Here is a 71,328-nt window from a genome sequence, read left to right on the forward strand (position 1 = left end):
TGAAAACGGAGAAAGAAAAATCACGGAAGAAACGACTGAATCGGTTGCTGAAACAATTGAACAAGTTGCTGAAAACAATTTTTCCAGTAACCGTCGCACCAGATTTGACAGTAAGGGAGGGGAGAAATCGACATCCACCTGTATGGTTAACAGATTCCGGTGAAGGCTATGAGAAAAAGGGAAGTGAGGAGATGGTGTACAAACTCCAAAAGGCTCTCTACGGATTAAAACAAGCACCTAGAACCTGGTTTGGTCGAATAGAATCCTACTTCATCAAGGAAGGATTTAAAAGCAGTTCCAGTGAGCAAACACTCTTCATCAAGAGGAAGGGAGGTAAAATTCTTATCGTAAGCATTTACGTTGATGATTTTTTATTTACTGGAGACCAGATGAAGAACTATTGGACGAGTTTAAACGTTCCTTGAAGAAAGAGTTTGATATGACTGACTTAGGTCAGATGAAATTTTTTCTTGGAATAGAGGTAATACAAAGATTAGATGGTATTTTCACATGTCAAAGAAAGTAGGCTGTTGAAGTTTTAAATCGACTTGGCATAGAGAATTACAATTCTGTTTGTAATCCCACTGTTCCAGGAAAGAAAATTGGCAAAGATGAAAATGGTGCAAAAGTATATGTAACTTTGTATAAACAAATAGTGGGAAGTCTGATGTATCTCACAACTACTCGTCTTGATCTCATGCTTGCTGTAAGTTTGATTAGTCGTTTTATGGCATGTCCAACACAACAACATTTTGCAGCAGGTAAAACTGTTTTAAGGTACTTGAAAGGTACGGTAGATTATGGTGTATTTTATAAAAAAGGAGGAGTCGGTGATTTGACTGGATCGACTGGTAGTGACTGTGCCGGAGACATGGAAGAAAGCAAGAGTACTTCAGGCCATGTGCTTGTGATTAGTGGAGGAGCAGTAGCTTGGTTTTCTCGTAAGCAGCCTATAGTCACTTATGAACCAGAGAAGCTGAGTTCGTTGCTGCTAGTTCTTGTGCATGTCAAGATGTTTGGATGAGGAGGATATACTCAAAGAGATTGGTCACTCTCAAATAGAAGGAACAAAGCTAATGTGTGTAATACTTCAACTATTAAGCTATCCAAAAATTCAGTTCTACACGGACGTTCCAAACACATAAGAAAGCATTTCGGAAGTTGCGTGAAGAACTTAGCGTGCAGAGTTTTTCTGACTTGAACTAATTCTTGACAAAGAAGAATAAGTTCATGGGAGAAATGGTCAGAAGAATTTGATTAGATGAAAAAGAGTTAAGAGTATTTTTAGGAATTTAGTTTAAATATTTCTCAGATTTGTTTACCAGATTTGTTTCCATTTCCAAGATTTGTGGATAGAAACGTTTCTATGTAGGGTTATTTGTAAGGCTATAAAAGCCAAGTTCACTTTTCAATAATATTATCACCTCAAACTTCAATTGTTTATGTTTTTGGCTTTGTTACGTCAAAACCAGTACTTGTCACTTCTACCTTCCCACAATGGCAAACTCACTCTCTCTAATTTCTTTAATCTATTTTTCTTTGTTCGGGGGGCAACGAGGCTGAGAATCGGTTCATGAGCTGCTTTTTGGCTCGAATTGCCGGGAAGGATATTGATTGGGGCTTGTGGGCGTTCCAAGGAAGTTATATGTACAGACGGTGTAATGAAGATCCTGAGTGAAAGTTTTGGCGTTATGGATCACTCTTGGACTAAAGATAGTACCCCCGTCACTTAAACAAATGCTTCCACTTATCAAGAGAGTGAATCAAGGTTAATTTGTTGCTTCTCAATCTAACGGTGCATTATAACAAATCAAACCTTTATATATTTCTTTAGTTAGAATTTGAAACTAAAGCTCTTTTCTTGCCGATCCAAATTCTAAAGCACCAATATCATACATAATGCTGCATCCCGTATCAGGGCAATGTGTCAAATCCGAGGACAAAGGAGGAGTTGAACTCGGCGATTGTGCCACTCCGAAGCAATGGAACCATAGTGGAGATGGAAGTCCCGATGAAGTTGTTGTCAAACGGGCAGGGTTTGAAATCCGTCAGAGATGGAAAAGCACCGGTGGTATCCGACGAATGCTCTGGCGATGGAAGCAATTGGACGGTGGCTTCGAAAGCAAATCTCCAATTGGCCAACAAAATTGGCGAAGACAATTTTTGTTTGGAGAAGGAATCTGATACTATAGTTGTTGTGAAGAAATGCATTTGCTTTAGAGACGAGGGAAGTTGCACCGATGATCCTCAACCCCAATGGTTCAAACTTGTTCCAACAAATGTTGCTTAGTCTATTAATTAGTTTAAAATAGAAATTTAGAATTTGGTCCAATATACTAGTAGTTGTTGGAATTTGAATTTAGGGTTGGCATGAAAGTTTTGAAAATGCCGGAGTCATATTAGGGTTGTCGATTTTATGCTTAAATTCGCAGTTAAATGGTCAATAATTATTTTTCTATTATTTATTATATGTCCAATCTTTTATACGATCATTATTGTTGGTATTATTTTTCATATATGTTTGTACGATAAATAAAATCGGTTATAGTTAAGCACGAGCATGAATAGAATTAGAGATAAAATAGGGGCCAATTCAAAGTCGGGCATGTCATATATTTATTCTTCCCAATACATAAGCAACTCACAACGTGTTGGTTTCAACGAGTTCAAACCATTGACTTTGGGTGTCTTGGAGGCAATTTGGAGCACCATCAGTGCAAATACATGAGTTTGTCACAATATTTGAAGAATTAGAGCTTTCAACCTGCAAGCAAAGACTCTTCCCATCTTGAGTTACGGTGGCCAAATGAAGCTTAGTGTTTGAAATGGCTCTCCAAGAACTCTGAGGGCCGAAGCAATCCGTTGAGAGAGATGGCATAAGGCCTTCTCCGCTTGTCTTTAAGCATAAACCAGTGCTTGACATCCTAATTGGAGTGCTATCATTGTCATGAGTCCATCGACTTGAGATGGAGCAATTACCCATGAAAATATCTTTGTTGTCATTTGAGACTTGGATGCATTGGCCACTTTGTGGATGATATATAACATACGAGAACGATGCATTGGAATTTGGATCTGTGCACCGTAAAAAAAATGTCTTATACACTTGTTATAGATCCATATATTCAAAATCGTTAATATATTTATACTTACCTTGCAACATAGTCTGCAATAGTTGAAACTTCTGGACAAAGTTAGGATTTTTAATTTGAGTCCAATTGGAGTCGAGAACTCCAAAAGTTTCTGCCGGCCCTGCTTGACCTTCCCTGTAATAATAGCTACCTTGCCAAGTCCATAATGCCCAATCTAAATCTTCTTGTGCAAGATGAGCTGTGAAGCAACTCATGAACCGATTTTCTGCATCGTTAACCTCTCTCTGATCGTACCCATATTCGCTGACAAACAAAGGAAATGGGTTTGGTCCTTCTCTAACAAATTCAGCATGGTCTACAAAGCCATCGATAATATTTGCACAAATATTATTTAGTGGCTGGTTTATAAATTTACTCTCTTGATCTCCACTGAACGAATACAAGTGCACCTCAAAAACCAACTTGTTGTCTAAGGTGCTTACATTCAAGGGCTTCTCTTTTAAGCATCGAAGATCATTATCAAAATTTAGGCCCGAAACAATCACCAAAACATTTGGGTTAATGTTGTGGATTGTTGTTACTCCTTGAGTAACATAATTGTTCCAATCATTTGCATTTTCATTGGTTCCTCGTATCTCGTTTCGTAGGCTCATTCCAACCACCTAAATGTCATAACAAAAGAATGTGAGAATTTAGTTTCAAGAGTGTGAGAATTTTCCTTAATTTGTATGTACCGTTGATTTCTTGGAAAAGCGTTGAGCAACTAAGCTAAGACCTTGTAGCCATTCTTGAGGGTCAAAATAGCGGTCTCCAAAATATCCATTGCCATCGTCAAGAGAGCAACACCATCTTGGCTGACTCATATGGTTGTCGGCAATCACCATTAAACCACTCTCTCCAAGCACATCAACAACAGCTTCATAGGCTTCAGCAATAGTCTTGTTCAACACAAAAGGATTATATTGAGCCAATCCGGCTTTTGCTTGCTCTAAATCGAGGAGGTCAAAATTCTCTTCAACTGTCCTATTTGCATAACGAGTGAACATTTGAGTTGCATACGTGAGTCGTACACAATTAAACCTCAACTTGATTGCCTCATCTGCCAGCTCTTTTAATGGCCTGTGGTTGAGACCTTCTATTAGCATGCTCTGTGTGTGGGAAGGCCAATTCACGCACACAAGCTTCACTCGACGCCCTGTTGTCGAATCAACGATCCACCTTCCTTTTGTTGACAACGGTAAAGAATAAACAGAAGGAGATAAAAACACAAACAATGCTAGAAAAAGAACAACTTGAAAAGCTCTTCCCATTTTTTCTTCTCTTTTATGAATCGGGGTGAGAGAAGCATAGCCCAAAGGTTGCTTATATATCTCATTAATAGGTTGAAATTTGTTCAAAAGATCAAAGATCGATGTAATGGTGAAACTCCTTCCATTTTTTTCTTAATTCCGTTGCTTTGTTAATAAATTGTGTTTCTAACTTTGATAATTTGTTGAGTAATAAGCAAATATTTCTAACAAAGCTAGCAACGTTCATACATATCTTGCCCACAGAACCAATATTTTAACATTATGGCCCCTTTTTCTTAAATAAAACTCGAAGCTTGTTCCAGTCTCAAATTAAAAATTAAAATAGTAGCTAACTACGTTTATGATAAGTTCTTATATAATACCCCTACTACATTTTTTGAGTTGGGGACATTTTTCCACCTAATAATTCACAAATACATAAAATTATTTTAATAAAAATAAAATAGTTAACATCTTAATTATCTAATTTTAAAAAATGTAATCAAATTATTGAAAATATTTTATTTATACACTTTTCATACAATACTATGCATTTATTAATTTATATATATATATATATATATATATATATATTCTAGGAGAGAAAGTAGAATATTCTGAACATTGAATTTTTGTTGTCGCATATTTAGAAGGTCCAAAGCATACAATAAATAAATTCAGATTGCTTTGTCTTTTTGACCGTAAACAATTCGACGTGTAGTTTTGCTATTTGATTGTGTGGAAGGAGAAAAAATGAGGTCTATAATTTTATGTCCCCACTGATAAAAAATAAATTGGCCATCTGGCCTTCTTTTTTCAAACAAATTCTCTTTCTTTTTTCTTGATGGCGGGTTAAAAAGTCACGTCGTTAAACTCAGGCCAACTTTTGAAGGGACGAGCCATTACACCGAACTGGTTTTGGATTAGTGGATCATTCTAAAATGTTTGATCAAGCTTTTAGGGTCGACCAAAATTGTAACACGTCATGTCTAGGATAGATCAAGATTTGTAATGCAGATTCGATACCTAATGGCTCTGAATCTTGGACATGAGACGTTACAAATTGTATTAGGGCAGTATCTCTCCCAGTTAGATGTGGTTTGAAAACAAACTAATGTGAAAGTTGGTAGGTATGTGACACCCGAGCAAATGAGGGGTACATGAATGAACCGAAACCACTTCCAAACGAGAGGTATCCTGAGGATATGATAGCCAAGAAATACTTTAGAACATGGATAGTCACTCCATATACCAATAAGGTTCATTTTCCTTTTCGATAGCTCAATTATAAGAACTTCATGGTTAGGTATGTTTTGCTTGGAGCAATTCTATGATGCACGTAACCTGTGGAGAATATTTCTAGGATGCATGTGAATATGGAAAAGACTGTTAGGATCGCACAACAACGCACACGCTCGATCTAGATGATCACAAAGAGAAGGATAGAGAGAATTGCAAGGAGAACTCTGGCTAAAAGGATTTTTTATTGATGACTTCAGGCATGTACAACAAGAGAGTACAGAGAATAGAAAAGTACATTTCAAAGCTTTACTAGACGGGATATATATATGGTTCAGTCTACTAAATATAGTTTTACCAGATTGAAACATCTACTATATATAGCTATGTACCATATATAGCTTTACCGGATATAGCTTCACCATATATGGCTTTACCAAATATAGCTTTACCGGATATAGCCATTGACCAAGCTATAAATACAGGGAGCAGACTCCATAACTCAACAATTCTCCCACTTGGAGACTGATCCTACACCATACCAATTAGGGCTTTGCATAGCTTTAATTTTCCAACATCAACACATTTTGTCAACATGTCTGCTGGATTCTTTGCACCCTCTATCTTCTCCAAACACATATCGCCTTCTTCCACTAACCTGCGAGTGAAATGGTACCGTCTTCTAATGTGTTTTGTCCTTGAATGATAGACTGGGTTTTTCACCAACTGTATGGCACTCTGACTATCTGTATAAAGTATCTTCTTGCACTGCTTCCGGCCTAATTCTTCTAGATAGTCTGTCATCCATATCATCTCCTTTCCAGCTTCAGCTATGGCCACGTACTCAGCTTCAGTAGATGAAAGAGCAACGCATTTCTGAAGCTTAGACATCCAACTCACTGCTGTTCCATCTATAGTGTAGATATACCCAGATGTGCTCTTGCTGGAGTCTACATCTCCACTCAGATCAGCATCCACAAAACCTTGCAGAACTACTTTGCCATTGCCATAACAAAGTGTAGTATTGGATGTACCTCTCAGATATCTCAGAAGCAACTTCACAGCTTCCTAATGTTCCTTCCCTGGATTTGCCATGTACTTGCTAACAACTCCCACTGCATGTGTTATGTCAGGTCTAGTGCAGACCATAGCATACATCAAACTCCCAACTGCAGAAGCGTACGGAACTGATGCCATGTGCTCACGTTCCTCAACTGTCTTGGGAGATTGCCCCTTTGACAATTTAATATGATTTGCCAAGGGGGTAGTCCTGGGTTTAACGTTATTCATCTTGAATTTGGACAACACCTTCTCAATGTACTGCTCTTGGGATAGATTTAATGTGCCAGCAGATCTATCTCGAGAAATCCTCATCCCAAGGATCTGCTTCGCTGCACCTAAATCTTTCATCTCAAATACTGAAGACAAGCTTGCCTTCAGGTGGTTTATCTCCCTCATACTTGATCCAGCAATTAGTATATCATCCACATACAGGAGTAGAAACACATAAGAATCAGTGTATTTCTTGAGGTAGCAACACTGATCCTTTTCACTTCTGTGGAAACCACTCTTGCTCATGAAGGAGTCAAACTTCTTGTACCATTGTCTCGGTGCTTGTTTCAGTCCATACAAGCTCTTATTGAGCTTACACACCATGTGCTCCTTGCTTGGAGCTGCAAATCCTTCGGGTTGTTGCATATAGATCTCCTCATCTAGATCTCCATGTAAAAATGCCGTTTTTACATCCATTTGCTCAAGGTGCAAATTCTCCGATGCAACAATACTCAGTAGAATTCGGATAGTAGTTAATTTCACAACTGGAGAAAAGATCTCAGCATAATCAGTGCCTTTTCTTTGTGAATATCCTTTAACTACTAACCGAGCCTTAAACCTCCTTCTGCCATCTGGTTCAACCTTGATTTTGAACACCCATTTGTTCAACAGAGCTCTCTTTCCTGTAGGCAACTCAGTCAGCACCCACGTATTATTCCTTTCAAGTGAGCTCATCTCATCATCCATGGCTTGCTCCCACTTAGTTGAATCTTCCACTTGTAGGGCCTCATAAAAGGACTCTGGTTCTCCTTCGTCAGTCAGCAACAGATAGTGTAATGAGGTTGAATATCTGTCTGGTGCTCTGGTAGTTCTGGATGATCTTCTCAACACCTGTTCAGGTGCAACTTGCTCCACGTCTGGTTCTTCAGCAATAGGATCAGCCACGTCTGGTTCTTCAGCAATAGGATCAGGAGTTTCTTGAGCTTCTGTTGTGCCATCACTGTGTGAATTTTCTTGCCACTCAAATTCAACTCCCACTTGCTTCGTAGTCTCAGAGTTTATCTTCTCTCTGTCCTTGTACATGACATTTTCATCAAAGGTCACATCACAGTGTCTTAGGATCTTCATATTTTTCTCATCCCAAAACCTATACCCGAACATGTCAGAGCCATAGCCTATGAAGTAGCATTTCACAGCCTTAGCATCAAGCTTATCTCTCTTCTCTGGATCAACATGAACATATGCAGTACAGCCAAAGGTTCTCAAGTGAGAGTACTTGAGTTCTTTTCCTGTCCATACTTCTTCGGGCAATTTGAACTTCAAGGGTACTGACGGCCCTCTATTAATCAAATATGCTGCTGTGTTCACAGCATCAGCCCAGAATGCCTTTGGCAATCCAGAATGAATCCTCATGCTTCTTGCTCGCTCATTCAAGGTTCTGTTCATCCTTTCTACAATACCATTTTGTCTTGCCTTACCGGGAATTGTTCTTATTAATCTAATTCCCTCAGCTGCACAAAATGTTATAAACTCTGATTTGTTGTACTCTCCTCCATTGTCAGACCTCAGGCATTTGATCTTCAAGCCGGTCTGATTTTCAACTTCAGCTTTCCACTTCTTGAAGGTGGTAAACACATCTGACTTGTGTTTCAGAAAGTAAACCCATACCTTCCTGCTGAAGTCATCGATGAAGGTGACGTAGTACCTTGATCCACCAAGTGATGAAACTGGAGATGGTCCCCAGACGTCTGTATGGACCATTTCCAACCGCACTTTCTTCGGTTCTCTGGTAGCCTTTGTGAAACTAACTCGTTTCTGTTTGCCCATAACGCAGCTCTCACAAAGACCCATATCAACAGATTTTAAGCCTTCTAAAGCTCCTTTTGCAGTGAGCATCTTCATTCCTTTGACGCTCATATGTCCAAGTCTATTGTGCCATAGACTTGAATTGGAAGCACTCTCAGCAGCAGCAGTCATGTTTATACACTCTGCAGTAGTGTATAAGGTTCCGGATTTTGTGCCACGCGCAACAACCATGGCGCCCTTCACAATCTTCCAGGAACTCTTTCCAAACTCTGCTGCATAGCCTGTGCTATCCAACTGACCAATAGAGATCAGGTTCTTCTTGAGACCAGGAATGTATCTGACATCTTGTAATGGTCATTGATTTCCTGCTGGAGTTTGTATGGAGACATCTCCCTTTCCTTCAATCTCCAAGGTTTTATTGTCGGCAAGATACACCTTCCCGAAATTTCCTGATTTGAAATTTCGAAACAATTTCTTACTTGGAGACGAATGGAACGATGCACCTGAATCCAAAATCCAGGATTCAGTTGGGCTATCCACACTAAGGATTAAAACGTCCTCAGCATCTTCTGTTGTGTATATAGAATCATCATCATCTTCAGATTTATGATTCTGCTTCTTCTTTAGCTTTGTACAATCTGTCCGAAAGTGTCCTTTTCCCCCACAGCTCCAACACGTTACGTTGGGTTTGTTTGGAGATTTTCCCCGGTTCTTTGATTTTGAACGCCCATGTTTGTTTGAGCTCTTTGATTTGCTTCTTCCCCTTCGATCAACACTGAGAGCATTGCCTGATGAATCTCCAGTTTCCCGTTTGTGAATACTTTCGTTGAGAACTACATCTCAAATTTCATCAAACTTCAGTTTATCAGATCCTCGGGAACTGCTGATTGCGGCAACAACAGTATCCCATGACTCGGGTAAGGATGACATCAAAATCAACGCTTTAATTTCATCTTCGAAATTAATTTCCACCGAACCCAGTTGACTTATGATCATATTGAATTCATTTATATGATCCGCAACACGTCCACCTTCAGACATCTGTAGATTGAACAATCTACGCATCAAATACACCTTGTTCATAGCCGACGGTTTTTCATACATATTTGACAGCGCCTTCATCAGATCTGACGTTGTCTTCTCCTTGATGATGTTAAACGCCACGTTTCTGGATAGCGTCAACCGGATCATCCCTAAGGCTTGTCGATCCTTGAGCTTCCACTGTTCCGTGGTCATGGTATCCGGCTTCACCCCCAACAGAGGTTCGTGAAGATCTTTCTGGTACAGATAATCTTCAATCTGCATCTTCCAGAAACCGAAATCGGATCCATCGAACTTCTCAATTCCAATCTTTGAACTTTCCATCTTCACAAATCGTGGTGAATTTTGCCTTGCTCTGATACCAGTTGTTAGGATCGCACAACAACGTACACGCTCGATCTAGATGATCACAAAGAGAAGGATAGAGAGAATTGCAAGGAGAACTCTGGCTAAAAGGATTTTTTATTGATGACTTCAGGCATGTACAACAAGAGAGTACAGAGAATAGAAAAGTACATTTCAAAGCTTTACTAGACGGGATATATATATGCATCAGTCTACTAAATATAGTTTTACCAGATTTAACCATCTACTATATATAGCTATGTAACATATATAGCTTTACCAGATATAGCTTCACCATATATGGCTTTACCAAATATAGCTTTACCGGATATAGCCATTGACCAAGCTATAAATACAGGGAGCAGACTCCATAACTCAACAAAGACATGCCGGAAGAACTCGAGTTAGTTCGCGAGAATAGCTTTCACTCTTAGAAACAAAGAGTAGGTAACCTGACCATGTCAAATCCTAGACATGAGTCGTTACAAAGGTTTGGGAGTCACACTCACTCATGGTCAAACAAATTCACTCTTGATCCAACGTACAAATATAGTTACATAAGCAAAGTAAAAAGTGATATAATCCAAAAAAATGTAGAAACAACCTACGTACCATAATTAAAAATTTTAATACTCCTCATAATTAAACACTACAAACTTAGTAGCCATTTGGTTTCAAATTCCTCCCATAATTCTTCATTAATCAGAAATTTTGTACATGCTTGTCACAATCTTCCCTGTGAGTCATTTGGGTTTTAGTATTGAAAGTAGATGAGCAGTTCATTTTAACCTCAAACCTTTTCTTGATGAATCCAATTATTTTGACCCTTCCTGGCATTTCCGTGTGGCTACTGATATTCAAACCTCCCGACTTCAAATCCTCCATCAAACTCAGACCCTCATCCATTTCCTCCGCCTCAGTCTCCACCGTCACATTCATCGTCATCGTGTCCTTTGCCTTCGTCAATCTGCCGGCGTCTCCCCTTCTCCGATCACCTCGCCGTGGTAGTAAATCACCATCGTGGCTTTTGAGTATTTGAACGATGCGACATTAGGATTCCGCACGAAGACACTAGCCACAACGAGTATGCCACCGTCTGAGAAGGAAGAACGGTGAGTTTTAAATGATTATTAAGAAAATTAGATGAAAACCCAATTAAGCGTTAGATTTTGACTTAGTAATAACTCAGGAAAACCTAAACAATCGTAGTGTCAAGTTATGATATTATTGAATACTCAACCTGGCTTTTACAACTTTACAAATAACAATAGAAATATTAACTATATGACAAATAATTAAACTAAATACCAAACAATACTCTTAAAACAACCCTTCGCCCCTCTCTTTCTACTCCCTATAAACACAACCTTCGTACCACTTCATGTTCGAAGAATTTGATTAGATCAAAGAAGAGTTAGAGTATTTTTATGGGGTTAGTTTAAATATTTGATTTGTTTACAAGATTATTGTTTCCAAGATTTGTGGTTAGTTTCTATTTAGGGTTATTTGTGAGACTACGAAAGCCAAGTTCAATATTCAATAATATTATCACTTCCAGCTTCAATTGTTTATGTTTCTGGCTTAGTTGTGTCAAAACCTAGCAATTGGTATCATAGCCCCAATTTTTTAGTGATCAAATAGAGAGAGTATGAGTGAAGACAAAGTTTTAACGAAGATCCCTCACTTCGATGGTCACTTTGATAATTTTAGTGATGGAGTGAGCTGATGGAATATTTGCTCAGAGCAAAAGGTCTATGGAGTGTGGTGGAGATTGGTTTCTCAGGTCAAGAGGAAGGAACAATGTTGACTGAGGCACAAAAGGGCCACCTTGATGATGCTAGACTCAAGGATCACCAAGTAAAGCATTACCTCTTCCAGGCAATTTATCGAACTGTCTTTGAGCAAATCTTGGATCGTCGCACAACCAAGATTGTTTGGGACTCAATGAAACGAAAATTTTGTGGAAACCAAAAAGTGAAGAAATCTCTTCTTAATGCATTAAGGAGAGAATTTGAGATCCTAGAGATGAAGAATGATAAAAGCATCAAAGATTATTTTGCAAGAGTGATGATAACCTCCAACATGATGAGAAGCAGTGGAGAAGATATGCCAGACAAGAAAATTGTAGAAAAAATTCTGCGTACCCTGACTGAAAAATTTAAGTATGTTGTAGTATCCATGGAGGAATCCAAAGATACTGATAACATGTCCATTGATGAATTACAAAGTTCATTAGTGGTGCATGAACAAAAATTGCGAAGATCCTGACAGAAAACACACGTACGAGGAAGTGATTTTTGCACAATAACGTAATTCTCCAAGAGAGACAATACTTAGAAAATAAACAAAACCAACTTACTTATTTTATTCAACTTGTTACACAGTATATATACAGACAGAGAGAATAACTAACTTCTTACAATCTTAGCCACACATTAATAACTGCTAATAACTTCCCTTGATCTTATCCACAAATACTAAAACTGAGATAATTTAAAATACAAAAAGCAAATACAAATGAATTACGGTTAATACAAGATTAAATAAACTAACAAATCATCCCCTTAATCTTGTATTTCGATCTTCACATTCTTACATTCTTCAAACCAATTCTTTCTCGAAGCTCCACAAATTTTTGTCGTCCTATTAGCTTCGTAAGTATATCAGCCATCTAATCCTCAGTTTTTACATGATCCACTTCAATCTCCTTTTTGCACACATTCACGAATGAAATGGAACCTCATGTCTATATGTTTGCTGCGATCATGATGAACTGGTTTTTTCGCTAATGCTATAGCAGACTTGTTATCGATATTTAAACGAACTGGATTTACTTCCTTCCCATGCAATTCCTTCAGTAAACGTCCTAACCACATTCCTTGACAAGCAGCTGACGTCGCCGCAATATACTCCGCTTCACAGGATGAAAGTGCCACCATCTTTTGTTTCTTTGAAGTCCATGTAATTGGATTGCCATATAATAAAAACAATGTCCCCGTAGTGCTCTTTCGATCATCTATATCTCCAGCAAGATCACTATCACTATATCCGATTAATCGATTTTCTACTTGCTTTGCCTTCACATAATGACATCCAATATCAATGGTTCCTTTCACGTACCTGAGTATTTGCTTCACAGCTTCCATATGAACCATGGTCGGAGCTTCCATATAACGACTCATAACTCCAACGGAATATGATAAGTCAGGTCGTGTGTTCACTAAATAACGAAGACTTCCGATAATACTCTTGTAAAGAGTGGAATCCACAGATCGACAATTACTCGCTTTGCTTAGCTTTGTTCTCGGCTCCATAGGAAAACATGACACGGATTACAATCCATCATTCCAAGTTTTGCCAAAAGCTTTGCCGCATAACTCGACTGAGATTACCTGATTCCATCGAAGTCTTGTTTAACTTCTATTCCCAAATAATAAGGCAGGAATCCTAAATCACTCATTTCAAACAACTTCTTCATTTGTTGGTTGAAGCTCAAAATATCATCCTTGCTTGACCCGACAATAATTAAATCATCAACATAAACTCCAACTATCTGAATTTTATTTTCTTTCCAATGTGTATACACAGCATGCTCTAAAGGACACTTTCGAAATCCAAAAGACTTTAAGAAATTATCCAGTTTTGCATTCCAGGCACGAGGTGCTTGACGTAAGCCATACAATGCTTTCCTAAGTCGTAAAACATTCCCTTCTCGACCTTCCACAGCAAATTCTTCTGGTAGTTCTACATAAACCTCTTCCTTCAACTCACCATTAAGAAACGCTGACTTGACATCCATATGATGAATCTCCCAACTCTCCTGCGCTGCTATAGCAATCAAGACTCGCACTGTTTCAAGCCTTGCAACAGGTGCAAATACCTCATCAAAATCCACTCCATATTTCTCGACAAAACCCTTTGCGACTAAACGAGCTTTATACCTCACGATCTCCCCATTCGAATTTCTATTCAACTTATATACCCATTTCAACCCGATTGCTCGATGTCCCTTTGGTAGTTTTGCGAACTCTCACGTGCCATTTTTTTCAATAACAGACAACTCTTCTAGCATTGCTTGCTGCCATTTTTCATTATCTCTTGCTTCCATATATGAATTTGGCTCCTCAAGTGAAAGAAAACACATCCCAGCTTAATCAGAGTAAATTTCTCTTAACGATCGAAATTTTCTTGGACTAGATGAGACGTATGAATCGTCTCCTATTGATAAATCATTTGCTGGTGATGAATCGTCTCCCAATAGAGTCCCTGATGATTCTCCCCGCTCTTCTAAAATGTCCTCGTCCTTCACATAGACCTGTGGATCATAATGAACAGCGAATTTACCACCTTCCTTCTTATTTTCTTCCAATTGTTGCACATCCCATTTATATTCTTCTTCTTCTAGAAACTTGACGTCTCGGCTCATATGAAGTCTTTTCGCTTTAGGATCATACAAACGATAAGCTTTTGAACCTGATTTATATCCCACGAAAATCATTGGCACACTTCGGTCTTGTAATTTTGTTAAATTTGGTGTTGTATTTCTTCCATACGCCAGGCTTTCGAACACTCTAAAATGCTCTACATTAGGCTTTCTTCCTCTCCATTTCTCATGAGGAGTTGCTTCAATTACACTCTTCGTTGGGGATCTATTGAGGATTTAGACAGCTGTCTTCACCGCTTCTGCCTAGAAATGCATCGGCAAATTTTTGCACTTCAACATGCTTCGCACCATTGCAATAACAGTTTGGTTTCGTCGTTCAACCACACCATTTGATTGGATTGCGTCCCACACCCCTTGAGCACGCAAATAGACCTTCATCTTCATAGCCCATGCTGAGTAGTTGGTTCTCGATAACGTCGGGTATTGGAGTGATACCAGACCTTCCTTTGTTGCAGACTTCGACGACTCTCCTCTCTCTCCATTGTTGTTATTATTTCTCGGCATGATCTTTGGCATGTAACCAGTGCTCTGATACCAAATGACAGAAAACACACATACGAGGAAGTGATTTTTGCACAATAACGTTATTCTCTAAGAGAGACAATACTTAGAAAATAAACAAAACCAAGTTACTTATTTTATTCAACTTGTTACACAGTACATATATAAACAGAAAGAAAAACTAACTTCTTACAATCTTAGCCACACATTAATAACTGCTAATAAATTCCCTTGATCTTATCCACAAATACTAAAACTGACATAATTTAAAATACAAACAGCAAATACGAATGAATTACGGTTAATACAAGATTGAATAAACTAACAGATCCAGCATTAATGGAGAGGAGCAAGTTCTGAAAGTCGAAGGACGAACGAAAATAAGTAATGGAGGAAGAGGAACTTACAGGGGCAGAGGACGCGGAAGAGGAAGATCAACTTTCAACAAAGCAACGGTTGAATGTTATAGGTGTCATGACTTAGCTCATTTTAATTATGAATATTAAAAGATGAATAAGGAATTGAATTATGCAGAGCTGGAAGAAGAGGATGAAATGCTGTTAATGGCTCATATGTGAAGACATGAAGCAAAAAGGAGTGATGCTTGGTTCTTAGATTCTGGTTGCTCAAACCATATGTGTGCAAGTGAAGGTATGTTTTCAAGCTTAGACATGACATTTTCTCACATTGAAAAACTTGGAAATAATACAGGTAGGAAAGTTATGGGAAAGGGTGCAGTGAAATTAACTTTGCATGGGGTTCGTTGCACTATTAGTAATGTGTATTGGGGACCTAAACTAAAAAAATAATCTCTTGAGCGTTGGACAACTACAAGAAAAAAGGAGTAGCAGTGCTGTTTGAAGATGGTGTATGTAGCATTTATCATCCACAAAAAGGAAAAATAGCAGAGTCAATTATGATCGCAAATCGGCAGTTTATTTTGGGTGCTGAACCATCTACCACAACAAATGAAGAAAGATGCCTCCAAGTTTCAAATAGGGACCAGTCAACACTTTGGCACCATCGATATGGTCATCTCGGCTACAAAGGCTTGTGCACCTTGAAACACAAAAACATGGTGAAAGGCCTGCCGCAAATTGGGGCTCCAAACCCCACCTGTGAGGCATGTATGAAAGGCAAGCAACATCGGAACTCCATTTCAAAAAATGGGTAAATGGAGAGCAACGGAAAAATTAGACTGGGGGAAAACATTGAAATTGATAAGAACACAGCCGAAGGAGGAGGAATAACAGAGGAAACAACTGAACCGGTTGCTGAAACAATTGATCCAGTTGCTGAAAATGGAGAAAGAAAAATCACGAAAGAAACGACTGAATCGGCTGCTGAAACAATTGAACCAGTTGCTGAAAATAATTTTTCCAGTAATCGTCGCACCAGATTTGACAGTAAGGGAGGGGAGAAATCGACATCCACCTGTATGGTTAGCAGATTCCGGTGAAGGCTATGAGAAAAAGGGAAGTGAGGAGATGGTGTACAAACTCCAAAAGGCTCTCTGCGGATTAAAACAAGCACCTAGAACCTGGTTTGGTCAAATAGAATCCTACTTCATCTAGGAAGGATTCAAAAGCAGTTCCAGTGAGCAAACACTCTTCATCAAGAGGAAGGGAGGTAAAATTCTTATCGTAAGCATTTACGTTGATGATTTTTTATTTACTGGAGACCAGATGAAGAACTATTGGACAAGTTTAAACGTTCCTTGAAGAAAGAGTTTGATATGACTGACTTAGGTCAGATGAGATTTTTTCTTGGAATAGAGGTAATACAAAGATTAGATGGTATTTTCACATGTCAAAGAAAGTAGGCTGTTGAAGTTTGAAATCGACTTGGCATAGTGAATTACAATTCTATTTGTAATCCCACTGTTCCAGGAAAGAAAATTGGCAAAGATGAAAATGGTGCAAAAGTATATGTAACTTTGTATAAACAAATAGTGGGAAGTTTGATGTATCTCACAACTACTCGTCTTGATCTCATGCTTGCTGTAAGTTTGATTAGTCGTTTTATGGCATGTCCAACACAACAACATTTTGCAGCAGATAAAATGGTTTTAAGGTACTTGAAAGGTACGGTAGATTATGGTGTATTTTATAAAAAAGGAGGAGTCGGTGATTTGACTGGATCGACTGGTAGTGACTGTGCCGGAGACATGGAAGAAAGCAAGAGTACTTCAGGCCATGTGCTTGTGATTAATGGAGGAGCAGTAGTTTGGTCTTCTCGTAAGCAGCCTATAGTCGCTTATGAACCACAGAAGCTGAGTTCGTTGCTGCTAGTTCCTGTGCATGTCAAGCTGTTTGGATGAGGAGGATATACTCAAACAGATTGGTCACTCTCAAATAGAAGGAACAAAGCTAATGTGTGTAATACTTCAACTATTAAGCTATCCAAAAATCCAGTTCTACACGGAAGTTCCAAACACATAAGAAAGCATTTCGGAAGTTTCGTGAAGAACTTAGCGTGCAGAGTTTTTCTGACTTCAACTAATTCTTGACAAAGAAGAATAAGTTCACGGGAGAAATGGTCAGAAGAATTTGATTAGATGAAAAAGTGTTAAGAGTATTTTTAGGAATTTAGTTTAAATATTTCTCAGATTTGTTTACCAGATTTGTTTCCATTTCCAAGATTTGTGGATAGAAACGTTTCTATGTAGGGTTATTTGTAAGGCTATAAAAGCCAAGTTCACTTTTCAATAATATTATCACCTCAAACTTCAATTGTTTATGTTTTTGGCTTTGTTACGTCAAAACCAGTACTTGTCACTTCTACCTTCCCACAATGGCAAACTCACTCTCTCTAATTTCTTTAATCTATTTTTCTTTGTTCGGGGGGCAACGAGGCTGAGAATCGGTTCATGAGCTGCTTTTTGGCTCGAATTGCCGGGAAGGATATTGATTGGGGCTTGTGGGCGTTCCAAGGAAGTTATATGTACAGACGGTGTAATGAAGATCCTGAGTGAAAGTTTTGGCGTTATGGATCACTCTTGGACTAAAGATAGTACCCCCGTCACTTAAACAAATGCTTCCACTTATCAAGAGAGTGAATCAAGGTTAATTTGTTGCTTCTCAATCTAACGGTGCATTATAACAAATCAAACCTTTATATATTTCTTTAGTTAGAATTTGAAACTAAAGCTCTTTTCTTGCCGATCCAAATTCTAAAGCACCAATATCATACATAATGCTGCATCCCGTATCAGGGCAATGTGTCAAATCCGAGGACAAAGGAGGAGTTGAACTCGGCGATTGTGCCACTCCGAAGCAATGGAACCATAGTGGAGATGGAAGTCCCGATGAAGTTGTTGTCAAACGGGCAGGGTTTGAAATCCGTCAGAGATGGAAAAGCACCGGTGGTATCCGACGAATGCTCTGGCGATGGAAGCAATTGGACGGTGGCTTCGAAAGCAAATCTCCAATTGGCCAACAAAATTGGCGAAGACAATTTTTGTTTGGAGAAGGAATCTGATACTATAGTTGTTGTGAAGAAATGCATTTGCTTTAGAGACGAGGGAAGTTGCACCGATGATCCTCAACCCCAATGGTTCAAACTTGTTCCAACAAATGTTGCTTAGTCTATTAATTAGTTTAAAATAGAAATTTAGAATTTGGTCCAATATACTAGTAGTTGTTGGAATTTGAATTTAGGGTTGGCATGAAAGTTTTGAAAATGCCGGAGTCATATTAGGGTTGTCGATTTTATGCTTAAATTCGCAGTTAAATGGTCAATAATTATTTTTCTATTATTTATTATATGTCCAATCTTTTATACGATCATTATTGTTGGTATTATTTTTCATATATGTTTGTACGATAAATAAAATCGGTTATAGTCAAGCACGAGCATGAATAGAATTAGAGATAAAATAGGGGCCAATTCAAAGTCGGGCATGTCATATATTTATTCTTCCCAATACATAAGCAACTCACAACGTGTTGGTTTCAACGAGTTCAAACCATTGACTTTGGGTGTCTTGGAGGCAATTTGGAGCACCATCAGTGCAAATACATGAGTTTGTCACAATATTTGAAGAATTAGAGCTTTCAACCTGCAAGCAAAGACTCTTCCCATCTTGAGTTACGGTGGCCAAATGAAGCTTAGTGTTTGAAATGGCTCTCCAAGAACTCTGAGGGCCGAAGCAATCCGTTGAGAGAGATGGCATAAGGCCTTCTCCGCTTGTCTTTAAGCATAAACCAGTGCTTGACATCCTAATTGGAGTGCTATCATTGTCATGAGTCCATCGACTTGAGATGGAGCAATTACCCATGAAAATATCTTTGTTGTCATTTGAGACTTGGATGCATTGGCCACTTTGTGGATGATATATAACATACGAGAACGATGCATTGGAATTTGGATCTGTGCACCGTAAAAAAATGTCTTATACACTTGTTATAGATCCATATATTCAAAATCGTTAATATATTTATACTTACCTTGCAACATAGTCTGCAATAGTTGAAACTTCTGGACAAAGTTAGGATTTTTAATTTGAGTCCAATTGGAGTCGAGAACTCCAAAAGTTTCTGCCGGCCCTGCTTGACCTTCCCTGTAATAATAGCTACCTTGCCAAGTCCATAATGCCCAATCTAAATCTTCTTGTGCAAGATGAGCTGTGAAGCAACTCATGAACCGATTTTCTGCATCGTTAACCTCTCTCTGATCGTACCCATATTCGCTGACAAACAAAGGAAATGGGTTTGGTCCTTCTCTAACAAATTCAGCATGGTCTACAAAGCCATCGATAATATTTGCACAAATATTATTTAGTGGCTGGTTTATAAATTTACTCTCTTGATCTCCACTGAACGAATACAAGTGCACCTCAAAAACCAACTTGTTGTCTAAGGTGCTTACATTCAAGGGCTTCTCTTTTAAGCATCGAAGATCATTATCAAAATTTAGGCCCGAAACAATCACCAAAACATTTGGGTTAATGTTGTGGATTGTTGTTACTCCTTGAGTAACATAATTGTTCCAATCATTTGCATTTTCATTGGTTCCTCGTATCTCGTTTCGTAGGCTCATTCCAACCACCTAAATGTCATAACAAAAGAATGTGAGAATTTAGTTTCAAGAGTGTGAGAATTTTCCTTAATTTGTACGTACCGTTGATTTCTTGGAAAAGCGTTGAGCAACTAAGCTAAGACCTTGTAGCCATTCTTGAGGGTCAAAATAGCGGTCTCCAAAAAATCCATTGCCATCGTCAAGAGAGCAACACCATCTTGGCTGACTCATATGGTTGTCGGCAATCACCATTAAACCACTCTCTCCAAGCACATCAACAACAGCTTCATAGGCTTCAGCAATAGTCTTGTTCAACACAAAAGGATTATATTGAGCCAATCCGGCTTTTGCTTGCTCTAAATCGAGGAGGTCAAAATTCTCTTCAACTGTCCTATTTGCATAACGAGTGAACATTTGAGTTGCATACGTGAGTCGTACACAATTAAACCTCAACTTGATTGCCTCATCTGCCAGCTCTTTTAATGGCCTGTGGTTGAGACCTTCTATTAGCATGCTCTGTGTGTGGGAAGGCCAATTCACGCACACAAGCTTCACTCGACGCCCTGTTGTCGAATCAACGATCCACCTTCCTTTTGTTGACAACGGTAAAGAATAAACAGAAGGAGATAAAAACACAAACAATGCTAGAAAAAGAACAACTTGAAAAGCTCTTCCCATTTTTTCTTCTCTTTTATGAATCGGGGTGAGAGAAGCATAGCCCAAAGGTTGCTTATATATCTCATTAATAGGTTGAAATTTGTTCAAAAGATCAAAGATCGATGTAACAGTGAAACTCCTTCCATTTTTTTCTTAATTCCGTTGCTTTGTTAATAAATTGTGTTTCTAACTTTGATAATTTGTTGAGTAATAAGCAAATATTTCTAACAAAGCTAGCAACGTTCATACATATCTTGCCCACAGAACCAATATTTTAACATTATGGCCCCTTCTTCTTAAATAAAACTCGAAGCTTGTTCCAGTCTCAAATTAAAAAATAAAATAGTAGCTAACTACGTTTATGATAAGTTCTTATATAATACCCCTACTACATTTTTTGAGTTGGGGACATTTTTCCACCTAATAATTCACAAATACATAAAATTATTTTAATAAAAATAGAATAGTTAACATCTTAATTATCTAAGTTTAAAAAATGTAATCAAATTATTGAAAATATTTTATTTATACACTTTTCATACAATACTATGCATTTATTAATTTATATATATATATATATATATATATATATATATATATATATATATATATATATATATATATATATATTCTAGGAGAGAAAGTAGAATATTCTGAACATTGAATTTTTATGTCGCATATTTAGAAGGTCCAAAGCATACAATAAATAAATTCAGATTGCTTTGTCTTTTTGACCGTAAACAATTCGACGTGTAGTTTGGCTATTCGATGTGTAGTTTGGTAAGAACTTATATTATGAGCCTCCATGCCCACGCTTGGAAAATGTCACCTTTTGAATTTGATTGTGTGGAAGGAGAAAAAATGAGGTCTATAATTTTATGTCCCCACTGATAAAAAAATAAATTGGCCATCTGACCTTCTTTTTTCAAACAAATTCTCTTTCTTTTTTCTTGATGGCGGGTTAAAAAGTCACGTCGTTAAACTCAGGCCAACTTTTGAAGGGACGAGCCATTACACCGAACTGGTTTTGGATTAGTGGATCATTCTAAAATGTTTGATCAAGCTTTTAGGGTCGACCAAAATTGTAACGCGTCATGTCTAGGATAGATCAAGATTTGTAATGCAGATTCGATACCTAATGGCTCTAAATCTTGGACATGAGCCGTTACAAATTGTATTAGGGCAGTATCTCTCCCAGTAAGATGTGGTTTGAAAACGAACTAATGTGAAAGTTGGTAGGTATGTGACACCCGAGCAAATGAGGGGTACATGACTGAACCGAAACCACTTCCAAACGAGAGGTATCCTGAGGATATGATAGCCAAGAAATACTTTAGAACATGGATAGTCACTCCATATACCAATAAGGTTCATTTTCCTTTTCGATAGCTCAATTATAAGAACTTCATGGTTAGGTATGTTTTGCTTGGAACAATTCTATGATGCACGTAACCTGTGGAGAATTTTTCTAGGATGCATGTGAATATGGAAAAGACATGCCGGAAGAACTCGAGTTAGTTCGCGAGAATAGCTTTCACTCTTAGAAACAAAGAGTAGGTAACCTGACCATGTCAAATCCTAGACATGAGTCGTTACAAAGGTTTGGGAGTCACACTCACTCATGGTCAAACAAATTCACTCTTGATCCAACGTACAAATATAGTTACATAAGCAAAGTGAAAAGTGATATAATCCAAAAAATGTATAAACAACCTACGTACCATAATTAAAATTTTTAATACTCCTCATAATTAAACACTACAAACTTAGTAGCCATTTGGTTTCAAATTCCTCCCATAATTCTTCATTAATCAGAAATTTTGTACATGCTTGTCACAATCTTCCCTTTGAGTCATTTGGGTTTAGTATTGAAAGTAGATGAGTAGTTCATTTTAACCTCAAACCTTTTCTTGATGAATCCAATTATTTTGACCCTTCTTGGCATTTCCGTGTGGCTACTGATATTCAAACCTCCCGACTTCAAATCCTCCATCAAACTCAGACCCTCATCCATTTCCTCTGCCTCGGTCTCCACCGTCACATTCATCGTCATCGTGTCCTTTGCCTTCGTCAATCCGCCGGCGTCTCCCCTTCTCCGATCACCTCGCCGTGGTAGTAAATCACCATCGTGGCTTTTGAGTATTTGAACGATGCGACATTAGGATTCCGCACGAAGACACTAGCCACAACGAGTATGCCACCGTCTGAGAAGGAAGAACGGTGAGTTTTAAATGATTATTAAGAAAATTAGATGAAAACCCAAATAAGCGTTAGATTTTGACTTAGTAATAACTCAGGAAAACCTAAACAATCGTAGTGTCAAGTTATGATATTATTGAATACTCAACCTGGCTTTTACAACTTTACAAATAACAATAGAAATATTAACTATATGACAAATAATTAAACTAAATACCAAACAATACTCTTAAAACAACCCTTCGCCCCTCTCTTTCTACTCCCCATAAACACAACCTTCGTACCACTTCATGTTCGAAGAATTTGATTAGATCAAAGAAGAGTTAGAGTATTTTTATGGGGTTAGTTTAAATATTTGATTTGTTTACCAAATTTGTTTACAAGATTTTTGTTTCCAAGATTTGTGGTTAGTTTCTATTTAGGGTTATTTGTGAGACTACGAAAGCCAAGTTCAATATTCAATAATATTATCACTTCCAGCTTCAATTGTTTATGTTTCTGGCTTAGTTGTGTCAAAACCTAGCAATTGGTATCATAGCCCCAATTTTTTAGTGATCAAATAGAGAGAGTATGAGTGAAGACTAAGTTTTAACGAAGATCCCTCACTTCGATGGTCACTTTGATCATTTTAGTGATGGAGTGAGCTGATGGAATATTTGCTCAGAGCAAAAGGTCTATGGAGTGTGGCGGAGATTGGTTTCTCAGGTCAAGAGGAAGGAACAATGTTGACTGAGGCACAAAAGGGCCACCTTGATGATGCTAGACTCAAAGATCACCAAGTAAAGCATTACCTCTTCCAGGCAATTTATCGAGCTGTCTTTGAGCAAATCTTGGATCGTCGCACAGCCAAGATTGTTTGGGACTCAATGAAACGAAAATTTTGTGGAAACCAAAAAGTGAAGAAATCTCTTCTTAATGCATTAAGGAGAGAATTTGAGATCCTAGAGATGAAGAATGATAAAAGCATCAAAGATTATTTTGTAAGAGTGATGATAACCTCCAACAAGATGAGAAGCAGTGGAGAAGATATGCCAGACAAGAAAATTGTAGAAAAAATTATGCGTACCCTGACTGAAAAATTTAAGTATGTTGTAGTATCCATGGAGGAATCCAAAGATACTGATAACATGTCCATTGATGAATTACAAAGTTCATTAGTGGTGCATGAACAAAAATTGCGAAGATCCTGACAGAAAACACACGTACGAGGAAGTGATTTTTGCACAATAACGTAATTCTCTAAGAGAGACAATACTTAGAAAATAAACAAAACCAACTTACTTATTTTATTAACTTGTTACACAGTATATATACAGACAGAGAGAAAAACTAACTTCTTACAATCTTAGCCACACATTAATAACTGCTAATAACTTCCCTTGATCTTATCCACAAATACTAAAACTGACATAATTTAAAATACAAAAAGCAAATACAAATGAATTACGGTTAATACAAGATTAAATAAACTAACAAATCATCCCCTTAATCTTGTATTTCGATCTTCACATTCTTACATTCTTCAAACCAATTCTTTCTCGAAGCTCCACAAATTTTTGTCGTCCTATTGGCTTCGTAAGTATATCAGCCAATTAATCCTCAGTTTTTACATGATCCACTTCAATCTCCTTTTTGCACACATTCAAGAATGAAATGGAACCTCATGTCTATATGTTTGCTGCGATCATGATGAACTGGTTTTTTCGCTAATGCTATAGCAGACTTGTTATCGATATTTAAACGAACTGGATTTACTTCCTTCCCATGCAATTCCTTCAGTAAACGTCCTAACCACATTCCTTGACAGGCAGCTGACGTCGCCGCAATATACTCCGCTTCACAGGATGAAAGTGCCACCATCTTTTGTTTCTTTGAAGTCCATGTAATTGGATTGCCATATAAGAAAAACAATGTCCCCGTAGTGCTCTTTCGATCATCTATATCTCCAGCAAGATCACTATCACTATATCCGATTAATCGATTTTCTACTTGCTTTGCCTTCACATAATGACATCCAATATCAATGGTTCCTTTCACGTACCTGAGTATTTGCTTCACAGCTTCCATATGAACCATGGTCGGAGCTTCCATATAACGACTCATAACTCCAACGGAATATGATAAGTCAGGTCGTGTGTTCACTAAATAACGAAGACTTCCGATCATACTCTTGTAAAAAGTGGAATCAACAGATGGACAATTACTCGCTTTGCTTAGCTTTGTTTTCGGCTCCATAGGAAAACATGACACGGATTACAATCCATCATTCCAAGTTTTGCCAAAAGCTTTGCCGCATAACTCGACTGAGATTACCTGATTCCATCAACGTCTTGTTTAACTTCTATTCCCAAATAATAAGGCAGGAATCCTAAATCAATCATTTCAAACAACTTCTTCATTTGTTGGTTGAAGCTCAAAATATCATCCTTGCTTGACCCGAAAATAATTAAATCATCAACATAAACTCCAACTATCTGAATTTTATTTTCTTTCCAACGTGTATACACAGCATGCTCTAAAGGACACTTTTGAAATCCAAGAGACTTTAAGAAATTATCCAGTTTTGCATTCCAGGCACGAGGTGCTTGACGTAAGCCATACAATGCTTTCCTAAGTCGTAAAACATTCCCTTCTCGACCTTCCACAGCAAATTCTTCTGGTAGTTCTACATAAACCTCTTCCTTCAACTCACCATTAAGAAACGCTGACTTGACATCCATATGATGAATCTCCCAACTCTCCTGCGCTGCTATAGCAATCAAGACTCGCACTGTTTCAAGCCTTGCAACAGGTGCAAATACCTCATCAAAATCCACTCCATATTTCTCGACAAAACCCTTTGCGACTAAACGAGCTTTATACCTCACGATCTCCCCATTCGAATTTCTATTCAACTTATATACCCATTTCAACCCGATTGCTCGATGTCCCTTTGGTAGTTTTGCGAACTCTCACGTGCCATTTTTTTCAATAACAGACAACTCTTCTAGCATTGCTTGCTGCCATTTTTCATTATCTCTTGCTTCCATATATGAATTTGGCTCCTCAAGTGAAAGAAAACACATCCCAGCTTCTTCATTCAACTCAATAGAATCAGAGTAAATTTATCTTAACGATCGAAATTTTCTTGGACTAGATGAGACGTATGAATCGTCTCCTATTGATAAATCATTTGCTGGTGATGAATCGTCTCCCAATAGAGTCCCTGATGATTCTCCCCGCTCTTCTAAAATGTCCTCGTCCTTCACATAGACCTGAGGATCATAATGAACAGCGAATTTACCACCTTCCTTCTTATTTTCTTCCAATTGTTGCACATCCCATTTATATTCTTCTTCTTCTAGAAACTTGACGTCTCGGCTCATATGAAGTCTTTTCGCTTTAGGATCATACAAACGATAAGCTTTTGAACCTGCTTCATATCCCACGAAAATCATTGGCACACTTCGGTCTTGTAATTTGGTTAAATTTGGTGTTGTATTTCTTCCATACGCCAGGCTTTCGAACACTCTAAAATGCTCTACATTAGGCTTTCTTCCTCTCCATTTCTCATGAGGAGTTGCTTCAATTACACTCTTCGTTGGGGATCTATTGAGGATTTAGACAGCTGTCTTCACTGCTTCTGCCCAGAAATGCATCGGCAAATTTTTGCACTTCAACATGCTTCGCACCATTGCAATAACCGTTTGGTTTCGTCGTTCAACCACACCATTTTGTTGCGGAGAATAGGGTTCTGTTAAATATCTTTTAATCCCACTACTCTCACAATATTCTTTGAACTCAATACTTGTAAATTCTCCACCTCTATCAGTTCTAAGCGCTTGCAATTTCTTTCCGGATTCAGCTTCAATTTTATTTTAAACACGTTTGAATCCCAAGAATGCATCAGATTTATTTTTGAGCAATTCAATCCACATATATCTACTAAAATCATCTACCAACAGCAAAAAGAATTTATTACCTCCATGAGTTGTTGGAGTAATTGGACCACACAAATCGCCATGCACCAATTGTAGAACACTAACGGCTCGAAAATTCGCTTGTTGTGGGAATGGTGTTCTTCGTTGTTTAGTGATTACACAACTATCACAAAATTGTTCGATCCTTTCAACGTGCGGAATTCCTTTCACCATTTGTTTCGTAGACAGGTTTCTTAAAGCCTCAAAATTCAAATGCCCATATCTAGCATGCCACAACCAAGAATCTTCAGACAACTTACCAAGTAGACATGTTGGTTTCGTTGTTTTTAGGCTAATTGTATATAGCCTATTTCGTGACCGCTTCACTTTTGCCAAGAACTCCTTTGGCTTTGTGAAAATGACAAGTAAACCATGTTCGATCTCAACTTTACAGCCCTGTTCATCCAATTGTCCTAAACTTATAATGTTACTTTTAAGTTTAGGAATGAATTATACATCGGAAAGGATACAGTGATCTCCATTTTCACATTGCAGCATCACGTCTCCACGTCCTTTTATCTCTACAAGTGATCCGTCTCCGAACTTCACCGTGCCGGTCACTGACTCGTTCAATTCCGAGAACCAACTTCGACAACCAGTCATATGATTGCTGGCTCCCATATCTAGGAACCAAGTGTTGTTTTTCTTGTCAATTTCTTCCGGGACAACCTTCTCTTCATAAAGAGCCATCTCCGTCAACTCTGGTGAACCGAGAGTTCGGACTTCACAAACTTGTGCTATAAGTAAGACTGGCTCATCCTCATCACCTTGCATCTCAGTCAAGTGCGCCTGATCCTCCCTTTTCTTCGATCTACAGTGGGATGCATAATGGCCAATCTTTTGACAATTATAACATTTCACCTTCCGACATTCTGAGGCATAGTGGCCTAGGACTTGACAATTGTAGCATTTTACCTTGCTCTTGTCACTCTTCTTCTCTTGATGTAACGAGTCGTTTCCACGTCCATGACCTCTCCCTCTCCAGCGACCACTGCGACCTCGCCCTCGGCTATGGCCTCCATTGTCGCTACGTTTTTTCTTGAAAGTTGAACTTTCACCTTTGCCTTTCGATTCTTTTGCTTTCCATTCTCCTTTTGTAAATAAGACATGCTCAGCATTCTCTTTGTTGCCACCGATCCGTTCCTCGTATGCTTTAAGACGGCGGATGACTTCCTCCATGGTCATCACATTTAAATCGACAAATTGCTCTATTGCCGATGCGATATGAAGAAACTTAGAAGGTACTGAGCGGAGAAATTTTTTCACCAAGCATGCCTCTTCGAAGTTGTCTCCAAAAGTACGTATTTTATTAACAACTCATGTCAATCTTGCTGCATAATCATCTATAGTCTCGGACTCCTTCATATTCATAACTTCGAACTCAATCTTCAGAGTTTGGATCTTTGCCTCCTTTACACGTTCAGCACCCACATGAATAGTTTTTAACGTCTGTCATGCTTCTTTTGCTGTCTCTTTCTCTGCTAACAGAAACAACATCTCCTCAGGGATTGCTTGATAGATAGCTGCTAAGGCCATTTGATCCTTCCTTTCATCAAGACTATCCAGAGACTCAGTTGATTGGATTGCGTCCCACACCCCTTGAGCACGCAAATAGACCTTCATCTTCATAGCCCATGCTGAGTAGTTGGTTCTCGATAACGTCGGGCATTGGAGTGATACCAGACCTTCCTTTGTTGCAGACTTCGACGACTCTCCTCTCTCTCCATTGTTGTTATTATTTCTCGGCATGATCTTTGGCATGTAACCAGTGCTCTGATACCAAATGACAGAAAACACACATACGAGGAAGTGATTTTTGCACAATAACGTTATTCTCTAAGAGAGACAATACTTAGAAAATAAACAAAACCAAGTTACTTATTTTATTCAACTTGTTACACAGTACATATATAGACAGAAAGAAAAACTAACTTCTTACAATCTCAGCCACACATTAATAACTGCTAATAACTTCCCTTGATCTTATCCACAAATACTAAAACTGACATAATTTAAAATACAAACAACAAATACGAATGAATTACGGTTAATACAAGATTGAATAAACTAACAGATCCAGCATTAATGGAGAGGAGCAAGTTCTGAAAGTCGAAGGACGAACGAAAATAAGTAATGGAGGAAGAGGAACTTACAGGGGCAGAGGACGCGGAAGAGGAAGATCAACTTTCAACAAAGCAATGGTTGAATGTTATAGGTGTCATGACTTAGCTCATTTTAATTATGAATGTTCAAAGATGAATAAGGAATTGAATTATGCAGAGCTGGAAGAAGAGGATGAAATGCTGTTAATGGCTCATATGTTAAGACATGAAGCAAAAAGGAGTGATGCTTGGTTCTTAGATTCGGGTTGCTCAAACCATATGTGTGCAAGTGAAGGTATGTTTTCCAGCTTAGACAAGACATTTTCCCACATTGAAAAACTTGGAAATAATACAGGTAGGAAAGTTATGGGAAAGGGTGCAGTGAAATTAACTTTGCATGGGGTTCGTTGCACTATTAGTAATGTGTATTGGGTACCTGAACTAAAAAATAATCTCTTGAGCGTTGGACAACTACAAGAAAAAAGGAGTAGCAGTGCTGTTTGAAGATGGTGTATGTAGCATTTATCATCCACAAAAAGGAAAAATAGCAGAGTCAATTATGATCGCAAATCGGCAGTTTATTTTGGGTGCTGAACCATCTACCACAACAAATGAAGAAAGATGCCTCCAAGTTTCAAATACGGACCAGTCAACACTTTGGCACCATCGATATGGTCATCTCGGCTACAAAGGCTTGTGCACCTTGAAACACAAAAACAAGGTGAAAGGCCTTCCGCAAATTGGGGCTCCAAACCCCACCTGTGAGGCATGTATGAAAGGCAAGCAACATCGGAACTCCATTTCAAAAAATGGGTAAATGGAGAGCAACGGAAAAATTAGACTGGGGGAAAACATTGAAATAGATAAGAACACAGCGGAAGGAGGAGGAATAACAGAGGAAACGACTGAACCGGTTGCTGAAACAATTGAACCAGTTGCTGAAAACGGAGAAAGAAAAATCACGGAAGAAACGACTGAATCGGTTGCTGAAACAATTGAACAAGTTGCTGAAAACAATTTTTCCAGTAACCGTCGCACCAGATTTGACAGTAAGGGAGGGGAGAAATCGACATCCACCTGTATGGTTAACAGATTCCGGTGAAGGCTATGAGAAAATGGGAAGTGAGGAGATGGTGTACAAACTCCAAAAGGCTCTCTACGGATTAAAACAAGCACCTAGAACCTGGTTTGGTCGAATAGAATCCTACTTCATCAAGGAAGGATTCAAAAGCAGTTCCAGTGAGCAAACACTCTTCATCAAGAGGAAGGGAGGTAAAATTCTTATCGTAAGCATTTACGTTGATGATTTTTTATTTACTGGAGACCAGATGAAGAACTATTGGACGAGTTTAAACGTTCCTTGAAGAAAGAGTTTGATATGACTGACTTAGGTCAGATGAAATTTTTTCTTGGAATAGAGGTAATACAAAGATTAGATGGTATTTTCACATGTCAAAGAAAGTAGGCTGTTGAAGTTTTAAATCGACTTGGCATAGAGAATTACAATTCTGTTTGTAATCCCACTGTTCCAGGAAAGAAAATTGGCAAAGATGAAAATGGTGCAAAAGTATATGTAACTTTGTATAAACAAATAGTGGGAAGTCTGATGTATCTCACAACTACTCGTCTTGATCTCATGCTTGCTGTAAGTTTGATTAGTCGTTTTATGGCATGTCCAACACAACAACATTTTGCAGCAGGTAAAACTGTTTTAAGGTACTTGAAAGGTACGGTAGATTATGGTGTATTTTATAAAAAAGGAGGAGTCGGTGATTTGACTGGATCGACTGGTAGTGACTGTGCCGGAGACATGGAAGAAAGCAAGAGTACTTCAGGCCATGTGCTTGTGATTAGTGGAGGAGCAGTAGCTTGGTTTTCTCGTAAGCAGCCTATAGTCACTTATGAACCAGAGAAGCTGAGTTCGTTGCTGCTAGTTCTTGTGCATGTCAAGATGTTTGGATGAGGAGGATATACTCAAAGAGATTGGTCACTCTCAAATAGAAGGAACAAAGCTAATGTGTGTAATACTTCAACTATTAAGCTATCCAAAAATCCAGTTCTACACGGAAGTTCCAAACACATAAGAAAGCATTTCGGAAGTTTTGTGAAGAACTTAGCGTGCCGAGTTTTTCTGACTTGAACTAATTCTTGACAAAGAAGAATAAGTTCACGGGAGAAATGGTCAGAAGAATTTGATTAGATGAAAAAGAGTTAAGAGTATTTTTAGGAATTTAGTTTAAATATTTCTCACATTTGTTTACCAGATTTGTTTCCATTTCCAAGATTTGTGGATAGAAACGTTTCTATGTAGGGTTATTTGTAAGGCTATAAAAGCCAAGTTCACTTTTCAATAATATTATCACTTCAAACTTCAATTGTTTATGTTTTTGGCTTTGTTACGTCAAAACCAGTACTTGTCACTTCTACCTTCCCACAATGGCAAACTCACTCTCTCTAATTTCTTTAATCTATTTTTCTTTGTTCGGGGGGCAACGAGGCTGAGAATCGGTTCATGAGCTGCTTTTTGGCTCGAATTGCCGGGAAGGATATTGATTGGGGCTTGTGGGCGTTCCAAGGAAGTTATATGTACAGACGGTGTAATGAAGATCCTGAGTGAAAGTTTTGGCGTTATGGATCACTCTTGGACTAAAGATAGTACCCCCGTCACTTAAACAAATGCTTCCACTTATCAAGAGAGTGAATCAAGGTTAATTTGTTGCTTCTCAATCTAACCGTGCATTATAACAAATCAAACCTTTATATATTTCTTTAGTTAGAATTTGAAACTAAAGCTCTTTTCTTGCGGATCCAAATTCTAAAGCACCAATATCATACATAATGCTGCATCCCGTATCAGGGCAATGTGTCAAATCCGAGGACAAAGGAGGAGTTGAACTCGGCGATTGTGCCACTCCGAAGCAATGGAACCATAGTGGAGATGGAAGTCCCGATGAAGTTGTTGTCAAACGGGCAGGGTTTGAAATCCGTCAGAGATGGAAAAGCACCGGTGGTATCCGACGAATGCTCTGGCGATGGAAGCAATTGGACGGTGGCTTCGAAAGCAAATCTCCAATTGGCCAACAAAATTGGCGAAGACAATTTTTGTTTGGAGAAGGAATCTGATACTATAGTTGTTGTGAAGAAATGCATTTGCTTTAGAGACGAGGGAAGTTGCACCGATGATCCTCAACCCCAATGGTTCAAACTTGTTCCAACAAATGTTGCTTAGTCTATTAATTAGTTTAAAATAGAAATTTAGAATTTGGTCCAATATACTAGTAGTTGTTGGAATTTGAATTTAGGGTTGGCATGAAAGTTTTGAAAATGCCGGAGTCATATTAGGGTTGTCGATTTTATGCTTAAATTCGCAGTTAAATGGTCAATAATTATTTTTCTATTATTTATTATATGTCCAATCTTTTATACGATCATTATTGTTGGTATTATTTTTCATATATGTTTGTACGATAAATAAAATCGGTTATAGTCAAGCACGAGCATGAATAGAATTAGAGATAAAATAGGGGCCAATTCAAAGTCGGGCATGTCATATATTTATTCTTCCCAATACATAAGCAACTCACAACGTGTTGGTTTCAACGAGTTCAAACCATTGACTTTGGGTGTCTTGGAGGCAATTTGGAGCACCATCAGTGCAAATACATGAGTTTGTCACAATATTTGAAGAATTAGAGCTTTCAACCTGCAAGCAAAGACTCTTCCCATCTTGAGTTACGGTGGCCAAATGAAGCTTAGTGTTTGAAATGGCTCTCCAAGAACTCTGAGGGCCGAAGCAATCCGTTGAGAGAGATGGCATAAGGCCTTCTCCGCTTGTCTTTAAGCATAAACCAGTGCTTGACATCCTAATTGGAGTGCTATCATTGTCATGAGTCCATCGACTTGAGATGGAGCAATTACCCATGAAAATATCTTTGTTGTCATTTGAGACTTGGATGCATTGGCCACTTTGTGGATGATATATAACATACGAGAACGATGCATTGGAATTTGGATCTGTGCACCGTAAAAAAATGTCTTATACACTTGTTATAGATCCATATATTCAAAATCGTTAATATATTTATACTTACCTTGCAACATAGTCTGCAATAGTTGAAACTTCTGGACAAAGTTAGGATTTTTAATTTGAGTCCAATTGGAGTCGAGAACTCCAAATGTTTCTGCCGGCCCTGCTTGACCTTCCCTGTAATAATAGCTACCTTGCCAAGTCCATAATGCCCAATCTAAATCTTCTTGTGCAAGATGAGCTGTGAAGCAACTCATGAACCGATTTTCTGCATCGTTAACCTCTCTCTGATCGTACCCATATTCGCTGACAAACAAAGGAAATGGGTTTGGTCCTTCTCTAACAAATTCAGCATGGTCTACAAAGCCATCGATAATATTTGCACAAATATTATTTAGTGGCTGGTTTATAAATTTACTCTCTTGATCTCCACTGAACGAATACAAGTGCACCTCAAAAACCAACTTGTTGTCTAAGGTGCTTACATTCAAGGGCTTCTCTTTTAAGCATCGAAGATCATTATCAAAATTTAGGCCCGAAACAATCACCAAAACATTTGGGTTAATGTTGTGGATTGTTGTTACTCCTTGAGTAACATAATTGTTCCAATCATTTGCATTTTCATTGGTTCCTCGTATCTCGTTTCGTAGGCTCATTCCAACCACCTAAATGTCATAACAAAAGAATGTGAGAATTTAGTTTCAAGAGTGTGAGAATTTTCCTTAATTTGTACGTACCGTTGATTTCTTGGAAAAGCGTTGAGCAACTAAGCTAAGACCTTGTAGCCATTCTTGAGGGTCAAAATAGCGGTCTCCAAAAAATCCATTGCCATCGTCAAGAGAGCAACACCATCTTGGCTGACTCATATGGTTGTCGGCAATCACCATTAAACCACTCTCTCCAAGCACATCAACAACAGCTTCATAGGCTTCAGCAATAGTCTTGTTCAACACAAAAGGATTATATTGAGCCAATCCGGCTTTTGCTTGCTCTAAATCGAGGAGGTCAAAATTCTCTTCAACTGTCCTATTTGCATAACGAGTGAACATTTGAGTTGCATACGTGAGTCGTACACAATTAAACCTCAACTTGATTGCCTCATCTGCCAGCTCTTTTAATGGCCTGTGGTTGAGACCTTCTATTAGCATGCTCTGTGTGTGGGAAGGCCAATTCACGCACACAAGCTTCACTCGACGCCCTGTTGTCGAATCAACGATCCACCTTCCTTTTGTTGACAACGGTAAAGAATAAACAGAAGGAGATAAAAACACAAACAATGCTAGAAAAAGAACAACTTGAAAAGCTCTTCCCATTTTTTCTTCTCTTTTATGAATCGGGGTGAGAGAAGCATAGCCCAAAGGTTGCTTATATATCTCATTAATAGGTTGAAATTTGTTCAAAAGATCAAAGATCGATGTAACGGTGAAACTCCTTCCATTTTTTTCTTAATTCCGTTGCTTTGTTAATAAATTGTGTTTCTAACTTTGATAATTTGTTGAGTAATAAGCAAATATTTCTAACAAAGCTAGCAACGTTCATACATATCTTGCCCACAGAACCAATATTTTAACATTATGGCCCCTTTTTCTTAAATAAAACTCGAAGCTTGTTCCAGTCTCAAATTAAAAATTAAAATAGTAGCTAACTACGTTTATGATAAGTTCTTATATAATACCCCTACTACATTTTTTGAGTTGGGGACATTTTTCCACCTAATAATTCACAAATACATAAAATTATTTTAATAAAAATAAAATAGTTAACATCTTCATTATCTAATTTTAAAAAATGTAATCAAATTATTGAAAATATTTTATTTATACACTTTTCATACAATACTATGCATTTATTAATTTATATATATATATATATATATATATATATATATATATATATATATATATATATATATATATATATATTCTAGGAGAGAAAGTAGAATATTCTGAACATTGAATTTTTGTTGTCGCATATTTAGAAGGTCCAAAGCATACAATAAATAAATTCAGATTGCTTTGTCTTTTTTATCGTAAACAATTCGACGTGTAGTTTTGCTATTCGATGTGTAGTTTGGTAAGAACTTATATTATGAGCCTCCATGCCCACGCTTGGAAAATGTCACCTTTTGAATTTGATTGTGTGGAAGGAGAAAAAATGAGGTCTATAATTTTATGTCCCCACTGATAAAAAATAAATTGGCCATCTGACCTTCTTTTTTCAAACAAATTCTCTTTCTTTTTTCTTGATGGCCGGTTAAAAAGTCACGTCGTTAAACTCAGGCCAACTTTTGAAGGGACGAGCCATTACACCGAACTGGTTTTGGATTAGTGGATCATTCTAAAATGTTTGATCAAGCTTTTAGGGTCGACCAAAATTGTAACGTGTCATGTCTAGGATAGATCAAGATTTGTAATGCAGATTCGATACCTAATGGCTCTAAATCTTGGACATGAGCCGTTACAAATTGTATTAGGGCAGTATCTCTCCCAGTAAGATGTGGTTTGAAAACGAACTAATGTGAAAGTTGGTAGGTATGTGACACCCGAGCAAATGAGGGGTACATGACTGAACCGAAACCACTTCCAAACGAGAGGTATCCTGAGGATATGATAGCCAAGAAATACTTTAGAACATGGATAGTCACTCCATATACCAATAAGGTTCAGTTTCCTTTTCGATAGCTCAATTATAAGAACTTCATGGTTAGGTATGTTTTGCTTGGAGCAATTCTATGATGCACGTAACCTGTGGAGAATATTTCTAGGATGCATGTGAATATGGAAAAGACTGTTAGGATCGCACAACAACGCACACGCTCGATCTAGATGATCACAAAGAGAAGTTTAGAGAGAATTGCAAGGAGAACTCTGGCTAAAAGGATTTTTTATTGATGACTTCAGGCATGTACAACAAGAGAGTACAGAGAATAGAAAAGTACATTTCAAAGCTTTACTAGACGGGATATATATATGGTTCAGTCTACTAAATATAGTTTTACCAGATTGAAACATCTACTATATATAGCTATGTACCATATATAGCTTTACCGGATATAGCTTCACCATATATGGCTTTACCAAATATAGCTTTACCGGATATAGCCATTGACCAAGCTATAAATACAGGGAGCAGACTCCATAACTCAACAATTCTCCCACTTGGAGACTGATCCTACACCATACCAATTAGGGCTTTGCATAGCTTTAATTTTCCAACATCAACACATTTTGTCAACATGTCTGATGGATTCTTTGCACCCTCTATCTTCTCCAAACACATATCGCCTTCTTCCACTAACCTGCGAGTGAAATGGTACCGTCTTCTAATGTGTTTTGTCCTTGAATGATAGACTGGGTTTTTCACCAACTGTATGGCACTCTGACTATCTGTATAAAGGATCTTCTTGCACTGCTTCCGGCCTAATTCTTCTAGATAGTCTGTCATCCATATCATCTCCTTTCCAGCTTCAGCTATGGCCACGTACTCAGCTTCAGTAGATGAAAGAGCAACGCATTTCTGAAGCTTAGACATCCAACTCACTGCTGTTCCATCTATAGTGTAGATATACCCAGATGTGCTCTTGCTGGAGTCTACATCTCCACTCAGATCAGCATCCACAAAACCTTGCAGAACTACTTTGCCATTGCCATAACAAATTGTAGTATTAGATGTACCTCTCAGATATCTCAGAAGCAACTTCACAGCTTCCCAATGTTCCTTCCCTGGATTTGCCATGTACTTGCTAACAACTCCCACTGCATGTGTTATGTCAGGTCTAGTGCAGACCATAGCATACATCAAACTCCCAACTGCAGAAGCGTACGGAACTGATGCCATGTGCTCACGTTCCTCAACTGTCTTGGGAGATTGCCCCTTTGACAATTTAATATGATTTGCCAAGGGGGTAGTCCTGGGTTTAGCGTTATTCATCTTGAATTTGGACAACACCTTCTCAATGTACTGCTCTTGGGATAGATTTAATGTGCAAGCAGATCTATCTCGAGAAATCCTCATCCCAAGGATCTGCTTCGCTACACCTAAATCTTTCATCTCAAATACTGAAGACAAGCTTGCCTTCAGGTGGTTTATCTCCCTCATACTTGATCCAGCAATTAGTATATCATCCACATACAGGAGTAGAAACACATAAGAATCAGTGTATTTCTTGAGGTAGCAACACTGATCCTTTTCACTTCTGTGGAAACCACTCTTGCTCATGAAGGAGTCAAACTTCTTGTACCATTGTCTCGGTGCTTGTTTCAGTCCATACAAGCTCTTATTGAGCTTACACACCATGTGCTCCTTGCTTGGAGCTGCAAATCCTTCGGGTTGTTGCATATAGATCTCCTCATCTAGATCTCCATGTAAAAATGCCGTTTTTACATCCATTTGCTCAAGGTGCAAATTCTCCGATGCAACAATACTCAGTAGAATTCGGATAGTAGTTAATTTCACAACTGGAGAAAAGATCTCAGCATAACCAATGCCTTTTCTTTGTGAATATCCTTTAACTACTAACCGAGCCTTAAACCTCCTTCTGCCATCTGGTTCAACCTTGATTTTGAACACCCATTTGTTCAACAGAGCTCTCTTTCCTGTAGGCAACTCAGTCAGCACCCACGTATTATTCCTTTCAAGTGAGCTCATCTCATCATCCATGGCTTGCTCCCACTTAGTTGAATCTTCCACTTGTAGGGCCTCATCAAAGGACTCTGGTTCTCCTTCGTCAGTCAGCAACAGATAGTGTAATGAGGTTGAATATCTGTCTGGTGCTCTGGTAGTTCTGGATGATCTTCTCAACACCTGTTCAGGTGCAACTTGCTCCACGTCTGGTTCTTCAGCAATAGGATCAGGAGTTTCTTGAGCTTCTGTTGTACCATCACTGTGTGAATTTTCTTGCCACTCAAATTCAACTCCCACTTGCTTCGTAGTCTCAGAGTTTATCTTCTCTCTGTCCTTGTACATGACATTTTCATCAAAGGTCACATCACAGTGTCTTAGGATCTTCATATTTTTCTCATCCTAAAACCTATACCCGAACATGTCAGAGCCATAGCCTATGAAGTAGCATTTCACAGCCTTAGCATCAAGCTTATCTCTCTTCTCTGGATCAACATGAACATATGCAGTACAGCCAAAGGTTCTCAAGTGAGAGTACTTGAGTTCTTTTCCTGTCCATACTTCTTCGGGCAATTTGAACTTCAAGGGTACTGACGGCCCTCTATTAATCAAATATGCTGCTGTGTTCACAGCATCAGCCCAGAATGCCTTTGGCAATCCAGAATGAATCCTCATGCTTCTTGCTCGCTCATTCAAGGTTCTGTTCATCCTTTCTGCAATACCATTTTGTCTTGCCTTACCGAGAATTGTTCTTATTAATCTAATTCCCTCAGCTGCACAAAATGTTATAAACTCTGATTTGTTGTACTCTTCTCCATTGTCAGACCTCAGGCATTTGATCTTCAAGCCGGTCTGATTTTCAACTTCAGCTTTCCACTTCTTGAAGGTGGTAAACACATCTGACTTGTGTTTCAGAAAGTAAACCCATACCTTCCTGCTGAAGTCATCGATGAAGGTGACGTAGTACCTTGATCCACCAAGTGATGAAACTGGAGATGGTCCCCAGACGTCTGTATGGACCATTTCCAACCGCACTTTCTTCGGTTCTCTGGCAGCCTTTGTGAAACTAACTCGTTTCTGTTTGCCCATAACGCAGCTCTCACAAAGACCCATATCAACAGATTTTAAGCCTTCTAAAGCTCCTTTCGCAGTGAGCATCTTCATTCCTTTGACGCTCATATGTCCAAGTCTATTGTGCCATAGACTTGAATTGGAAGCACTCTCAGCAGCAGCAGTCATGTTTATACACTCTGCAGTAGTGTATAAGGTTCCGGATTTTGTGCCACACGCAACAACCATGGCGCCCTTCACAATTTTCCAGGAACTCTTTCCAAACTCTGCTGCATAGCCTGTGCTATCCAACTGACCAATAGAGATCAGGTTCTTCTTGAGACCAGGAATGTATCTGACATCTTGTAATGGTCATTGATTTCCTGCTGGAGTTTGTATGGAGACATCTCCCTTTCCTTCAATCTCCAAGGTTTTATTGTCGGCAAGATACACCTTCCCGAAATTTCCTGATTTGAAATTTCGAAACAATTTCTTACTTGGAGACGAATGGAACGATGCACCTGAATCCAAAATCCAGGATTCAGCTGGGCTATCCACACTAAGGATTAAAACGTCCTCAGCATCTTCTGTTGTGTATATAGAATCATCATCATCTTCAGATTTATGATTCTGCTTCTTCTTTAGCTTTGTACAATCTGTCCGAAAGTGTCCTTTTCCCCCACAGCTCCAACACGTTACGTTGGGTTTGTTTGGAGATTTTCCCCGGTTCTTTGATTTTGAACGCCCATGTTTGTTTGAGCTCTTTGATTTGCTTCTTCCCCTTCGATCAACACTGAGAGCATTGCCTGATGAATCTCCAGTTTCCCGTTTGCGAATACTTTCGCTGAGAACTACATCTCGAATTTCATCAAACTTCAGTTTATCAGATCCTCGGGAACTGCTGATTGCGGCAACAACAGTATCCCATGACTCGGGTAAGGATGACATCAAAATCAACGCTTTAATTTCATCTTCGAAATTAATGTCCACCGAATCCAGTTGACTTATGATCATATTGAATTCATTTATATGATCCGCAACACGTCCACCTTCAGACATCTGTAGATTGAACAATCTACGCATCAAATACACCTTGTTCATAGCCGACGGTTTTTCATACATATTTGACAACGCCTTCATCAGATCTGACGTTGTCTTCTCCTTGATTATGTTAAACGCCACGTTTCTGGATAGCGTCAACCGGATCATCCCTAAGGCTTGTCGATCCTTGAGCTTCCACTGTTCCGTGGTCATGGTATCCGGCTTCACCCCCAACAGAGGTTCGTGAAGATCTTTCTGGTACAGATAATCTTCAATCTGCATCTTCCAGAAACCGAAATCGGATCCATCGAACTTCTCAATTCCAATCTTTGAACTTTCCATCTTCACAGATCGTGGTGAATTTTGCCTTGCTCTGATACCAGTTGTTAGGATCGCACAACAACGCACACGCTCGATCTAGATGATCACAAAGAGAAGGATAGAGAGAATTGCAAGTAGAACTCTGGCTAAAAGGATTTTGTATTGATAACTTCAGGCATGTACAACAAGAGAGTACAGAGAATAGAAAAGTACATTTCAAAGCTTTACTAGACGGGATATATATATGCTTCAGTCTACTAAATATAGTTTTACCAGATTTAAACATCTACTATATATAGCTATGTACCATATATAGCTTTACCGGATATAGCTTCACCATATATGGCTTTACCAAATATAACTTTACCGGATATAGCCATTGACCAAGCTATAAATACAGGGAGCAGACTCCATAACTCAACAAAGACATGCCGGAAGAACTCGAGTTAGTTCGCGAGAATAGCGTTCACTCTTAGAAACAAAGAGTAGGTAACCTGACCATGTCAAATCCTAGACATGAGTCGTTACAAAGGTTTGGGAGTCACACTCACTCATGGTCAAACAAATTCACTCTTGATCCAACGTACAAATATAGTTACATAAGCAAAGTAAAAAGTGATATAATCCAAAAAAATGTAGAAACAACCTACGTACCATAATTAAAAATTTTAATACTCCTCATAATTAAACACTACAAACTTAGTAGCCATTTGGTTTCAAATTCCTCCCATAATTCTTCATTAATCAGAAATTTTGTACATGCTTGTCACAATCTTCCCTTTGAGTCATTTGGGTTTTAGTATTGAAAGTAGATGAGCAGTTCATTTTAACCTCAAACCTTTTCTTGATGAATCTAATTATTTTGACCCTTCCTGGCATTTCCGTGTGGCTACTGATATTCAAACCTCCCGACTTCAAATCCTCCATCAAACTCAGACCCTCATCCATTTCCTCCGCCTCAGTCTCCACCGTCACATTCATCGTCATCGTGTCCTTTGCCTTCGTCAATCTGCCGGCGTCTCCCCTTCTCCGATCACCTCGCCGTGGTAGTAAATCACCATCGTGGCTTTTGAGTATTTGAACGATGCGACATTAGGATTCCGCACGAAGACACTAGCCACAACGAGTATGCCACCGTCTGAGAAGGAAGAACGGTGAGTTTTAAATGATTATTAAGAAAATTAGATGAAAACCCAATTAAGCGTTAGATTTTGACTTAGTAATAACTCAGGAAAACCTAAACAATCGTCGTGTCAAGTTATGATATTATTGAATACTCAACCTGGCTTTTACAACTTTACAAATAACAATAGAAATATTAACTATATGACAAATAATTAAACTAAATACCAAACAATACTCTTAAAACAACCCTTCGCCCCTCTCTTTCTACTCCCCATAAACACAACCTTCGTACCACTTCATGTTCGAAGAATTTGATTAGATCAAAGAAGAGTTAGAGTATTTTTATGGGGTTAGTTTAAATATTTGATTTGTTTACCAAATTTGTTTACAAGATTTTTGTTTCCAAGATTTGTGGTTAGTTTCTATTTAGGGTTATTTGTGAGACTACGAAAGCCAAGTTCAATATTCAATAATATTATCACTTCCAGCTTCAATTGTTTATGTTTCTTGCTTAGTTGTGTCAAAACCTAGCAATTGGTATCATAGCCCCAATTTTTTAGTGATCAAATAGAGAGAGTATGAGTGAAGACAAAGTTTTAACGAAGATCCCTCACTTCGATGGTCACTTTGATAATTTTAGTGATGGAGTGAGCTGATGGAATATTTGCTCAGAGCAAAAGGTCTATGGAGCGTGGTGGAGATTGGTTTCTCAGATCAAGAGGAAGGAACAATGTTGACTGAGGCACAAAAGGGCCACCTTGATGATGTTAGACTCAAAGATCACCAAGTAAAGCATTACCTCTTCCAGGCAATTTATCGAACTGTCTTTGAGAAAATCTTGGATCGTCGCACAGCCAAGATTGTTTGGGACTCAATGAAACGAAAATTTTGTGGAAACCAAAAAGTGAAGAAATCTCTTCTTAATGCATTAAGGAGAGAATTTGAGATCCTAGAGATGAAGAATGATAAAAGCATCAAAGATTATTTTGCAAGAGTGATGATAACCTCCAACATGATGAGAAGCAGTGGAGAAGATATGCCAGACAAGAAAATTGTAGAAAAAATTCTGGATACCCTGACTGAAAAATTTAAGTATGTTGTAGTATCCATGGAGGAATCCAAAGATACTGATAACATGTCCATTGATGAATTACAAAGTTCATTAGTGGTGCATGAACAAAAACTGCGAAGATCCTGACAGAAAACACACGTACGAGGAAGTGATTTTTGCACAATAACGTAATTCTCTAAGAGAGACAATACTTAGAAAATAAACAAAACCAACTTATTTTATTCAACTTGTTACACAGTATATATACAGACAGAGAGAAAAACTAACTTCTTACAATCTTAGCCACACATTAATAACTATAATAACTTCCCTTGATCTTATCCACAAATACTAAAACTGACATAATTTAAAATACAAAAAGCAAATACAAATGAATTACTGTTAATACAAGATTAAATAAACTAACAAATCATCCCCTTAATCTTGTATTTCGATCTTCACATTCTTACATTCTTCAAACCAATTCTTTCTCGAAGCTCCACAAATTTTTGTGGTCCTATTGGCTTCGTAAGTATATCAGCCAATTAATCCTCAGTTTTTACATGATCCACTTCAATCTCCTTTTTGCACACATTCACGAATGAAATGGAACCTCATGTCTATATGTTTGCTGCGATCATGATGAACTGATTTTTTCGCTAATGCTATAGCAGACTTGTTATCGATATTTAAACGAACTGGATTTACTTCCTTCCCATGCAATTCCTTCAGTAAACGTCCTAACCACATTCCTTGACAAGCAGCTGACGTCGCCGCAATATACTCCGCTTCACAGGATGAAAGTGCCACCATCTTTTGTTTCTTTAAAGTCCATGTAATTGGATTGCCATATAAGAAAAACAATGTCCCCGTAGTGCTCTTTCGATCATCTATATCTCCAGCAAGATCACTATCACTATATCCGATTAATCGATTTTCTACTTGCTTTGCCTTCACATAATGACATCCAATATCAATGGTTCCTTTCACGTACCTGAGTATTTGCTTCACAGCTTCCATATGAACCATGGTCGGAGCTTCCATATAACGACTCATAACTCCAACGGAATATGATAAGTCAGGTCGTGTGTTCACTAAATAACGAAGACTTCCGATAATACTCTTGTAAAAAGTGGAATCAACAGATGGACAATTACTCGCTTTGCTTAGCTTTGTTTTCGGCTCCATAGGAAAACATGACACGGATTACAATCCATCATTCCAAGTTTTGCCAAAAGCTTTGCCGCATAACTCGACTGAGATTACCTGATTCCATCAACGTCTTGTTTAACTTCTATTCCCAAATAATAAGGCAGGAATCCTAAATCACTCATTTCAAACAACTTCTTCATTTGTTGGTTGAAGCTCAAAATATCATCCTTGCTTGACCCGACAATAATTAAATCATCAACATAAACTCCAACTATCTGAATTTTATTTTCTTTCCAACGTGTATACACAGCATGCTCTAAAGAACACTTTTGAAATCCAAGAGACTTTAAGAAATTATCCAGTTTTGCATTCCAGGCACGAGGTGCTTGACGTAAGCCATACAATGCTTTCCTAAGTCGTAAAACATTCCCTTCTCGACCTTCCACAGCAAATTCTTCTGGTAGTTCTACATAAACCTCTTCCTTCAACTCACCATTAAGAAACGCTGACTTGACATCCATATGATGAATCTCCCAACTCTCCTGCGCTGCTATAGCAATCAAGACTCGCACTATTTCAAGCCTTGCAACAGGTGCAAATACCTCATCAAAATCCACTCCATATTTCTCGACAAAACCCTTTGCGACTAAACGGGCTTTATACCTCACAATCTCCCCATTCGAATTTCTATTCAACTTATATACCCATTTCAACCCGATTGCTCGATGTCCCTTTGGTAGTTTTGCGAACTCTCACGTGCCATTTTTTTCAATAACAGACAACTCTTCTAGCATTGCTTGCTGCCATTTTTCATTATCTCTTGCTTCCATATATGAATTTGGCTCCTCAAGTGAAAGAAAACACATCCCAGCTTCTTCATTCAACTCAATAGAATCAGAGTAAATTTCTCTTAACGATCGAAATTTTCTTGGACTAGATGAGACGTATGAATCGTCTCCTATTGATAAATCATTTGCTGGTGATGAATCGTCTCCCAATAGAGTCCCTGATGATTCTCCCCGCTCTTCTAAAATGTCCTCGTCCTTCACATAGACCTGAGGATCATAATGAACAGCGAATTTACCACCTTCCTTCTTATTTTCTTCCAATTGTTGCACATCCCATTTATATTCTTCTTCTTCTAGAAACTTGACGTCTCGGCTGATATGAAGTCTTTTCGCTTTAGGATCATACAAACGATAAGCTTTTGAACCTGCTTCATATCCCACGAAAATCATTGGCACACTTCGGTCTTGTAATTTGGTTAAATTTGGTGTTGTATTTCTTCCATACGCCAGACTTTCGAACACTCTAAAATGCTCTACATTAGGCTTTCTTCCTCTCCATTTCTCATGAGGAGTTGCTTCAATTACACTCTTCGTTGGGGATCTATTGAGGATTTAGACAGCTGTCTTCACTGCTTCTGCCCAGAAATGCATCGGCAAATTTTTGCACTTCAACATGCTTCGCACCATTGCAATAACCGTTTGGTTTCGTCGTTCAACCACACCATTTTGTTGCGGAGAATAGGGTGCTGTTAAATATCTTTTAATCCCACTGCTCTCACAATATTCTTTGAACTCAATACTTGTAAATTCTCCACCTCTATCAGTTCTAAGCGCTTGCAATTTCTTTCCGGATTCAGCTTCAATTTTATTTTAAACACGTTTGAATCCCAAGAATGCATCAGATTTATTTTTTAGCAATTCAATCCACATATATCGACTAAAATCATCTACCAACAGCAAAAAGAATTTATTACCTCCATGAGTTGTTGGAGTAATTGGACCACACAAATCTTCATGCACCAATTGTAGAACACTAACGGCTCGAAAATTCGCTTGTTGTGGGAATGGTGTTCTTCGTTGTTTAGTGATTACACAACTATCACAAACTTGTTCGATCCTTTCAACGTGCGGAATTCCTTTCACCATTTGTTTCGTAGACAGGTTTCTTAAAGCCTCACAATTCAAATGCCCATATCTAGCATGCCACAACCAAGAATCTTCAGACAACTTACCAAGTAGACATGTTGGTTTCGTTGTTTTTAGGCTAATTGTATATAGCCTATTTCGTGACCGCTTCACTTTTGCCAAGAACTCCTTTGCCTTTGTGAAAATGACAAGTAAACCATGTTCGATCTCAACTTTACAGCCCTGTTCATCCAATTGTCCTAAACTTATAATGTTACTTTTAAGTTTAGGAATGAATTATACATCGGAAAGGATACAGTGATCTCCATTTTCACATTGCAGCATCACGTCTCCACGTCCTTTTATCTCTACAAGTGATCCGTCTCCGAACTTCACCGTGCCGGTCACTGACTCGTTCAATTCCGAGAACCAACTTCGACAACCAGTCATATGATTGCTGGCTCCCGTATCTAGGAACCAAGTGTTGTTTTTCTTGTCAATTTCTTCCGGGACAACCTTCTCTTCATAAAGAGCCATCTCCGTCAACTCTGGTGAACCGAGAGTTCGGACTTCACAAACTTGTGCTATAAGTAAGACTGGCTCATCCTCATCACCTTGCATCTCAGTCAAGTGCGCCTGATCCTCCCTTTTCTTCGATCTACAGTGGGATGCATAATGGCCAATCTTTTGACAATTATAACATTTCACCTTCCGACATTCTGAGGCATAGTGGCCTAGGCCTTGACAATTGTAGCATTTTACCTTGCTCTTGTCACTCTTCTTCTCTTGATGTAACGAGTCGTTTCCACGTCCATGACCTCTCCCTCTCCAGCGACCACTGCGACCTCGCCCTCGGCTATGGCCTCCATTGTCGCTACGTTTTTTCTTGAAAGTTGAACTTTCACCTTTGCCTTTCGATTCTTTTGCTTTCCATTCTCCTTTTGTAAATAAGACATGCTCAACATTCTCTTTGTTGCCACCGATCCGTTCCTCGTATGCTTTAAGACGGCCGATGACTTCCTCCATGGTCATCACATTTAAATCGACAAATTGCTCTATTGCCGATGCGATATGAAGAAACTTAGAAGGTACTGAGCGGAGAAATTTTTTCACCAAGCATGCCTCTTCGAAGTTGTCTCCAAAAGTATGTATTTTATTAACAACTCATGTCAATCTTGCTGCATAATCATCTATAGTCTCGGACTCCTTCATATTCATAACTTCGAACTCAATCTTCAGAGTTTGGATCTTTGCTTCCTTTACACGTTCAGCACCCACATGAATAGTTTTTAACGTCTGCCATGCTTCTTTTGCTGTCTCTTTCTCTCCTAACAGAAACAACATCTCCTCAGGGATTGCTTGATAGATAGCTGCTAAGGCCATTTGATCCTTCCTTTCATCAAGACTATCCAGAGACTCAGTTGATTGGATTGCGTCCCACACCCCTTGAGCACGCAAATAAACCTTCATCTTCATAGCCCATGCTGAGTAGTTGGTTCTCGATAACGTCGGGCATTGGAGTGATACCAGACCTTCCTTTGTTGCAGACTTCGACGACTCTCCTCTCTCTCCATTGTTGTTATTATTTCTCGGCATGATCTTTGGCATGTAACCAGTGCTCTGATACCAAATGACAGAAAACACACATACGAGGAAGTGATTTTTGCACAATAACGTTATTCTCTAAGAGAGACAATACTTAGAAAATAAACAGAACCAAGTTACTTATTTTATTCAACTTGTTACACAGTACATATATAGACAGAAAGAAAAACTAACTTCTTACAATCTCAGCCACACATTAATAACTGCTAATAACTTCCCTTGATCTTATCCACAAATACTAAAACTGACATAATTTAAAATACAAACAACAAATACGAATGAATTACGGTTAATACAAGATTGAATAAACTAACAGATCCAGCATTAATGGAGAGGAGCAAGTTCTGAAAGTCGAAGGACGAACGAAAATAAGTAATGGAGGAAGAGGAACTTACAGGGGCAGAGGACGCGGAAGAGGAAGATCAACTTTCAACAAAGCAATGGTTGAATGTTATAGGTGTCATGACTTAGCTCATTTTAATTATGAATGTTCAAAGATGAATAAGGAATTGAATTATGCAGAGCTGGAAGAAGAGGATGAAATGCTGTTAATGGCTCATATGTTAAGACATGAAGCAAAAAGGAGTGATGCTTGGTTCTTAGATTCGGGTTGCTCAAACCATATGTGTGCAAGTGAAGGTATGTTTTCCAGCTTAGACAAGACATTTTCCCACATTGAAAAACTTGGAAATAATACAGGTAGGAAAGTTATGGGAAAGGGTGCAGTGAAATTAACTTTGCATGGGGTTCGTTGCACTATTAGTAATGTGTATTGGGTACCTGAACTAAAAAATAATCTCTTGAGCGTTGGACAACTACAAGAAAAAAGGAGTAGCAGTGCTGTTTGAAGATGGTGTATGTAGCATTTATCATCCACAAAAAGGAAAAATAGCAGAGTCAATTATGATCGCAAATCGGCAGTTTATTTTAGGTGCTGAACCATCTACCACAACAAATGAAGAAAGATGCCTCCAAGTTTCAAATACGGACCAGTCAACACTTTGGCACCATCGATATGGTCATCTCGGCTACAAAGGCTTGTGCACCTTGAAACACAAAAACAAGGTGAAAGGCCTTCCGCAAATTGGGGCTCCAAACCCCACCTGTGAGGCATGTATGAAAGGTAAGCAACATCGGAACTCCATTTCAAAAAATGGGTAAATGGAGAGCAACGGAAAAATTAGACTGGGGGAAAACATTGAAATAGATAAGAACACAGCCGAAGGAGGAGGAATAACAGAGGAAACGACTTAACCGGTTGCTGAAACAATTGAACCAGTTGCTGAAAACGGAGAAAGAAAAATCACGGAAGAAACGACTAAATCGGTTGCTAAACAATTGAACAAGTTGCTGAAAACAATTTTTCCAGTAACCGTCGCACCAGATTTGACAGTAAGGGAGGGGAGAAATCGACATCCACCTGTATGGTTAACAGATTCCGGTGAAGGCTATGAGAAAAAGGGAAGTGAGGAGATGGTGTACAAACTCCAAAAGGCTCTCTACGGATTAAAACAAGCACCTAGAACCTGGTTTGGTCGAATAGAATCCTACTTCATCAAGGAAGGATTCAAAAGCAGTTCCAGTGAGCAAACACTCTTCATCAAGAGGAAGGGAGGTAAAATTCTTATCGTAAGCATTTACGTTGATGATTTTTTATTTACTGGAGACCAGATGAAGAACTATTGGACGAGTTTAAACGTTCCTTGAAGAAAGAGTTTGATATGACTGACTTAGGTCAGATGAAATTTTTTCTTGGAATAGAGGTAATACAAAGATTAGATGGTATTTTCACATGTCAAAGAAAGTAGGCTGTTGAAGTTTTAAATCGACTTGGCATAGAGAATTACAATTCTGTTTGTAATCCCACTGTTCCAGGAAAGAAAATTGGCAAAGATGAAAATGGTGCAAAAGTATATGTAACTTTGTATAAACAAATAGTGGGAAGTCTGATGTATCTCACAACTACTCGTCTTGATCTCATGCTTGCTGTAAGTTTGATTAGTCGTTTTATGGCATGTCCAACACAACAACATTTTGCAGCAGGTAAAACTGTTTTAAGGTACTTGAAAGGTACGGTAGATTATGGTGTATTTTATAAAAAAGGAGGAGTCGGTGATTTGACTGGATCGACTGGTAGTGACTGTGCCGGAGACATGGAAGAAAGCAAGAGTACTTCAGGCCATGTGCTTGTGATTAGTGGAGGAGCAGTAGCTTGGTTTTCTCGTAAGCAGCCTATAGTCACTTATGAACCAGAGAAGCTGAGTTCGTTGCTGCTAGTTCTTGTGCATGTCAAGATGTTTGGATGAGGAGGATATACTCAAAGAGATTGGTCACTCTCAAATAGAAGGAACAAAGCTAATGTGTGTAATACTTCAACTATTAAGCTATCCAAAAATTCAGTTCTACACGGACGTTCCAAACACATAAGAAAGCATTTCGGAAGTTGCGTGAAGAACTTAGCGTGCAGAGTTTTTCTGACTTGAACTAATTCTTGACAAAGAAGAATAAGTTCACGGGAGAAATGGTCAGAAGAATTTGATTAGATGAAAAAGAGTTAAGAGTATTTTTAGGAATTTAGTTTAAATATTTCTCAGATTTGTTTACCAGATTTGTTTCCATTTCCAAGATTTGTGGATAGAAACGTTTCTATGTAGGGTTATTTGTAAGGCTATAAAAGCCAAGTTCACTTTTCAATAATATTATCACCTCAAACTTCAATTGTTTATGTTTTTGGCTTTGTTACGTCAAAACCAGTACTTGTCACTTCTACCTTCCCACAATGGCAAACTCACTCTCTCTAATTTCTTTAATCTATTTTTCTTTGTTCGGGGGGCAACGAGGCTGAGAATCGGTTCATGAGCTGCTTTTTGGCTCGAATTGCCGTGAAGGATATTGATTGGGGCTTGTGGGCGTCCCAAGGAAGTTATATGTACAGACGGTGTAATGAAGATCCTGAGTGAAAGTTTTGGTGTTATGGATCACTCTTGGACTAAAGATAGTACCCCCGTCACTTAAACAAATGCTTCCACTTATCAAGAGAGTGAATCAAGGTTAATTTGTTGCTTCTCAATCTAACCGTGCATTATAACAAATCAAACCTTTATATATTTCTTTAGTTAGAATTTGAAACTAAAGCTCTTTTCTTGCGGATCCAAATTCTAAAGCACCAATATCATACATAATGTTGCATCCCGTATCAGGGCAATGTGTCAAATCCGAGGACAAAGGAGGAGTTGAACTCGGCGATTGTGCCACTCCGAAGCAATGGAACCATAGTGGAGATGGAAGTCCCGATGAAGTTGTTGTCAAACGGGCAGGGTTTGAAATCCGTCAGAGATGGAAAAGCACCGGTGGTATCCGACGAATGCTCTGGCGATGGAAGCAATTGGACGGTGGCTTCGAAAGCAAATCTCCAATTGGCCAACAAAATTGGCGAAGACAATTTTTGTTTGGAGAAGGAATCTGATACTATAGTTGTTGTGAAGAAATGCATTTGCTTTAGAGACGAGGGAAGTTGCACCGATGATCCTCAACCCCAATGGTTCAAACTTGTTCCAACAAATGTTGCTTAGTCTATTAATTAGTTTAAAATAGAAATTTAGAATTTGGTCCAATATACTAGTAGTTGTTGGAATTTGAATTTAGGGTTGGCATGAAAGTTTTGAAAATGCCGGAGTCATATTAGGGTTGTCGATTTTATGCTTAAATTTGCAGTTAAATGGTCAATAATTATTTTTCTATTATTTATTATATGTCCAATCTTTTATACGATCATTATTGTTGGTATTATTTTTCATATATGTTTGTACGATAAATAAAATCGGTTATAGTTAAGCACGAGCATGAATAGAATTAGAGATAAAATAGGGGCCAATTCAAAGTCGGGCATGTCATATATTTATTCTTCCCAATACATAAGCAACTCACAACGTGTTGGTTTCAACGAGTTCAAACCATTGACTTTGGGTGTCTTGGAGGCAATTTGGAGCACCATCAGTGCAAATACATGAGTTTGTCACAATATTTGAAGAATTAGAGCTTTCAACCTGCAAGCAAACACTCTTCCCATCTTGAGTTACGGTGGCCAAATGAAGCTTAGTGTTTGAAATGGCTCTCCAAGAACTCTGAGGGCCGAAGCAATCCGTTGAGAGAGATGGCATAAGGCCTTCTCCGCTTGTCTTTAAGCATAAACCAGTGCTTGACATCCTAATTGGAGTGCTATCATTGTCATGAGTCCATCGACTTGAGATGGAGCAATTACCCATGAAAATATCTTTGTTGTCATTTGAGACTTGGATGCATTGGCCACTTTGTGGATGATATATAACATACGAGAACGATGCATTGGAATTTGGATCTGTGCACCGTAAAAAAATGTCTTATACACTTGTTATAGATCCATATATTCAAAATCGTTAATATATTTATACTTACCTTGCAACATAGTCTGCAATAGTTGAAACTTCTGGACAAAGTTAGGATTTTTAATTTGAGTCCAATTGGAGTCGAGAACTCCAAAAGTTTCTGCCGGCCCTGCTTGACCTTCCCTGTAATAATAGCTACCTTGCCAAGTCCATAATGCCCAATCTAAATCTTCTTGTGCAAGATGAGCTGTGAAGCAACTCATGAACCGATTTTCTGCATCGTTAACCTCTCTCTGATCGATATTCGCTGACAAACAAAGGAAATGGGTTTGGTCCTTCTCTAACAAATTCAGCATGGTCTACAAAGCCATCGATAATATTTGCACAAATATTATTTAGTGGCTGGTTTATAAATTTACTCTCTTGATCTCCACTGAACGAATACAAGTGCACCTCAAAAACCAACTTGTTGTCTAAGGTGCTTACATTCAAGGGCTTCTCTTTTAAGCATCGAAGATCATTATCAAAATTTAGGCCCGAAACAATCACCAAAACATTTGGGTTAATGTTGTGGATTGTTGTTACTCCTTGAGTAACATAATTGTTCCAATCATTTGCATTTTCATTGGTTCCTCGTATCTCGTTTCGTAGGCTCATTCCAACCACCTAAATGTCATAACAAAAGAATGTGAGAATTTAGTTTCAAGAGTGTGAGAATTTTCCTTAATTTGTACGTACCGTTGATTTCTTGGAAAAGCGTTGAGCAACTAAGCTAAGACCTTGTAGCCATTCTTGAGGGTCAAAATAGCGGTCTCCAAAAAATCCATTGCCATCGTCAAGAGAGCAACACCATCTTGGCTGACTCATATGGTTGTCGGCAATCACCATTAAACCACTCTCTCCAAGCACATCAACAACAGCTTCATAGGCTTCAGCAATAGTCTTGTTCAACACAAAAGGATTATATTGAGCCAATCCGGCTTTTGCTTGCTCTAAATCGAGGAGGTCAAAATTCTCTTCAACTGTCCTATTTGCATAACGAGTGAACATTTGAGTTGCATACGTGAGTCGTACACAATTAAACCTCAACTTGATTGCCTCATCTGCCAGCTCTTTTAATGGCCTGTGGTTGAGACCTTCTATTAGCATGCTCTGTGTGTGGGAAGGCCAATTCACGCACACAAGCTTCACTCAACGCCCTGTTGTCGAATCAACGATCCACCTTCCTTTTGTTGACAACGGTAAAGAATAAACAGAAGGAGATAAAAACACAAACAATGCTAGAAAAAGAACAACTTGAAAAGCTCTTCCCATTTTTTCTTCTCTTTTATGAATCGGGGTGAGAGAAGCATAGCCCAAAGGTTGCTTATATATCTCATTAATAGGTTGAAATTTGTTCAAAAGATCAAAGATCGATGTAACGGTGAAACTCCTTCCATTTTTTTCTTAATTTAGTTGCTTTGTTAATAAATTGTGTTTCTAACTTTGATAATTTGTTGAGTAATAAGCAAATATTTCTAACAAAGCTAGCAACGTTCATACATATCTTGCCCACAGAACCAATATTTTAACATTATGGCCCCTTCTTCTTAAATAAAACTCGAAGCTTGTTCCAGTCTCAAATTAAAAATTAAAATAGTAGCTAACTACGTTTATGATAAGTTCTTATATAATACCCCTACTACATTTTTTGAGTTGGGGACATTTTTCCACCTAATAATTCACAAATACATAAAATTATTTTAATAAAAATAGAATAGTTAACATCTTAATTATCTAATTTTAAAAAATGTAATCAAATTATTGAAAATATTTTATTTATACACTTTTCATACAATACTATGCATTTATTAATTTATATATATATATATATATATATATATATATATATATTCTAGGAGAGAAAGTAGAATATTCTGAACATTGAATTTTTATGTCGCATATTTAGAAGGTCCAAAGCATACAATAAATAAATTCAGATTGCTTTGTCTTTTTGACCGTAAACAATTCGACGTGTAGTTTTGCTATTCGATGTGTAGTTTGGTAAGAACTTATATTATGAGCCTCCATGCCCACGCTTGGAAAATGTCGCCTTTTGAATTTGATTGTGTGGAAGGAGAAAAAATGAGGTCTATAATTTTATGTCCCCACTGATAAAAAAATAAATTGGCCATCTGACCTTCTTTTTTCAAACAAATTCTCTTTCTTTTTTCTTGATGGCGGGTTAAAAAGTCACGTCGTTAAACTCAGGCCAACTTTTGAAGGGACGAGCCATTACACCGAACTGGTTTTGGATTAGTGGATCATTCTAAAATGTTTGATCAAGCTTTTAGGGTCGACCAAAATTGTAACGCGTCATGTCTAGGATAGATCAAGATTTGTAATGCAGATTCGATACCTAATGGCTCTAAATCTTGGACATGAGCCGTTACAAATTGTATTAGGGCAGTATCTCTCCCAGTAAGATGTGGTTTGAAAACGAACTAATGTGAAAGTTGGTAGGTATGTGACACCCGAGCAAATGAGGGGTACATGACTGAACCGAAACCACTTCCAAACGAGAGGTATCCTGAGGATATGATAGCCAAGAAATACTTTAGAACATGGATAGTCACTCCATATACCAATAAGGTTCATTTTCCTTTTCGATAGCTCAATTATAAGAACTTCATGGTTAGGTATGTTTTGCATGGAGCAATTCTATGATGCACGTAACCTGTGGAGAATTTTTCTAGGATGCATGTGAATATGGAAAAGACATGCCGGAAGAACTCGAGTTAGTTCGCGAGAATAGCTTTCACTCTTAGAAACAAAGAGTAGGTAACCTGACCATGTCAAATCCTAGACATGAGTCGTTACAAAGGTTTGGGAGTCACACTCACTCATGGTCAAACAAATTCACTCTTGATCCAACGTACAAATATAGTTACATAAGCAAAGTAAAAAGTGATATAATCCAAAAAATGTATAAACAACCTACGTACCATAATTAAAATTTTTAATACTCCTCGTAATTAAACACTACAAACTTAGTAGCCATTTGGTTTCAAATTCCTCCCATAATTCTTCATTAATCAGAAATTTTGTACATGCTTGTCACAATCTTCCCTTTGAGTCATTTGGGTTTTAGTATTGAAAGTAGATGAGTAGTTCATTTTAACCTCAAACCTTTTCTTGATGAATCCAATTATTTTGACCCTTCCTGGCATTTCCGTGTGGCTACTGATATTCAAACCTCCCGACTTCAAATCCTCCATCAAACTCAGACCCTCATCCATTTCCTCCGCCTCGGTCTCCACCGTCACATTCATCGTCATCGTGTCCTTTGCCTTCGTCACTCCGCCGGCGTCTCCCCTTCTCCGATCACCTCGCCGTGGTAGTAAATCACCATCGTGGCTTTTGAGTATTTGAACGATGCGACATTAGGATTCCGCACGAAGACACTAGCCACAACGAGTATGCCACCGTCTGAGAAGGAAGAACGGTGAGTTTTAAATGATTATTAAGAAAATTAGATGAAAACCCAATTAAGCGTTAGATTTTGACTTAGTAATAACTCAGGAAAACCTAAACAATCGTAGTGTCAAGTTATGATATTATTGAATACTCAACCTGGCTTTTACAACTTTACAAATAACAATAGAAATATTAACTATATGACAAATAATTAAACTAAATACCAAACAATACTCTTAAAACAACCCTTCGCCCCTCTCTTTCTACTCCTATAAACACAACCTTCGTACCACTTCATGTTCGAAGAATTTGATTAGATCAAAGAAGAGTTAGAGTATTTTTATGGGGTTAGTTTAAATATTTGATTTGTTTACCAAATTTGTTTACAAGATTTTTGTTTCCAAGATTTGTGGTTAGTTTCTATTTAGGGTTATTTGTGAGACTACGAAAGCCAAGTTCAATATTCAATAATATTATCACTTCCAGCTTCAATTGTTTATGTTTCTGGCTTAGTTGTGTCAAAACCTAGCAATTGGTATCATAGCCCCAATTTTTTAGTGATCAAATAGAGAGAGTATGAGTGAAGACAAAGTTTTAACGAAGATCCCTCACTTCGATGGTCACTTTGATCATTTTAGTGATGGAGTGAGCTGATGGAATATTTGCTCAGAGCAAAAGGTCTATGGAGTGTGGCGGAGATTGGTTTCTCAGGTCAAGAGGAAGGAACAATGTTGACTGAGGCACAAAAGGGCCACCTTGATGATGCTAGACTCAAAGATCACCAAGTAAAGCATTACCTCTTCCAGGCAATTTATCGAGCTGTCTTTGAGCAAATCTTGGATCGTCGCACAGCCAAGATTGTTTGGGACTCAATGAAACGAAAATTTTGTGGAAACCAAAAAGTGAAGAAATCTCTTCTTAATGCATTAAGGAGAGCATTTGAGATCCTAGAGATGAAGAATGATAAAAGCATCAAAGATTATTTTGTAAGAGTGATGATAACCTCCAACAAGATGAGAAGCAGTGGAGAAGATATGCCAGACAAGAAAATTGTAGAAAAAATTATGCGTACCTTGACTGAAAAATTTAAGTATGTTGTAGTATCCATGGAGGAATCCAAAGATACTGATAACATGTCCATTGATGAATTACAAAGTTCATTAGTGGTGCATGAACAAAAATTGCGAAGATCCTGACAGAAAACACACGTACGAGGAAGTGAGTTTTGCACAATAACGTAATTCTCTAAGAGAGACAATACTTAGAAAATAAACAAAACCAACTTACTTATTTTATTCAACTTGTTACACAGTATATATACAGACAGAGAGAAAAACTAACTTCTTACAATCTTAGCCACACATTAATAACTGCTAATAACTTCCCTTGATCTTATCAACAAATACTAAAACTGACATAATTTAAAATACAAAAAGCAAATACAAATGAATTACGGTTAATACAAGATTAAATAAACTAACAAATCATCCCCTTAATCTTGTATTTCGATCTTCACATTCTTACATTCTTCAAACCAATTCTTTCTCGAAGCTCCACAAATTTTTGTCGTCCTATTGGCTTCGTAAGTATATCAGCCAATTAATCCTCAGTTTTTACATGATCCACTTCAATCTCCTTTTTGCACACATTCACGAATGAAATGGAACCTCATGTCTATATGTTTGCTGCGATCATGATGAACTGGTTTTTTCGCTAATGCTATAGCAGACTTGTTATCGATATTTAAACAAACTGGATTTACTTCCTTCCCATGCAATTCCTTCAGTAAACGTCCTAACCACATTCCTTGACAAGCAGCTGACGTCGCCGCAATATACTCCGCTTCAAAGGATGAAAGTGCCACCATCTTTTGTTTCTTTGAAGTCCATGTAATTGGATTGCCATATAAGAAAAACAATGTCCCCGTAGTGCTCTTTCGATCATCTATATCTCCAGCAAGATCACTATCACTATATCCGATTAATCGATTTTCTACTTGCTTTGCCTTAACATAATGACATCCAATATCAATGGTTCCTTTCACGTACCTGAGTATTTGCTTCACAGCTTCCATATGAACCATGGTCGGAGCTTCCATATAACGACTCATAACTCCAACGGAATATGATAAGTCAGGTCGTGTGTTCACTAAATAACGAAGACTTCCGATAATACTCTTGTAAAGAGTGGAATCCACAGATCGACAATTACTCGCTTTGCTTAGCTTTGTTCTCGGCTCCATAGGAAAACATGACACAGATTACAATCCATCATTCCAAGTTTTGCCAAAAGCTTTGCCGCATAACTCGACTGAGATTACCTGATTCCATCGAAGTCTTGTTTAACTTCTATTCCCAAATAATAAGGCAGGAATCCTAAATCACTCATTTCAAACAACTTCTTCATTTGTTGGTTGAAGCTCAAAATATCATCCTTGCTTGACCCGACAATAATTAAATCATCAACATAAACTCCAACTATCTGAATTTTATTTTCTTTCCAACGTGTATACACAGCATGCTCTAAAGGACACTTTTGAAATCCAAGAGACTTTAAGAAATTATCCAGTTTTGCATTCCAGGCACGAGGTGCTTGACGTAAGCCATACAATGCTTTCCTAAGTCGTAAAACATTCCCTTCTCGACCTTCCACAGCAAATTCTTCTGGTAGTTCTACATAAACCTCTTCCTTCAACTCACCATTAAGAAACGCTGACTTGACATCCATATGATGAATCTCCCAACTCTCCTGCGCTGCTATAGCAATCAAGACTCGCACTGTTTCAAGCCTTGCAACAGGTGCAAATACCTCATCAAAATCCACTCCATATTTCTCGACAAAACCCTTTGCGACTAAACGGGCTTTATACCTCACGATCTCCCCATTCGAATTTCTATTCAACTTATATACCCATTTCAACCCGATTGCTCGATGTCCCTTTGGTAGTTTTGCGAACTCTCACGTGCCATTTTTTTCAATAACAGACAAATCTTCTAGCATTGCTTGCTGCCATTTTTCATTATCTCTTGCTTCCATATATGAATTTGGCTCCTCAAGTGAAAGAAAACACATCCCAGCTTCTTCATTCAACTCAATAGAATCAGAGTAAATTTCTCTTAACGATCGAAATTTTCTTGGACTAGATGAGACGTATGAATCGTCTCCTATTGATAAATCATTTGCTGGTGATGAATCGTCTCCCAATAGAGTCCCTGATGATTCTCCCCGCTCTTCTAAAATGTCCTCGTCCTTCACATAGACCTGAGGATCATAATGAACAGCGAATTTACCACCTTCCTTCTTATTTTCTTCCAATTGTTGCACATCCCATTTATATTCTTCTTCTTCTAGAAACTTGACGTCTCGGCTGATATGAAGTCTTTTCGCTTTAGGATCATACAAACGATAAGCTTTTGAACCTGCTTCATATCCCACGAAAATCATTGGCACACTTCGGTCTTGTAATTTGGTTAAATTTGGTGTTGTATTTCTTCCATACGCCAGGCTTTTGAACACTCTAAAATGCTCTACATTAGGCTTTCTTCCTCTCCATTTCTCATGAGGAGTTGCTTCAATTACACTCTTCGTTGGGGATCTATTGAGGATTTAGACAGCTGTCTTCACTGCCTCTGCCCAGAAATGCATCGGTAAATTTTTGCACTTCAACATGCTTCGCACCATTGCAATAACCGTTTGGTTTCGTCGTTCAACCACACCATTTTGTTGCGGAGAATAGGGTTCTGTTAAATATCTTTTAATCCCACTGCTCTCACAATATTCTTTGAACTCAATACTTGTAAATTCTCCACCTCTATCAGTTCTAAGCGCTTGCAATTTCTTTCCGGATTCAGCTTCAATTTTATTTTAAACATGTTTGGATCCCAAGAATGCATCAGATTTATTTTTGAGCAATTCAATCCACATATATCTACTAAAATCATCTACCAACAGCAAAAAGAATTTATTACCTCCATGAGTTGTTGGAGTAATTGGACCACACAAATCGCCATGCACCAATTGTAGAACACTAACGGCTCGAAAATTCGCTTGTTGTGGGAATGGTGTTCTTCGTTGTTTAGTGATTACACAACTATCACAAACTTGTTCGATCCTTTCAACGTGTGGAATTCCTTTCACCATTTGTTTCGTAGACAGGTTTCCTAAAGCCTCAAAATTCAAATGCCCATATCTAGCATGCCACAACCAAGAATCTTCAGACAACTTACCAAGTAGACATGTTGGTTTCGTTGTTTTTAGGCTAATTGTATATAGCCTATTTCGTGACCGCTTCACTTTTGCCAAGAACTCCTTTGCCTTTGCGAAAATGACAAGTAAACCATGTTCGATCTCAACTTTACAGCCCTGTTCATCCAATTGTCCTAAACTTATAATGTTACTTTTAAGTTTAGGAATGAATTATACATCGGAAAGGATACAGTGATCTCCATTTTCACATTGCAGCATCACGTCTCCACGTCCTTTTATCTCTACAAGTGATCGGTCTCCGAACTTCACCGTGCCGGTCACTGACTCGTTCAATTCCGAGAACCAACTTCGACAACCAGTCATATGATTGCTGGCTCCCGTATCTAGGAACCAAGTGTTGTTTTTCTTGTCAATTTCTTCCGGGACAACCTTCTCTTCATAAAGAGCCATCTCCGTCAACTCTGGTGAACCGAGAGTTCGGACTTCACAAACTTGTGCTATAAGTAAGACTGGCTCATCCTCATCACCTTGCATCTCAGTCAAGTGCGCCTGATCCTCCCTTTTCTTCGATCTACAGTGGGATGCATAATGGCCAATCTTTTGACAATTATAACATTTCACCTTCCGACATTCTGAGGCATAGTGGCCTAGGCCTTGACAATTGTAGCATTTTACCTTGCTCTTGTCACTCTTCTTCTCTTGATGTAACGAGTCGTTTCCACGTCCATGACCTCTCCCTCTCCAGCGACCACTGCGACCTCGCCCTCGGCTATGGCCTCCATTGTCGCTACGTTTTTTCTTGAAAGTTGAACTTTCACCTTTGCCTTTTGATTCTTTTGCTTTCCATTCTCCTTTTGTAAATAAGACATGCTCAGCATTCTCTTTGTTGCCACCGATCCGTTCCTCGTATGCTTTAAGACGGCCGATGACTTCCTCCATGGTCATCACATTTAAATCGACAAATTGCTCTATTGCCGATGCGATATGAAGAAACTTAGAAGGTACTGAGCGGAGAAATTTTTTCACCAAGCATGCCTCTTCGAAGTTGTCTCCAAAAGTACGTATTTTATTAACAACTCATGTCAATCTTGCTGCATAATCATCTATAGTCTCGGACTCCTTCATATTCATAACTTCGAACTCAATCTTCAGAGTTTGGATCTTTGCCTCCTTTACACGTTCAGCACCCACATGAATAGTTTTTAACGTCTGCCATGCTTCTTTTGCTGTCTCTTTCTCTGCTAACGGAAACAACATCTCCTCAGGGATTGCTTGATAGATAGCTGCTAAGGCCATTTGATCCTTCCTTTCATCAAGACTATCCAGAGACTCAGTTGATTGGATTGCGTCCCACACCCCTTGAGCACGCAAATAGACCTTCATCTTCATAGCCCATGCTGAGTAGTTGGTTCTCGATAACGTCGGGCATTGGAGTGATACCAGACCTTCCTTTGTTGCAGACTTCGACGACTCTCCTCTCTCTCCATTGTTGTTATTATTTCTCGGCATGATCTTTGGCATGTAACCAGTGCTCTGATACCAAATGACAGAAAACACACATACGAGGAAGTGATTTTTGCACAATAACGTTATTCTCTAAGAGAGACAATACTTAGAAAATAAACAAAACCAAGTTACTTATTTTATTCAACTTGTTACACAGTACATATATAGACAGAAAGAAAAACTAACTTCTTACAATCTCAGCCACACATTAATAACTGCTAATAACTTCCCTTGATCTTATCCACAAATACTAAAACTGACATAATTTAAAATACAAACAACAAATACGAATGAATTACGGTTAATACAAGATTGAATAAACTAACATATCCAGCATTAATGGAGAGGAGCAAGTTCTGAAAGTCGAAGGACGAACGAAAATAAGTAATGGAGGAAGAGGAACTTACAGGGGCAGAGGACGCGGAAGAGGAAGATCAACTTTCAACAAAGCAATGGTTGAATGTTATAGGTGTCATGACTTAGCTCATTTTAATTATGAATGTTCAAAGATGAATAAGGAATTGAATTATGCAGAGCTGGAAGAAGAGGATGAAATGCTGTTAATGGCTCATATGTTAAGACATGAAGCAAAAAGGAGTGATGCTTGGTTCTTAGATTCGGGTTGCTCAAACCATATGTGTGCAAGTGAAGGTATGTTTTCCAGCTTAGACAAGACATTTTCCCACATTGAAAAACTTGGAAATAATACAGGTAGGAAAGTTATGGGAAAGGGTGCAGTGAAATTAACTTTGCATGGGGTTCGTTGCACTATTAGTAATGTGTATTGGGTACCTGAACTAAAAAATAATCTCTTGAGCATTGGACAACTACAAGAAAAAAGGAGTAGCAGTGCTGTTTGAAGATGGTGTATGTAGCATTTATCATCCACAAAAAGGAAAAATAGCAGAGTCAATTATGATCGCAAATCGGCAGTTTATTTTGGGTGCTGAACCATCTACCACAACAAATGAAGAAAGATGCCTCCAAGTTTCAAATACGGACCAGTCAACACTTTGGCACCATCGATATGGTCATCTCGGCTACAAAGGCTTGTGCACCTTGAAACACAAAAACAAGGTGAAAGGCCTTCCGCAAATTGGGGCTCCAAACCCCACCTGTGAGGCATGTATGAAAGGCAAGCAACATCGGAACTCCATTTCAAAAAATGGGTAAATGGAGAGCAACGGAAAAATTAGACTGGGGGAAAACATTGAAATAGATAAGAACACAGCCGAAGGAGGAGGAATAACAGAGGAAACGACTGAACCGGTTGCTGAAACAATTGAACCAGTTGCTGAAAACGGAGAAAGAAAAATCACGGAAGAAACGACTAAATCGGTTGCTAAACAATTGAACAAGTTGCTGAAAACAATTTTTCCAGTAACCGTCGCACCAGATTTGACAGTAAGGGAGGGGAGAAATCGACATCCACCTGTATGGTTAACAGATTCCGGTGAAGGCTATGAGAAAAAGGGAAGTGAGGAGATGGTGTACAAACTCCAAAAGGCTCTCTACGGATTAAAACAAGCACCTAGAACCTGGTTTGGTCGAATAGAATCCTACTTCATCAAGGAAGGATTCAAAAGCAGTTCCAGTGAGCAAACACTCTTCATCAAGAGGAAGGGAGGTAAAATTCTTATCGTAAGCATTTACGTTGATGATTTTTTATTTACTGGAGACCAGATGAAGAACTATTGGACGAGTTTAAACGTTCCTTGAAGAAAGAGTTTGATATGACTGACTTAGGTCAGATGAAATTTTTTCTTGGAATAGAGGTAATACAAAGATTAGATGGTATTTTCACATGTCAAAGAAAGTAGGCTGTTGAAGTTTTAAATCGACTTGGCATAGAGAATTACAATTCTGTTTGTAATCCCACTGTTCCAGGAAAGAAAATTGGCAAAGATGAAAATGGTGCAAAAGTATATGTAACTTTGTATAAACAAATAGTGGGAAGTCTGATGTATCTCACAACTACTCGTCTTGATCTCATGCTTGCTGTAAGTTTGATTAGTCGTTTTATGGCATGTCCAACACAACAACATTTTGCAGCAGGTAAAACTGTTTTAAGGTACTTGAAAGGTACGGTAGATTATGGTGTATTTTATAAAAAAGGAGGAGTCGGTGATTTGACTGGATCGACTGGTAGTGACTGTGCCGGAGACATGGAAGAAAGCAAGAGTACTTCAGGCCATGTGCTTGTGATTAGTGGAGGAGCAGTAGCTTGGTTTTCTCGTAAGCAGCCTATAGTCACTTATGAACCAGAGAAGCTGAGTTCGTTGCTGCTAGTTCTTGTGCATGTCAAGATGTTTGGATGAGGAGGATATACTCAAAGAGATTGGTCACTCTCAAATAGAAGGAACAAAGCTAATGTGTGTAATATTCAACTATTAAGCTATCCAAAAATTCAGTTCTACACGGACGTTCCAAACACATAAGAAAGCATTTCGGAAGTTGCGTGAAGAACTTAGCGTGCAGAGTTTTTCTGACTTGAACTAATTCTTGACAAAGAAGAATAAGTTCACGGGAGAAATGGTCAGAAGAATTTGATTAGATGAAAAAGAGTTAAGAGTATTTTTAGGAATTTAGTTTAAATATTTCTCAGATTTGTTTACCAGATTTGTTTCCATTTCGAAGATTTGTGGATAGAAACGTTTCTATGTAGGGTTATTTGTAAGGCTATAAAAGCCAAGTTCACTTTTCAATAATATTATCACCTCAAACTTCAATTGTTTATGTTTTTGGCTTTGTTACGTCAAAACCAGTACTTGTCACTTCTACCTTCCCACAATGGCAAACTCACTCTCTCTAATTTCTTTAATCTATTTTTCTTTGTTCGGGGGGCAACGAGGCTGAGAATCGGTTCATGAGCTGCTTTTTGGCTCGAATTGCCGGGAAGGATATTGATTGGGGCTTGTGGGCGTTCCAAGGAAGTTATATGTACAGACGGTGTAATGAAGATCCTGAGTGAAAGTTTTGGTGTTATGGATCACTCTTGGACTAAAGATAGTACCCCCGTCACTTAAACAAATGCTTCCACTTATCAAGAGAGTGAATCAAGGTTAATTTGTTGCTTCTCAATCTAACCGTGCATTATAACAAATCAAACCTTTATATATTTCTTTAGTTAGAATTTGAAACTAAAGCTCTTTTCTTGCGGATCCAAATTCTAAAGCACCAATATCATACATAATGCTGCATCCCGTATCAGGGCAATGTGTCAAATCCGAGGACAAAGGAGGAGTTGAACTCGGCGATTGTGCCACTCCGAAGCAATGGAACCATAGTGGAGATGGAAGTCCCGATGAAGTTGTTGTCAAACGGGCAGGGTTTGAAATCCGTCAGAGATGGAAAAGCACCGGTGGTATCCGACGAATGCTCTGGCGATGGAAGCAATTGGACGGTGGCTTCGAAAGCAAATCTCCAATTGGCCAACAAAATTGGCGAAGACAATTTTTGTTTGGAGAAGGAATCTGATACTATAGTTGTTGTGAAGAAATGCATTTGCTTTAGAGACGAGGGAAGTTGCACCGATGATCCTCAACCCCAATGGTTCAAACTTGTTCCAACAAATGTTGCTTAGTCTATTAATTAGTTTAAAATAGAAATTTAGAATTTGGTCCAATATACTAGTAGTTGTTGGAATTTGAATTTAGGGTTGGCATGAAAGTTTTGAAAATGCCGGAGTCATATTAGGGTTGTCGATTTTATGCTTAAATTCGCAGTTAAATGGTCAATAATTATTTTTCTATTATTTATTATATGTCCAATCTTTTATACGATCATTATTGTTGGTATTATTTTTCATATATGTTTGTACGATAAATAAAATCGGTTATAGTCAAGCACGAGCATGAATAGAATTAGAGATAAAATAGGGGCCAATTCAAAGTCGGGCATGTCATATATTTATTCTTCCCAATACATAAGCAACTCACAACGTGTTGGTTTCAACGAGTTCAAACGAGTTCAAACCATTGACTTTGGGTGTCTTGGAGGCAATTTGGAGCACCATCAGTGCAAATACATGAGTTTGTCACAATATTTGAAGAATTAGAGCTTTCAACCTGCAAGCAAACACTCTTCCCATCTTGAGTTACGGTGGCCAAATGAAGCTTAGTGTTTGAAATGGCTCTCCAAGAACTCTGAGGGCCGAAGCAATCCGTTGAGAGAGATGGCATAAGGCCTTCTCCGCTTGTCTTTAAGCATAAACCAGTGCTTGACATCCTAATTGGAGTGCTATCATTGTCATGAGTCCATCGACTTGAGATGGAGCAATTACCCATGAAAATATCTTTGTTGTCATTTGAGACTTGGATGCATTGGCCACTTTGTGGATGATATATAACATACGAGAACGATGCATTGGAATTTGGATCTGTGCACCGTAAAAAAATGTCTTATACACTTGTTATAGATCCATATATTCAAAATCGTTAATATATTTATACTTACCTTGCAACATAGTCTGCAATAGTTGAAACTTCTGGACAAAGTTAGGATTTTTAATTTGAGTCCAATTGGAGTCGAGAACTCCAAAAGTTTCTGCCGGCCCTGCTTGACCTTCCCTGTAATAATAGCTACCTTGCCAAGTCCATAATGCCCAATCTAAATCTTCTTGTGCAAGATGAGCTGTGAAGCAACTCATGAACCGATTTTCTGCATCGTTAACCTCTCTCTGATCGTACCCATATTCGCTGACAAACAAAGGAAATGGGTTTGGTCCTTCTCTAACAAATTCAGCATGGTCTACAAAGCCATCGATAATATTTGCACAAATATTATTTAGTGGCTGGTTTATAAATTTACTCTCTTGATCTCCACTGAACGAATACAAGTGCACCTCAAAAACCAACTTGTTGTCTAAGGTGCTTACATTCAAGGGCTTCTCTTTTAAGCATCGAAGATCATTATCAAAATTTAGGCCCGAAACAATCACCAAAACATTTGGGTTAATGTTGTGGATTGTTGTTACTCCTTGAGTAACATAATTGTTCCAATCATTTGCATTTTCATTGGTTCCTCGTATCTCGTTTCGTAGGCTCATTCCAACCACCTAAATGTCATAACAAAAGAATGTGAGAATTTAGTTTCAAGAGTGTGAGAATTTTCCTTAATTTGTACGTACCGTTGATTTCTTGGAAAAGCGTTGAGCAACTAAGCTAAGACCTTGTAGCCATTCTTGAGGGTCAAAATAGCGGTCTCCAAAAAATCCATTGCCATCGTCAAGAGAGCAACACCATCTTGGCTGACTCATATGGTTGTCGGCAATCACCATTAAACCACTCTCTCCAAGCACATCAACAACAGCTTCATAGGCTTCAGCAATAGTCTTGTTCAACACAAAAGGATTATATTGAGCCAATCCGGCTTTTGCTTGCTCTAAATCGAGGAGGTCAAAATTCTCTTCAACTGTCCTATTTGCATAACGAGTGAACATTTGAGTTGCATACGTGAGTCGTACACAATTAAACCTCAACTTGATTGCCTCATCTGCCAGCTCTTTTAATGGCCTGTGGTTGAGACCTTCTATTAGCATGCTCTGTGTGTGGGAAGGCCAATTCACGCACACAAGCTTCACTCGACGCCCTGTTGTCGAATCAACGATCCACCTTCCTTTTGTTGACAACGGTAAAGAATAAACAGAAGGAGATAAAAACACAAACAATGCTAGAAAAAGAACAACTTGAAAAGCTCTTCCCATTTTTTCTTCTCTTTTATGAATCGGGGTGAGAGAAGCATAGCCCAAAGGTTGCTTATATATCTCATTAATAGGTTGAAATTTGTTCAAAAGATCAAAGATCGATGTAACGGTGAAACTCCTTCCATTTTTTTCTTAATTCAGTTGCTTTGTTAATAAATTGTGTTTCTAACTTTGATAATTTGTTGAGTAATAAGCAAATATTTCTAACAAAGCTAGCAACGTTCATACATATCTTGCCCACAGAACCAATATTTTAACATTATGGCCCCTTCTTCTTAAATAAAACTCGAAGCTTGTTCCAGTCTCAAATTAAAAATTAAAATAGTAGCTAACTACGTTTATGATAAGTTCTTATATAATACCCCTACTACATTTTTTGAGTTGGGGACATTTTTCCACCTAATAATTCACAAATACATAAAATTATTTTAATAAAAATAGAATAGTTAACATCTTAATTATCTAATTTTAAAAAATGTAATCAAATTATTGAAAATATTTTATTTATACCTTTTGAATTTGATTGTGTGGAAGGAGAAAAAATGAGGTCTATAATTTTATGTCCCCACTGATAAAAAAATAAATTGGCCATCTGACCTTCTTTTTTCAAACAAATTCTCTTTCTTTTTTCTTGATGGCGGGTTAAAAAGTCACGTCGTTAAACTCAGGCCAACTTTTGAAGGGACGAGCCATTACACCGAACTGGTTTTGGATTAGTGGATCATTCTAAAATGTTTGATCAAGCTTTTAGGGTCGACCAATATTGTAACGCGTCATGTCTAGGATAGATCAAGATTTGTAATGCAGATTCGATACCTAATGGCTCTAAATCTTGGACATGAGCCGTTACAAATTGTATTAGGGCAGTATCTCTCCCAGTAAGATGTGGTTTGAAAACGAACTAATGTGAAAGTTGGTAGGTATGTGACACCCGAGCAAATGAGGGGTACATGACTGAACCGAAACCACTTCCAAACGAGAGGTATCCTGAGGATATGATAGCCAAGAAATACTTTAGAACATGGATAGTCACTCCATATACCAATAAGGTTCATTTTCCTTTTCGATAGCTCAATTATAAGAACTTCATGGTTAGGTATGTTTTGCTTGGAGCAATTCTATGATGCACGTAACCTGTGGAGAATTTTTCTAGGATGCATGTGAATATGGAAAAGACATGCCGGAAGAACTCGAGTTAGTTCGCGAGAATAGCTTTCACTCTTAGAAACAAAGAGTAGGTAACCTGACCATGTCAAATCCTAGACATGAGTCGTTACAAAGGATTGGGAGTCACACTCACTCATGGTCAAACAAATTCACTCTTGATCCAACGTACAAATATAGTTACATAAGCAAAGTAAAAAGTGATATAATCCAAAAAATGTATAAACAACCTACGTACCATAATTAAAATTTTTAATACTCCTCGTAATTAAACACTACAAACTTAGTAGCCATTTGGTTTCAAATTCCTCCCATAATTCTTCATTAATCAGAAATTTTGTACATGCTTGTCACAATCTTCCCTTTGAGTCATTTGGGTTTTAGTATTGAAAGTAGATGAGTAGTTCATTTTAACCTCAAACCTTTTCTTGATGAATCCAATTATTTTGACCCTTCCTGGCATTTCCGTGTGGCTACTGATATTCAAACCTCCCGACTTCAAATCCTCCATCAAACTCAGACCCTCATCCATTTCCTCCGCCTCGGTCTCCACCGTCACATTCATCGTCATCGTGTCCTTTGCCTTCGTCAATCCGCCGGCGTCTCCCCTTCTCCGATCACCTCGCCGTGGTAGTAAATCACCATCGTGGCTTTTGAGTATTTGAACGATGCGACATTAGGATTCCGCACGAAGACACTAGCCACAACGAGTATGCCACCGTCTGAGAAGGAAGAACGGTGAGTTTTAAATGATTATTAAGAAAATTAGATGAAAACCCAATTAAGCGTTAGATTTTGACTTAGTAATAACTCAGGAAAACCTAAACAATCGTAGTGTCAAGTTATGATATTATTGAATACTCAACCTCGCTTTTACAACTTTACAAATAACAATAGAAATATTAACTATATGACAAATAATTAAACTAAATACCAAACAATACTCTTAAAACAACCCTTCGCCCCTCTCTTTCTACTCCCTATAAACACAACCTTCGTACCACTTCATGTTCGAAGAATTTGATTAGATCAAAGAAGAGTTAGAGTATTTTTATGGGGTTAGTTTAAATATTTGATTTGTTTACCAAATTTGTTTACAAGATTTTTGTTTCCAAGATTTGTGGTTAGTTTCTATTTAGGGTTATTTGTGAGACTACGAAAGCCAAGTTCAATATTCAATAATATTATCACTTCCAGCTTCAATTGTTTATGTTTCTGGCTTAGTTGTGTCAAAACCTAGCAATTGGTATCATAGCCCCAATTTTTTAGTGATCAAATAGAGAGAGTATGAGTGAAGACAAAGTTTTAACGAAGATCCCTCACTTCGATGGTCACTTTGATCATTTTAGTGATGGAGTGAGCTGATGGAATATTTGCTCAGAGCAAAAGGTCTATGGAGTGTGGCGGAGATTGATTTCTCAGGTCAAGAGGAAGGAACAATGTTGACTGAGGCACAAAAGGGCCACCTTGATGATGCTAGACTCAAAGATCACCAAGTAAAGCATTACCTCTTCCAGGCAATTTATCGAGCTGTCTTTGAGCAAATCTTGGATCGTCGCACAGCCAAGATTGTTTGGGACTCAATGAAACGAAAATTTTGTGGAAACCAAAAAGTGAAGAAATCTCTTCTTAATGCATTAAGGAGAGAATTTGAGATCCTAGAGATGAAGAATGATAAAAGCATCAAAGATTATTTTGCAAGAGTGATGATAACCTCCAACAAGATGAGAAGCAGTGGAGAAGTTATGCCAGACAAGAAAATTGTAGAAAAAATTCTGCGTACCCTGACTGAAAAATTTAAGTATGTTGTAGTATCCATGGAGGAATCCAAAGATACTGATAACATGTCCATTGATGAATTACAAAGTTCATTAGTGGTGCATGAACAAAAATTGCGAAGATCCTGACAGAAAACACAAGTACGAGGAAGTGATTTTTGCACAATAACGTAATTCTCTAAGAGAGACAATACTTAGAAAATAAACAAAACCAACTTACTTATTTTATTCAACTTGTTACACAGTATATATACAGACAGAGAGAAAAATAACTTCTTACAATCTTAGCCACACATTAATAACTGCTAATAATTTCCCTTGATCTTATCCACAAATACTAAAACTGACATAATTTAAAATACAAAAAGCAAATACAAATGAATTACGGTTAATACAAGATTAAATAAACGAACAAATCATCCCCTTAATCTTGTATTTCGATCTTCACATTCTTACATTCTTCAAACCAATTCTTTCTCGAAGCTCCACAAATTTTTGTCGTCCTATTGGCTTCGTAAGTATATCAGCCAATTAATCCTCAGTTTTTACATGATCCACTTCAATCTCCTTTTTGCACACATTCACGAATGAAATGGAACCTCATGTCTATATGTTTGCTGCGATCATGATGAACTGGTTTTTTCGCTAATGCTATAGCAGACTTGTTATCGATATTTAAACGAACTGGATTTACTTCCTTCCCATGCAATTCCTTCAGTAAACGTCCTAACCACATTCCTTGACAAGCAGCTGACGTCGCCGCAATATACTCCGCTTCACAGGATGAAAGTGCCACCATCTTTTGTTTCTTTGAAGTCCATGTAATTGGATTGCCATATAAGAAAAACAATGTCCCCGTAGTGCTCTTTCGATCATCTATATCTCCAGCAAGATCACTATCACTATATCCGATTAATCGATTTTCTACTTGCTTTGCCTTAACATAATGACATCCAATATCAATGGTTCCTTTCACGTACCTGAGTATTTGCTTCACAGCTTCCATATGAACCATGGTCGGAGCTTCCATATAACGACTCATAACTCCAACGGAATATGATAAGTCAGGTCGTGTGTTCACTAAATAATGAAGACTTCCGATAATACTCTTGTAAAGAGTGGAATCAACAGATGGACAATTACTCGCTTTGCTTAGCTTTGTTTTCGGCTCCATAGGAAAACATGACACGGATTACAATCCATCATTCCAAGTTTTGCCAAAAGCTTTGCCGCATAACTCGACTGAGATTACCTGATTCCATCAACGTCTTGTTTAACTTCTATTCCCAAATAATAAGGCAGGAATCCTAAATCGCTCATTTCAAACAACTTCATTTGTTGGTTGAAGCTCAAAATATCATCCTTGCTTGACCCGACAATAATTAAATCATCAACATAAACTCCAACTATCTGAATTTTATTTTCTTTCCAACGTGTATACACAGCATGCTCTAAAGGACACTTTTGAAATCCAAGAGACTTTAAGAAATTATACAGTTTTGCATTCCAGGCACGAGGTACTTGACGTAAGCCATACAATGCTTTCCTAAGTCGTAAAACATTCCCTTCTCGACCTTCCACAGCAAATTCTTCTAGTAGTTCTACATAAATCACTTCCTTCAACTCACCATTAAGAAACGCTGACTTGACATCCATATGATGAATCTCCCAACTCTCCTGCGCTGCTATAGCAATCAAGACTCGCACTGTTTCAAGCCTTGCAACAAGTGCAAATACCTCATCAAAATCCACTCCATATTTCTCGACAAAACCCTTTGCGACTAAACGGGCTTTATACCTCACGATCTCTCCATTCGAATTTCTATTCAACTTATATACCCATTTCAACCCGATTGCTCGATGTCCCTTTGGTAGTTTTGCGAACTCTCACGTGCCATTTTTTTTCAATAACAGACAACTCTTCTAGCATTGCTTGCTGCCATTTTTCATTATCTCTTGCTTCCATATATGAATTTGGCTCCTCAAGTGAAAGAAAACACATCCCCGCTTCTTCATTCAACTCAATACAATCAGAGTATATTTCTCTTAACGAGCGAAATTTTCTTGGACTAGATGAGACGTATGAATCGTCTCCTGGTGATAAATCATTTGCTGGTGATGAATCGTCTCCCAATAGAGTCCCTGATGATTCTCCCCGCTCTTCTAAAATGTCCTCGTCCTTCACATAGACCTGTGGATCATAATGAACAGCGAATTTACCACATTCCTTCTTATTTTCTTCCAATTGTTGCACATCCCATTTATATTCTTCTTCTTCTA

The 71,328-nt window shown here is 38.2% G+C and overlaps 7 protein-coding genes and 4 pseudogenes across 7 annotated transcripts in view; 1 reads left to right on the forward strand and 10 right to left on the reverse strand.

The window, feature by feature from the left end:
* Nucleotides 1-2,641: 2,641 nt before the first annotated feature.
* On the reverse strand, nt 2,642-11,029 carry LOC147792351 (glycosyl hydrolase 5 family protein-like). Its single transcript, XM_087124457.1, has 4 exons — nt 10,881-11,029; nt 3,827-4,115; nt 3,154-3,754; nt 2,642-3,075 (listed from the first exon to the last, which is right to left on the reverse strand). Exons 1-4 carry the CDS (start codon nt 11,027-11,029, stop codon nt 2,642-2,644), a joined length of 1,473 nt encoding a protein of 490 aa, XP_086980583.1.
* A 1,754-nt stretch (nt 11,030-12,783) lies between these two features.
* LOC147792352 (secreted RxLR effector protein 161 pseudogene) lies at nt 12,784-13,398 on the reverse strand (annotated as a pseudogene).
* Nucleotides 13,399-18,966: 5,568 nt separating this feature from the next.
* Nucleotides 18,967-20,726, reverse strand: LOC147792353 (glycosyl hydrolase 5 family protein-like). Its single transcript, XM_087124565.1, has 3 exons — nt 20,151-20,726; nt 19,478-20,078; nt 18,967-19,400 (listed from the first exon to the last, which is right to left on the reverse strand). Exons 1-3 carry the CDS (start codon nt 20,724-20,726, stop codon nt 18,967-18,969), a joined length of 1,611 nt encoding a protein of 536 aa, XP_086980691.1.
* Nucleotides 20,727-24,524: 3,798 nt separating this feature from the next.
* LOC147792354 (secreted RxLR effector protein 161 pseudogene) lies at nt 24,525-25,139 on the reverse strand (annotated as a pseudogene).
* Nucleotides 25,140-32,545: 7,406 nt separating this feature from the next.
* On the reverse strand, nt 32,546-34,305 carry LOC147792355 (glycosyl hydrolase 5 family protein-like). The gene is made up of 3 exons (XM_087124564.1): nt 33,730-34,305; nt 33,057-33,657; nt 32,546-32,979 (listed from the first exon to the last, which is right to left on the reverse strand). The coding sequence occupies exons 1-3, from the start codon at nt 34,303-34,305 to the stop codon at nt 32,546-32,548; spliced, it is 1,611 nt and encodes a 536-aa protein (XP_086980690.1).
* An 8,468-nt stretch (nt 34,306-42,773) lies between these two features.
* Nucleotides 42,774-43,388, reverse strand: LOC147792356 (secreted RxLR effector protein 161 pseudogene; annotated as a pseudogene).
* Nucleotides 43,389-50,793: 7,405 nt separating this feature from the next.
* Nucleotides 50,794-54,551, reverse strand: LOC147792357 (glycosyl hydrolase 5 family protein-like). The gene is made up of 5 exons (XM_087124458.1): nt 54,403-54,551; nt 51,973-52,261; nt 51,688-51,900; nt 51,305-51,593; nt 50,794-51,227 (listed from the first exon to the last, which is right to left on the reverse strand). Exons 1-5 carry the CDS (start codon nt 54,549-54,551, stop codon nt 50,794-50,796), a joined length of 1,374 nt encoding a protein of 457 aa, XP_086980584.1.
* A 792-nt stretch (nt 54,552-55,343) lies between these two features.
* Nucleotides 55,344-55,886, forward strand: LOC147792358 (uncharacterized). Its single transcript, XM_087124459.1, has one exon. It carries the CDS (start codon nt 55,344-55,346, stop codon nt 55,884-55,886), a length of 543 nt encoding a protein of 180 aa, XP_086980585.1.
* An 8,475-nt stretch (nt 55,887-64,361) lies between these two features.
* On the reverse strand, nt 64,362-66,106 carry LOC147792359 (glycosyl hydrolase 5 family protein-like). The gene is made up of 3 exons (XM_087124603.1): nt 65,531-66,106; nt 64,858-65,458; nt 64,362-64,780 (listed from the first exon to the last, which is right to left on the reverse strand). Exons 1-3 carry the CDS (start codon nt 66,104-66,106, stop codon nt 64,362-64,364), a joined length of 1,596 nt encoding a protein of 531 aa, XP_086980729.1.
* A 3,501-nt stretch (nt 66,107-69,607) lies between these two features.
* Nucleotides 69,608-70,222, reverse strand: LOC147792360 (secreted RxLR effector protein 161 pseudogene; annotated as a pseudogene).
* A 74-nt stretch (nt 70,223-70,296) lies between these two features.
* LOC147792361 (uncharacterized) overlaps nt 70,297-71,328 on the reverse strand; it is a 3,155-nt gene continuing 2,123 nt past the window's right edge. Inside the window, exons 5-6 of the mRNA XM_087124461.1 lie at nt 70,965-71,239; nt 70,297-70,870 (exon numbers count right to left, since the gene is read on the reverse strand). Of these exons, the coding sequence (XP_086980587.1) occupies nt 70,297-70,870; nt 70,965-71,239 (849 nt within the window). The remainder of the gene's footprint in view (nt 70,871-70,964; nt 71,240-71,328) is intronic.

Source organism: Cucurbita pepo, chromosome 6 (genome assembly GCF_057944985.1).
Source record: "Cucurbita pepo subsp. pepo isolate OVF chromosome 6, ASM5794498v1, whole genome shotgun sequence".
Taxonomy (NCBI): Eukaryota; Viridiplantae; Streptophyta; class Magnoliopsida; order Cucurbitales; family Cucurbitaceae; genus Cucurbita; species Cucurbita pepo.

Coding starts and splice junctions, on each gene's coding strand:
- LOC147792353 (XM_087124565.1), bottom strand. CDS start 20,726: ATGGGAAGAGCTTTTCAAGTTGTTCTTTTTCTAGCATTGTTTGTGTTT. Junction 20,079..20,150: donor GCTTTTCCAAGAAATCAACG/GTACGTACAAAT, acceptor TATGACATTTAG/GTGGTTGGAATGAGCCTACG. Junction 19,401..19,477: donor ATTGCAGACTATGTTGCAAG/GTAAGTATAAAT, acceptor TACGGTGCACAG/ATCCAAATTCCAATGCATCG.
- LOC147792359 (XM_087124603.1), bottom strand. CDS start 66,106: ATGGGAAGAGCTTTTCAAGTTGTTCTTTTTCTAGCATTGTTTGTGTTT. Junction 65,459..65,530: donor GCTTTTCCAAGAAATCAACG/GTACGTACAAAT, acceptor TATGACATTTAG/GTGGTTGGAATGAGCCTACG. Junction 64,781..64,857: donor ATTGCAGACTATGTTGCAAG/GTAAGTATAAAT, acceptor TACGGTGCACAG/ATCCAAATTCCAATGCATCG.
- LOC147792357 (XM_087124458.1), bottom strand. CDS start 54,551: ATGACGATGAATGTGACGGTGGAGACCGAGGCGGAGGAAATGGATGAG. Junction 51,901..51,972: donor GCTTTTCCAAGAAATCAACG/GTACGTACAAAT, acceptor TATGACATTTAG/GTGGTTGGAATGAGCCTACG. Junction 51,228..51,304: donor ATTGCAGACTATGTTGCAAG/GTAAGTATAAAT, acceptor TACGGTGCACAG/ATCCAAATTCCAATGCATCG.
- LOC147792358 (XM_087124459.1), top strand. CDS start 55,344: ATGGAATATTTGCTCAGAGCAAAAGGTCTATGGAGTGTGGCGGAGATT.
- LOC147792351 (XM_087124457.1), bottom strand. CDS start 11,029: ATGACGATGAATGTGACGGTGGAGACTGAGGCGGAGGAAATGGATGAG. Junction 3,755..3,826: donor GCTTTTCCAAGAAATCAACG/GTACATACAAAT, acceptor TATGACATTTAG/GTGGTTGGAATGAGCCTACG. Junction 3,076..3,153: donor ATTGCAGACTATGTTGCAAG/GTAAGTATAAAT, acceptor TACGGTGCACAG/ATCCAAATTCCAATGCATCG.
- LOC147792355 (XM_087124564.1), bottom strand. CDS start 34,305: ATGGGAAGAGCTTTTCAAGTTGTTCTTTTTCTAGCATTGTTTGTGTTT. Junction 33,658..33,729: donor GCTTTTCCAAGAAATCAACG/GTACGTACAAAT, acceptor TATGACATTTAG/GTGGTTGGAATGAGCCTACG. Junction 32,980..33,056: donor ATTGCAGACTATGTTGCAAG/GTAAGTATAAAT, acceptor TACGGTGCACAG/ATCCAAATTCCAATGCATCG.